At 47.4% G+C, this 70821-nt stretch overlaps 1 protein-coding gene across 1 annotated transcript; it reads right to left on the minus strand.

Moving 5' to 3' along the window:
- Window positions 1–17996: 17996 nt before the first annotated feature.
- LOC119440650 (arylsulfatase J) lies at window positions 17997–44325 on the minus strand. The gene is made up of 8 exons (XM_049662999.1): window positions 44171–44325; window positions 36500–36612; window positions 32804–32914; window positions 31945–32070; window positions 29937–30063; window positions 21600–21893; window positions 20002–20438; window positions 17997–18134 (listed from the first exon to the last, which is right to left on the minus strand). The coding sequence occupies exons 1-8, from the start codon at window positions 44196–44198 to the stop codon at window positions 17997–17999; spliced, it is 1374 nt and encodes a 457-aa protein (XP_049518956.1). The 5' UTR covers window positions 44199–44325.
- Between the last annotated feature and the right edge of the window lie 26496 nt (window positions 44326–70821).

Genomic DNA, 70821 nt, shown 5'->3' on the forward strand with positions numbered 1-70821 from the left:
TGTGGTACACGATCATATATATATATATATATATATATATATATATATATATATATATATATATATAGGGTGTTTCATCGAACACTTTCACAATTTATTTAAGGTTGCCTGTGGCAGATAGCCCAATTCTAGTTTTTGAGCTGGTCTACTCGAAGAGGCGGACATTACATGCACAAAAAATTGAAATGCATAATCGACTAATCAACAAAAATTCATTCATTAAGATTTTAACTAATTACCTGATGGCACATATTGCAATTTACAAATTGTAGCCGTGGAGTTCGCAAGGCGGATCCACTTGGAACGAATTCTCGGGATGACACCAGTTTCGAGATATTAATTCCCGACCTTTGCGGAGAAATTCATCGCCGTTCCAGTTAATTTTGTGCTTCAATGCCTAAATCGACGTTTCGTTAAGAAACTAACTGGAACGCCAATAGCATTTCTCCGCAAAGTTCCAGAATTAATATCTCGAAACTGGCGTCATCCCGACAATTCATTCTAAGTGAATCCGCCTTGCTAACTCCACGGCTACAATTTGTAAATTGCAATATGGGCCATCAGGTAATTAGTTAAAAACTTAAGTAGTGAATTTCTGTTAATTATTCGATTATGCGTTTCAATTTCTTGTGCTAGTAATGTCCGCCTCATCGAGTATACCAGCTCATGAACTAGAATTGTGCTATCTGCCACAGGCAACCTTTAAGAATGTTTGAAAGTGTTCGCTGAAACACCCTATGTATATATATATATATATATATATATATATATATATATATATATATATACATAGGGTGTTTCAGCGAACACTCAAAGATTATAAAGGTAATACGAGCTGGTAGAGACCAGTTACGCTAGCATCGGTGATATGTAAATGGCAGTGCAAGCTATAAAACTAAAACTTTGGAAGTGCGTAGAAAAAAATTTATTGGGTAAACTAAAAGATAGGTTCAGGCCAGGCAGACGTTCGGAGGGTAGTATGGTCGTACAAACTCAGTGCATAGATATTTAGGATTGCATTAGGTGCATAGACTTTCATGGATAGCATTTCTAGATATATTTGCAGCTTAGAACGTAAACAGCACGATCACGAGGCCATAGATGGCGATTTCGTGGACCTGCTGAGAGGTACATATAATTATATGCCTGAGAAGAATTGAAATGCGCAGAACTAGTGCAACTTCACCGAATACTGAAACAAGGATGCCCTCAGTCTCGATTTGTATTCACGCTTTATGTATGGAGCACAAAAACAGTCCTGGTAAACCATGAATTGGGCTCTCATCTATCTTACATCCGTAATGCAGTGAGCGTGCCGCAGAAGGTCCCTGGGCTCAGGAACGCGGATGACATAATGCTATTATAGCACGTCATGCCGGTGATTTAAAGGGACCCTCAACCACGTTTAATGAACTGGAGAAATGCATTTGAAGTTAAAATAGGCTATTACAGAAATAATTGCCGCAAAGAGTACTTCAATGCGTGCAGCAGAAGCGGAGTTATTGGCAATCAGACACAACCTTCGCGCTGCTTCCGCTCCTTCATCAATGATTCGCACTGCGAAGGCTACGGCGAAGCGGGGCATGCCCACAACTCTCCGCCTACTGAACGTCACCGTGGCGCGCAGTTCAAATTGGATTGTGGATGTTAACATAGACGCCACTACTTCCGATTTTCGCGCCTACGACACGCCAAACGTAAGCCAAACGCGATTGTCCTCAGCGAGTCGCAGCACGCTTAGCCAGTGGCCTCGTCGTGGCACCCCGGGGCGACCGCGGTATCTACGCTACGTAGCACACAACTGCAGTGCTACATGCAACTGTAGTGTGTATGCGCAGTGTTTGCTTTGGGCACGACAGGGCTTGAGTGCGTGTTCGCGCTGATATGCTGCACTCTGACCGTGTTGCGGACCGGCTTTGTCCTTCACCAGCTTGACCGACGGATAGTAGCTACATCCAACTTGTGCATTTTGAAGCGCTATCAATAAGCTTGCTACGTTCACACCAAAGGCGGCTCCGGCCAAGCGGTGAAGCGGATTTTCAAAGCGGCGAGGCGGCGAGCGCGCGTGACTGTTCAGACAGGCCGGGTTGTCTATCTGCCCGCGCCGCCGGGGAGGCGGAGCATCTCGCAATTTCACTTACGTGCCGCCACCTCGCACTTACCAGTCACACCCAAATCCTGCGCAGTCTTCGTCCATAGCTCGTTCTTATTGTCGAAAAAAGCCTTGGTTTACATTTGTCGTACAAGACAGGTTAATGCTTGATTGTGTCCAGCAGCAGTTACACAGAGAACGCAGCCGGTTCAGACATGGTGGATGTCACTTGCATTCTCTCGGCTGGATGTTTACATTCTTTCACCAGCACTTCCACCGTATGGGGTTCTGATTGGCTGCGGCCAAAGCGGCCAATTTTTCCGCGCGCAAAAATCGGTCCGGGCGCGATCCGGCTACTACCCACCTTCTCGCCTCGCAACGTTTTTATATAAATACGCATTTGGTGCCGCAGCTAAACATCGCCTCCCCTCCCTCCCTTCCGTCCCCCCACGGCGTTTCGCGCGGCGGAAAAGGTCGCGTTTGCTCTCTATATATGGTGGTCATAAAGGAGGAAAGAGATGCTTAATTCTGCAGCCCTTCAGGGAGCACAGCGCAGAACGCGCGTTTGCTCTTCGACGTGCGTTCGCTCCCCGTGAAAGCGCGCGTCCCTCGCGCCCTTTCACTCGCACATACAGCGTCCGGAGCACCGCGACGATTTCATCGCCGTTGACGTCATACAGAACCTCTCGGCGATGGCGACGACGACGCCGACGGTAGAAATCCGCTTTGGAGTGTCCATACAATTGCTATCGCAATAAAAAAAAACAGTAATGGTGCCAGCGCTAACATTCGCAAATAGAATTCTGTGTTTAAAATCAGACACTTTGTAGGGGTTTAAAATTAAGCAGAGCTTGGTGGGCCGATTAGCATTGGGGGCCCATGGCAATATCACAAATGAGGCAGTACATGGTGACATGGGTTGGGTCAGTATTAAAGTAAAAGAAGCGAAGAGCAGAATTAAATTTGAAGCTGACCTTTGGGCCTTGGTGAGTAGCTGTGAAGGCCTGGATTTGGGATCATCCACCTCGGAGGCCATAACTTCTACGTAGAATGTAACGAGCAAAATGATACGGTGTGATCTGCTAGATTTGCTCGCGTGCTCACTCCATAAACCATGGCACGTACCCACTACGGGGGATTGGCTAAGAAGCTGGCAGTTACACCGAAATATTTGTCTCTACATCTGCAGAGCATATATTTTGTATCAGCAGTCCGCTAAAAATCGTGCAACATTAAACGCATATTTAAAGGAAGTTTGTCGCATTGTTCTTCTGGCGTTGTCATTGGCAGCCACGCAATGAACGATGTAGTCATTGTTTTCAGCAAACCGTGTAATTACTGGCGCGTCCTTCATTCTGGATGTGTTAAAAAAAATTAAATTCTAGGGTTTTACGTTAGCCAAGTTTTGCACTCGTGCACGACGCGTGGAGCTCGCAAGCTGAGCGTGGACATGGATGGAATGGAGGCAGATGTCAAGGAAGTTGGCAACCTAGTACAGGGTAACTTAAAGTGCAAAAAGACAACCTGGAGTCATCAAAAACGAAAGTGAGAGAAACATTGATGGTAAATTGGATGCAGCTAGAGGATAAAAAATTGTCGCAGTTTCACCCGAAAGACGAAGCACCAATGGCGATAGCAAATTAGTAGAGTAGAGTAGAGTAGTAGAGTAGTACGGAGTAAGGATAGTAGTTTTATCAGCGGTATAAACTCGGACATGCAGCAGCACCAGCAACGCGCAGAACTGTTGTCGACGCCGTGGGCGTTTTGCCCGCGTTCGCACCGAACGCGCGCAGCGCTTTTATATCAATACGTATTTGGTGCCGCAGCTAAACGTCGCCTCCGCTCCCTCCCTCCGGTCCCCCCATAACCTTTCGCGCGACGGAAAAAGTTGCGTTTGCTCTCTATATATGGAAAGGAGGAAAGATACGCTTAATTCTGCAGCCCTTCATGCGTGCTTTCACGGGGAGCGAACGCACGTCGGAGAGCAAACGCGCGTTCTGCGCCGTGCTCCCTGCATGATGATGATGATAAGTGGTTCTTGAGGGAAAGGAAAAGGTTGGCAGAAGATAGCGCCAACCTTTCCCTTTCCCTCAAGAACCACTTATCATCATCATCATGCAGGGAGCACGGCGCAGAACGCGCGTTTGCTCTCCGACGTGCGTTCGCTCCCCGTGAAAGCGCGCGTCCCCTTTCACTCGCACATACCAAGTATCTATAAACGTTGGCACATTCAGCGTCCGGAGCGCGGCGACGATTTCATTGCCGTTGACGTCATACGGAACCTCACGGCGACGGCGACGACGACGGCAGAAATCTGCTTTGGAGTGTCCATATAATTGCTATCGCAATAAAAAGAAGCCTCCGTGGAAGGGCACCGCCTCTTATACCGGCGCTGCCCAGTACACTCTTTCGACCGAAAACAAAGAAAAACAAGTGTCGGTGGTGGTGGACGATCAGGGTGATATCGTATCCTCATGCACCGTCCAAACCGGTGCTACACTAACGGGGGAGACGGTGGCCATAGCACTCGCCATCAACCACATCGTCACTCACAGGAAAAGATCACTAAATCACGACCGCATCATAATAACAGACTCGCAAGATGCATGTCAAGCCTACCTCAGGAGTTATATACCTCAGGAAGCTAACCGCGCTCTCACCAGCATACGCAAACTCCCCGCAACTCCAGATCCTTCAATATCACGCATCAGATTGATTTGGACACCTGGTCACGCCTCACTGTCGGGCAATGACCGCGCTCATGCGGCTGCCCGAGAGCTAACCTGCCTGGCCCCTGGCAGTGAGGCGACCAACCCAGATCAAGCCTCCCACAATTTGCCCAACGCATACCGTGACACTCTAGACTATTACAGACTAGGGCGTTAGCGATATCATCCTCCACCCAAATCCTTCTCCGGGAATGAAGCCGTCTCCCTGAGGTGGCTTCAAACCGACTCGTATCCTAACCTCCTCCTTCTCAACAAGTTCTCCCCAACCTTATACCCCACCACCTGCCCAGGCTGCGGTGCACCACCGACGACTTTCCACGTCACCATGGAGTGCCCAAAACTACCAACTGATACCCCTATTCTAAAATCCCCCCAACCAACATATGTGCAGTGGGAGGCGGTCCTCCATCGCTCCGAGCCTCAGGTCTGGCTGGCCCTGATCCGACGAGCAAGAGCGGTGGCGGCAGCCATTGGGGCCCTGGACTAAGGACCCCAACCACATTCATCCTTTCACGTTATAATAAAGTTTATTTCTTCTTCTGTGCGGTAACACAGTGGCCCGAGCGGATTGCTGAGGACAAAAACATACCGCAGCAAATATTCTCAACAGGATGAGATATGCGCATGTTACAGGGAAATTCCAGAGGCAACGGAGCACATCATAATGAAGTACCAAGGTATTCACCCACAAAGAAACATATGTTCGAACTAAGCATGTGTTCTATAATATAAACGTTGCTGCTCTAACGCTTCTACGGTATAACGTTGCTGCTTTAACCTAGTCACACATATATAAAAAAAAAAGAAATCACACCAACGCATCCTGCAGATGAAGCAAACGTAGAAGCGGGGGCAAAATTCTTGCAGGATCTTCGAGCGCGAGCCACATTGTATTATATTGGGCCCTCTGCTGCAGCAAGCTACTGGTGTCGAGATAGAGCATTACACTTGCACGTCCGTTGATGCTGTTGTATTGGCCATACGCAATGCGATGTGCTTGCTTCGTTAGAGGCTGCAGCTTGGCACGCACTCGCAGATGCCACAAAAGTTTGTCCCCGCCTGCACTTATGACAAATCTCCGCCCAACAGTCACTATGGCCGTTAGTTGTTCGCTCTACATCGGTAAACAAAACATAAAATAAAACAGAGAACATAAAAAAATGTCACAGTTTCGCCCTAAGGGCGAAGCAATGAATGCGATAGCAACACAGCAATGTCATACGAAGTAAGGTGAGCGGCCTTGATAGCATTATGAATTGTAGTAAACATGAGCTGATTAAGTAAGCAGGTGTGCTGCGACGTAAGTAGACCGACATGAAGAGAGACTCGATGACCACGAGAAGGCGCGTGTGAAACGGTGGTGTTGATGAGAAGCGCTTACCGTGGGCAGCGCGTGCGAAGGGACACACCTGTAGTGCTGCACTGCCGATCTGGGCAGCATTGCATGTGTAGCGTGCGTTGGAAAATGTGGCCCGACTATTACTAACTGAATGAACAAGCGTGGTGTGAGCGCGCACAAACAAACATGAATAGATCACACTGAATGACTGCAGCCAACGACTGTCAAAACGCTGGCGGCGAGCGCAAGGTACGTGCGGTCTATCGCTTCAACGGAAAGTGAGCGGCGAATGCACGGCGCATAAAGGTCAGAGCCGTGTGGAGATAAGAGACGGTGCGGTCGAACGAACGACGAGCGCGGTTGTTGGCAGCGTAGAAGTGCGCCCCCCCCCCCCCCCCGCTCCCTCCGGCGCTGGCTTCCCGCTTCCTTGCTTGCGCGTGGGAGAGATAAGAGACTGTGCGGATGAGCGACGAGCGCGGTTGTTGGCAGAGAAGTGCCCCCCCCCCTGCTCCCTTCGGCGCTGGGTTTCCGCTTCCTTGCTTGCGCGTGGGAGATTGAGTGCGTTCGCTCTCCGTGATAGCGCGCGTCCCCGCACGCTTCCGCTGGGGCATACGGCGCGCGGCGAAGATTTTATCTATACGGAACCTCACGGCGACGGCGACGCCGACGGCAGAAATCCGGTTGAAGCGTCCATATAATTGCTATCGCAATAAAATTTACAACGAAGCTGTTATAGGCTACGTTCCAGGAGATCGAGTCCGGAAACGAAAGTAGATTGATAGACCGGTAGTAAATCAACAATTTCAGACACGTCGCGCCACCTTGTGGCATCGTATAAAAAAATCAGGATGGCGGTGTTTTAACAGCGGAGCTGTTTAAGCCGACCGTCAGTCCGTAACGCGTGTATAAAAAACCTCGCTGAACGATGACGTCACCGCGCGTTGCCTAGCAACCACCTGATAAGGTGATGATGATGATGATGATAAGTGGTTCTTGAGGGAAAGGGAAAGATTGGCGCTATCTTCTGCAGCCCTTGAGGGAGCACGGCTCAGCGCCAACGGGGAGGGGTAAGTGGGAGCGAAAGAAGGGATAGAGTGGAGTCGCCATGGCTGGGCGAAGCAAAACCGGCAGGCATAGGCGGCACGTATCAGGCCGAGATGGAAGGCCTTGGTGTGCTGCAGAGTCTGCAGGGGTGTTGTGCCAGGCCGGTCAGGCCCGGGGTGGGGTGGGAGGCCGTGAGGCCTTCCCGCTTGTAGAAATGTCCTTAGAGGCGTGCGGAGAGCCCTGACGAGTCAAGGAACTCCACGACGCCTCGAAGTGCAGAAAGGTGGTGTCGGCCGGGGAAGAGGAGATCTTCCTCCTTGCCAGAGGGGAGGCCCAGGCGGCGGAACTCCTGCAGGAGTGGGCCCCGCTGCTGGAGGTACGCCGGGCAGGCCAGCAGGAGATGTTCGATCGTCTCCGGCTCCCCGCGAGCTGCAGTAGCAACCACCTCGTGGAGTGGCGTATGCTTCGCCTCCTCTCCGTGTCGTGCACATGTTGCCTTGACATGCGACGTTAAAGAGAGGGAAGGAGAGCATGCTCGCGGCGCGCGCAATACTCGGGAGAGGGAAAGAGAAAATGAGAGTGAGATAGAGAAATAAATTGCAGCAGTACCAACAAGGCAACGCGCAGAGCTTCTGCCGACGTCGCCCGCCTTCCCCGTTTCCCGCGTTTGCGCCGGGGAAACGCGGGCGGCGTCGGCACCAGCTCAGCACGTTTTGACCAGCCACGCCCCGGCAAGTGTGGAGGCGTAGCTTGGCCGTGACGTCACCGTCGAGATAAAGCTTGGAGGCGTCACGACGGCGGCAGAACTCTCGTTGACTCTGTGGCGAGTACATCTATAGCCTTGACATGGACGACCAAAGAAGATCCAGACACTCAAAGAAGAAGCCGCTCATCTTGAAGTGCGTCGCGCGGCCAAGCGAAAATCTGCGCGTCGGCGGCGAGCCGATTCGGAATACCATGCCTAGCAGCACTTAGCATTTCCTAGCAAAACTTAGCCAAGCCTAGTAAAATATGGAAAAAGCTAGGTCGACCACCAGCTTTGCTGTTTACTCCAGCCTTGCACCACTAGTGGAAACGGCCCATGTTTTTCTTTTTCTTTTTTAACTTCGGGAGCGGAAAAAAATTCAGAGTTTTCAGACGCGTCGCGCCACCTTGTCGCGTCGTATGGAAACGTCGGGATGGCTGCGTTTTTAAATTTCGGGATCGTAAAATAACTTCAGACGTGTCTCACCACCTTGTGGCGTCGTATGAAACCATCACGAGGGCGGCGTTTTTTAACTTCGGTGTCGTAAAAACGTCTGCACCACACCGCGCAGGAACTTATGTTTGCTTCTTCGTTACGTGACGTAGCTCACCCTGGCGGCATCGTGAGCACGTCAGCGCTAGTACACGCGCTGCGCCTGGCGCGTACGTCTTTTAAAAAAAACGTCATAGTCTCTCCTATAACGTGTGCAGGTTTTTGTGCGTTAGCACACATCGCGGCGGCGGAAGGAGACCACCGACGGTGAGCGGGCCTCGGATGCCAAGAGTAAGCGTGCTGCCCGCCAGGAAAGCGAGGCGGAAAGAAATGCGAACCATCCATGTGGGCCCGATCCCGCAAACTTGGAACGTTTCGCCGGAGCAACGGTCAATCACCACATACACAGCTTCGCTCTTCACCCACCTTCACCGAGTGGAATGGCACTGGATTTTTATTCAAGAAGGAGGGTAATACTGACATCAATGCGAATCAAAAAATATACGCGTGGCTCTGCTACCGCGAACACCAGAGACCAGCGGAGCTGGGGATAGCCTACTAAAGCAGTGGCAAATCACGTCGTTGCATGTTGCGAAAGTTCCTGAATCTTCGAGTCTCCTCTGTTTCCTGGCGCTCAGTATTTCGTCGCGATGTTCTGCGTAGTGTCGCGATGAATTCAACCGGCCACGTTCACGAGACTCAGGATCTCCATTTCTTCGCCTACACGAACTCTCGGCTTCCCTAAATCTAAACTGTGGATGTTCTCTTCTGCGACGGTTGGTTTTAGCCTCCCTAGCTCTCGCTTTAGTCTTTCGGAAGTGACAAATGTCCAGTTATCTGGTTGAAACCTGCCGAGCCGCCACCAGAACTCTTCTAGTACACTGTAACCAGAGGCATCGGCTGCACCCACGGACACCAGGCGCGAACGCGGGGAAACACGGTCGGCGTTGGCAGCAGCTTTACGCGTCCCACTAGCACCGGCCTGACTCCTCCTCTCCACCTGGCATCCGCTAAGAGAGAGAGAGAGAGATTGTGGTTGTGAAGAGGAAGAGTGCGCGATGCTATTTTTATACTCTGCTTTCACTCTCTCTCAGCTCTCTCTCCTCCAGGACGACGGAATGATCATTATAGCGATAATCTAACAGCTCCGCTGTGAAATTCAGAGCTGGCTTCCATCTTCATAGAAGTGAAGATGGAAGCCAGCGAAGCTGTGACCACGGTGGTTCTGCTGTAGTGAATATTGCTGTGGTGAATTTATATATTATCATTATTGGTTATATTGAGCATCTTAGGCGTGTTCGTCAAAGAGCAAGGACACCGGCGTCTTGTTTTCCAAGTAGTGCCAAGTGCCCCTACTTGCCAAGTAGTGCGTTTGCTGCGCCAAATCCGCCCCATCATCATAGATTAGCGTATGAGCCACAGCGTTCATAGCCGCGGCACACTGCACGGCATCATCAGGATCTTGACGTCAGGATCCTGGAAGATGTGGTTAAACGAGCGTCCGACCCATAGCGAGTCCAAAGGGCAACCGCTGATAACCGCGCTAGCACGGTCTCTACGTCACGAGACAAAGGGGCACAATGAATGGTGGGACATGCCGCCGCCTAGCATCGCGACACTTGTAAAAGAGGCATCGGCGGTGGCGAGGGGTATAACAATGGACCATCCATTATCCGTTTTGACACCTGTGCTAAGGCACAACTGGCGGAAAACCGCCACGTACATGGAGCCAAGCCACCACACACATGGAGCCAAAGCTAACGCTAATGATGATAGCTTTTTCTACACGCGGGCACGATCCTGGGGAACCTAGCCATTAACAGCTTCGCTCTAAAATAGCCTGTTGAACGTGCAGAAAACTTGATCGCGATGACCTCATGCAGTTTACGTGTTGTTTTGTTTTCTGTTTCTATCTACCTGAGCTATGCAGTTTGCAGAGAGTCAGGCGCCCAGTTTTATCTAGGGCCTTGATCATGGCTTTCAGTCCCGCAAGACATTCTGTCTATTTATTTAACTATTTATCTATGTATTTATATATTTATATTCGTATGTGCGTACGTGTGTGTGTGTGTGTGTGTGTGTGTGTGTGTGTGTGTGTGTGTGTGTGTGTGTGCGTGCGTGCGTGCGTGCGTGCGTGCGTGCGTGCGTGCGTGCGTGCGTGCGTGCGTGCGTGCGTGCGTGCGTGCGTGCGTGCGTGTCACTCAGCGACTGGACTCGGCCACGTTAAAAACAAATAAGTGCTAAAGCGATTAAAAAAGTCGCAGTTTTGGCCCGAAAGGCGAAGCCTCAATTGCGATAGCAAATTAGTAGAGAGCTATACGGAGTAAGGATTGTAGTATTATCGGCTGCGTAAACTTGAACACATTCGCTTTCTAACTGAATTAACAAGCCTGGTGTAAGCGCGCACAAGCAAACATGAATAGATTACACTCGATGACCGTAGACAACCACTGTCAAAACGCTGGGGTGAGCAAGCGCGGTTGCAGCAGCGAGCGAATGTTTATGCGGTCTATCACTTCAACAGAAACTGAGCGGCGAAAGCACAGCCCATGCAAAAGTAAGAGCCATGTGGAGATCGCTTTCAAGTTACGGTGCGCGCGACCGCCCGGACCGCGCAAAGTACAAGTACGCAGTTGCTGGCAGAGTAGAAACCGCATCCCCTCCCTCCCTCGCTGACTTCCCGCTTTCCTCCTTTCGCGTAGGAGATTGAGTCGCCAGATCCCCTTGCGCCCGGTCGCAAGATACGCATTTGGTTCCGCAGCTAAACATCGCCTCCCCTCCCTCCCTCCCATCCCTCCACGGCCTTTCGCACGACGGAAGACGTCGCGTTTGCTCACCGCAGTGCGTTCGCTCTCCGTGAAAGCGCACGTCCCTCGCACGCTTTCACTCGCACATACAGCATACGGCGACGGCGGCGACGATGGCACAAATCCGCATGGAGTGTCCATATAATTGCTATCGCCACAAAATCTGGACAGCGCTTTAACGTCTAGTTGAAGGCGATGAAAATATCCGCTTCTATCCCACCATGCGAAAGTGGACGTACAGCGAAGAAGATGCCGACGCTAGACAAGTGCCACCACCGCAACTGACGTTAGACGACGTTCCGCAAGCACCACCACCCCAAGCGACGTACGTGAGGCGCGCACGCACGTGTGCGGAAGTGAAGAATACATCCCCATTCTATCTATGCCGTCCGCCAAGCGCAGTTGCCTTTTGAACTAAATAAATGTTCAATAGTAAATTGTGTCAGAAAATGTGTAAAGTGGGACCTACGCACAACCTACTGACATGATAGCATCGTATTGTAATTCAAAAATACGAGAAAACATTCTGTTATACGGTCTCTCAAACAAAAAAGTGTGGTAGTTTCACCCGAAAGGCGAGGCACCAATTGCGATAGCAAATTAGTAGAGAACTATACGGAGTAAGGATAGTAGTTTTCCAGCTGTATAAGCTTGGGCATGCAGCGCAGCATCGCGCAGCAACGCGCAGAACTGTTGTCGACCCCGTCGGCATTTGATCCGCGTTCGCACCGAACGCGCGTGGCGTTGGTGACTGTTGCCGGTGCCTCTGGGGGTGGCTCGGAGGTTTTCGACAAGATCAGAATGGCACACTCGTCGAGCAGCATCGGAAATCTTACGTACCTCCTCGCCTCGCAACGCGTTTATATATAAATACGCATTTGGTGCAGCAGCTAAACGTCACCTACCCTCATCCCGTCCCGCCACGGAATTTCGCGCCATGGAAGAAGTTGCATTTGCTTTCTGTATATATGGTGATTGTAACAGAGGAAAGAGACGCAGCCCTTCAGGGAGCACGGCGCAGAACGTGCGTTTGCTCTTCGACGTGCGTTCGCTCCCCGTGAAAGCGCACGTCCCTCGCGCCCTTTCACTCGCACATACAGCGTCCGGAGCGCGGCGATGATTTCATCGCCGTTGACGTCATACGGAAACTCACGGCGACGACGACGCCGACGGCAGAAATCCGCTTTGGAGTGTCCATATAATTGCTGTCGCAATAAAACCCCATTTGCAGCTTCCGGTTTTTGCGATGAGCACACCACGAAAATTCCCGACCAACTAGTGGCTAACAGCTTCGGTGTAAAACATGTCTTGCTCGGCGAGTTGGTGCTAAAAAACTGGTGTATGAACCGTAAAATTTATTGTGAACACCGTGCTGGAGCGACACCAACTGCAGATTGAATTACCTTCCAAATTTTTGTTGTCATAATCATCACGTATCCAGCGGCACGTAGCGAGTGGCCCCAGTGGCCCATACCCAGTGGCACATACTTAGTAACCCCGGCGACTCATACCCCGTCGCAGATACCCTGTAATGCCAAGGGTAGATACCCTGTGGCAAATACCGAGTGGCCCCAGTGCACTTGTATTTAGACTGCACTATCTCCGGAATTGGTCCACGAAAAAGACTAGAAACAGGTAGGAAACAGACATATCCCATACTGAGGAGTGGTGGTAGGTCGTTAAGGAAGACATTGCTTCAAGAATTGTAACAGCCTTCGACAATGCGAGGTAGGTGAGGCACACGTCGCAGCGGCACCTTACGGCACTCCATCCGAACAAGCAGGTCGCCTCTGATCAACCTCCCCCCCCACCCCACCCTCGTCTCCTTACTGATCGCTGTCACACAAGGCAGGAGCGGTATCTCCTGCTGCGCCTCCGGATAGGCTGTTGCTGGACGGAATCCCGGGGATACAGCAATGACCTGGCTTCATCCCCGGCCGGTACCCCTTGCTGCGCGGCAGAGACACTTGCGCACCTGCTCTGCTTCTGCCGCGTCTATTCCAAGAAGAGAGCTTCTCCATCCACATCGTTTCGACGTCTGGGCCTTCAAGCACCTGCTTAGATTGATTGAGGACAAGGGGTTGGTGTCTAAGCTGTAAATGCGCCGCCTGCCTGCCGCTCTGAGCTATATCACCTGCGACCACGGAGAAAAGTATTTGTTGTGACCGCGATGACCTTCCATCTCGAAAGGGCAAACAGCGCTAAAAAACACGACAAGCAAGACAAGAAGGGGGACACACACCAGCGCTGATTGACGACTGAATTCTTTATTCAGAAAGGAACACATATATACCATATATATATATATATATATATATATATATATATATATTCCCCAAGACGCTGAGACACGCTTCCTAAAGAGCTGCGAGGAAAAAATGCTGGCTCCTGCAATCGAGAGTCTAGATGTAAGGGAGAAATGACTACCGGCAAAGCAGATTGGTGCCGCGACGCAGATGTCAAAGCTTACTGAACCGAAATGAACCTGTCTTGAACTGAACCTCGTTCGAAGTCTCGTCTCGGTCAAACAACCACTCGCGCCGCGCCGCAAGCTGGCAGCCTGGTCAAGCAGCATGGCGCCATCTCTTGAACGAGGCGGCGCAAAACCCGCGCCGCGGATCTCACGGACTGACGCCTTTGAAAGAGCACAGTAAAGCCTGTTACAGCGCCAAAATATGAAAATGAAGTGTATAATGCACTGTATTTGTCTCTTCAACGCCACTTTTAGAAATGACAAATATAAGTTCAGCGTACAAGAAGTTACAGCTTCAATGATATTGTGAAGAAACATGAGAAATCGGAATCAACATTTTTTGTAACTTGTTTCAGCAGTAAGTAGCGTATTTAAGGCGGTCCTGTACAAGGAGTTGGGCACCAGAGACCGCATTTTCTTGACTTTTGACTGGTTGCCCGGATGACCTCGTTTTGTTCTCGCAACAATGTCCAGATGTCCTCGTTTGAGTGCCCGGATAACAGCTGTGGCTTTTGTCTCAAGATCACTTGAAGGTCGCTCACAACGGGAGCTAAAAGCGTTTCATGTTTAATAGCGCCTCTTCCTCTCTACAATCTTCCTCTCACTCTCGCCACAAGCCCGACCGGCAAAGTGCTCCGGTCATGCTCGCTGGTTGGGAACACGATAGTGTCAGTGGCACCACGTGCAAGAAATACTTTAATTTATATTCGCAAGTTCTTTCTGTCGCGGTTTTATGTGAAATGCTTTGCCATCATTCCAAAGCTGATTCGGTGCTCTGTAATCTAGCTACAACCTCTTTTACTTTAAAGCACATCTGCTGAAATCCTTTACAGGTCTGTTCTATTATACATCGGTTGCAATGGAGAGATCGAGATATCGAGTGCCTCGCTTACTCCATTTCTACATGTCTACATGTTACACAGCCATAAAATGAAATAATAAATAATAAATTATTGAAAATTTACAATAATACTAATAAAGATAACGATGCCGTACCAGAGATTACTTGATGTCTGACAATGCTGCTATACACACTTTCAAGCCCTCTTTCATTGGGGAGTTTTCCACGTAATAAATGGAGGGCAGGTCTGAACACGCACCTGAGTTAAGGCTCCTTCTAGAGTACAGAAATAAGTGCGGCACTTCAAACATAACTGTACAGGCCTAGAGTACTTAGCACAAACGCTTATCTCCGTATCCAGCAGAATTCTTAAATATATGTTCCCCCTTCTGCTGTATATTACTCACTGACCACGGTCCAAGCAATCTTTTGCTTTATGAAGGGGTGTCCAATATCTCTACTGGTTAAAGTGATAGCTTTCTTTGGCTGTTCCCCCCACATTGCGACTTGTATGTATGTTTCCGTCTGGCAGTTTGTGTCGATGAGGTCAACTCCTTGACACGCGCATTTATATAGATATATATAAGTTATATCTTGGCTAATTATATAGCCAAATCCTGACTGGGGAGCTTACCACTGTCGTTGCAAAGAAAAGTGTATAATCATTGCGTTATACCGGTGTTAACATATGGGGCGGAATTTTGGAGGTTAACAAAGACGCTCTAGAACAAGTTAAAGACCGCACAAAGAGCGATGGAACGAAAAATCTTAGGCCTCATGTTAAGAGGCAGGAAGAGAGCAGTGTGGATCAGAGAGCAAACAGGGATGCCCGATATCCTAATTGACATTAGGAGAAAAAATGGAGCTGGACAGGCCATGTAATGCAAAGGATTGATAACCGGCGGACCATTAGAACTACAGAATGGATACCAAGAGAAGGGAAGCGCAGTCGAGGACGGTAGAAAACTAAGTGGGGTGATGAAGTTGGGAAATTTGCAGTCACAAGCTGGAATCACCTAGGGCATGACAGGGGAAATTGAGATAACAGGGAGAGGCTTTCGTCCTGCAGTGGGCATAAATATAGGCTGACGATGACGATATAAATTACATCTTAGATGGTTGGTTTCCGAACCCGGTAAACACAGCACAGAATCCCGATGCTCTAACCATTAGGCCACGAATTCCTTTCAAAGAAGGCGGACTAAAAAACCTTTATGAAGTTCCCTCGTGCAAGTCGTTGCTTTGAGACGCTTAGGCATTATGACACGTCACAGAGCAACAATATACTTACAGAGTGCGCGTCTCTTTTAACTGACGATGAAGATAGAAGCTACTGGACGTGTTCGTCGCTGAAATTCGCTGCTTGTCTCTCATCGTATTGGGGCGCCGTGGTGCAGTTTCTACATAAGGTCCGTACGTATCTGGGGACATTATTTCGACAAGGTCAAGCACGTCGTGTGTTGAAATTCAACAAGCTTTAATGCTGAATAAGCATTCCGCTTTCTCATCAAGGTCCACCATGGTAGCTGAAAGATGCATTTTTCACCGAAATCTGCAGCGGGCTTCCTGCTGTAATGCGCCGTTTTGTCTTGCTTGCTCATGAAAGCTTCGGGTACACAGATTCGCACAGCGCGGGGGATCTGGGTTCTATTATGACGTTACTTACGTTTATGACGTATTTTGGGCACTCACGAAAAAAGTCACAAGACTGCGTGGTGCACACAGTACAGTCACAGCGTAAGCTGGTGGAGTGGCTCAAGAGTAGCTCCAATTTGGTCACCACGCACAACAGGGTTCTCGCGGCAGTCTGTTCGCCTCGTTTTGACGAGAACGATCTGAACTGTCTGCCCGGCGTCGACGGCGAGCAGCGGCTTGTAATGCTCTCTGCACAGCAGTCTGCTGAGCCCGATTAAGCCTTACAACTGCAACTTACACGTCGGGCATGCTGCGTTTGCAGGCACCTTAACTAGATGGCGCCACCATACTGGTGGTGGCTCGGCAGTTCGGGCAGCTCGGGATCGCGTTGATTGCGCGCTTCGTCTGAATCACATTTCGTTGGCTGCGCCTGCGCACGCTGCCGTTTGCACGCGCCTTACCTAGATGGCACCACCATACTGGCGGAGGGTTGGGTCCTCTGCCCCCTGCGCGCTTGCCTTATAGGATATTTTCCCGCTGCCGGACAGCAAGCACTAGCGTGGCTCAGTGGTAGAGTTTCTGGTTGCCACGCAGCGGGCGTGGGTTCGATCCCGGTGGGAATCGGGTACTTTTTTTCGCATTTTCGGCGATAGCGGTTACGGTGGCATACACCGTCGGCGGCGGCATCATCGTGAACCGGAACGGCTATTGGAATGAGCCCACAACAGCTTACCCTGTAAAACATGGTAGACGTTCGCAATGCATGGCCATAACACCACTAGTGAAAGTTCATAGCTTCTACTCTCACAGCTTTCTTATCATTTCTTTCCAACTTTCTGGTCACACGTTTCTTAACCCCTCAAGGTATTATCATTTCTTCCCTCATTAACAAAACACTCGCACTCACCCCGGAAAATCTTAGACGCCTACTCTAGTATTTTAGGCTGAAAAAGTTCGGCGCAACCACCCAGGACGAACCACAAAGAGACAAGAGAAGCAATGGTGCTGATCAGCGTCAGTGCTTGTCTCGTGTCTTCTTTGTGGTTTGTCCTGGGTGTTCGCGCTGAACTTTTTCAGCTTAAAATACTAGAGCACCAACCAGACCCAACCGAAGTTTTATTGAAGTTCCCTGCTCTAGATCTAGTGGTAAATGCTTCCACGATCAGGCCGGCCATTGTTGGTGCGATATATAGGCGATGCGCCGACAGCCAGAGACAAAAAAATGCGGAAAAGATCTTCATAAAATAAAATTTATTCTTTTTCTACAGTTCGTCATAGTTTTGAAATAAATATGTTTTCTTTGGTGTCAATGTAGCAGCTTTATCTCTTCACTGATTCTAATATGTTTCTCTTAAAGAAACAGTGATTATTCCCACCAAAGAATCAGCTCAAACTAGAAGACTGTTGATGCGATTTGAAATGACCTGTCTTATTTGCGACTGCCATTGCTTCGATCTTAGCATAAATGTCTGGCACGTACCGACGCACACACATCCTAAAAACCTATAAATAGTATCGCTTTAAAACAATCATGTCTACGGGATGCCTACCGCTGTCCAAAATGCAAGCTAAAAAGAATCGTCAAAAGGGGCTTGATGCCAGCCTTTCATCGACGACTGCGAATAATCGCCTATTACATTAATTAATAGCGAAATCCTACGTCACTGAACAAGCGCCGTCACGGGCCATTTTTCTCGAGGTGTTGCGTGTCATTCGTATTCTCAGGAAATGCCCGTCCACCACCACGGGAAAACTGGCCAGGCACGTGGTCCTACGTTGCATTCGAATAAAAATTAATATCAGCACGTCATCCCTGCCCACGGTGCCCAAGTTCCATTGTGGTTCCCAGGAAAGCCTGCGGGATCCTTCTCTTCGAATTGCACTGGCAACGCCGTAGCCTGGTAGGCGTCGATGCGCTTCTTCATGATTGCCACGATCTGTAGGAATGATAGGCATAAATCAACGTGCGCACCTTTTCCATCAGCCCAATCTAGCGATGGCTGAAGAAACGCTAGCACTTGGATGGGCTATAACCTGCTAAGTCCGCTGTGCAGCAAGCACAAAACACCCCTCAATGCGGACAAAGAGAAATTGGAGGACGCTCAAGCTTCGGCTTTAAGAGTGGAACGCGATAGCGTTATGGGGCCCGTTCGCATCACATTTTTCGTTCTGAGTAGACTTCACTGCAACCCACAACGTGGGAAAGGTAGCTTACAAAAATCAAGCTTACACCGATTCCCTTATAGTCGGCTTCACTTTGAAGCACAAATGCATTGCTGGGAAGACATTTTACACCGGCATTATAAGCCGTCTCATATCAAAACGTGAAGGCCCTACGACCTTTTTTTTATTATTTTATTTATTGTTTGCTGTTGCCCCGAGGCGCGCACGTATCCAAAATTTGGAGGCGGCTTTAGCCTTCAAAGATCCCTGAATGTTTGTCAGGCTTCCCTGCAGCTGGAGCTTTTTTTTTTTTTTTTTTCACTTTCGCCTCTGCGCGCCGCTACCGTTTTAGGCAGCTGTGGAGGCAAGCGCCATCTGGATGGGTCTTACGCAAGTAACCTACCCGAGCCACGGCCGGGCTCAACTGGCGCGCCTGAGCGCGCCGCTGTTAATATCGTAGAAATGCTGCAAAAGGGGTTTCAGTCTCCCGTAACAGAATTATGTTTTCTCGTACATTCAAATTACAGTCCGACGCTATCATGTCTGTAGGTTGTAGTTAAGTCGTACTTTACGATTTTTCTGACGAATTTTACTTTGAGAAATTCAATTTTTGTTCACTAACACCCTGTATGGTCGGTGTGATTTGGGGCGAATTTCTCCGCCACGGACGCCGATGCCTACGCCAACGCCAGATTTTCTGCGACACTGGGCCCTTAACGCTGTCGCGTTAAAACTGCACCCGTGTACAATTTGGATACATACATTGGTACAAGGGGATACAGCAAGGACAGCGGGCATGCACATGAATCTCCAGTACAGAGTGCAACTAGTAAGTCTTTTTAATCATTTCCCGTCCTGTATTTTGATTATTTCTTCCTCTCTTCGGATGTTTCCTGTGCTGAAATCTCCTAAACTATCATAAGAATTGCAACGAATGAGATATTAATCTGAAATCAGTTACTCCATCAATTGGCATGAAAAAAGGTGTTACCACTAGGGAACAATGCATGCTGCTTTTGTTTGTTTCTTGCTTGAAAACTGAAATCCTATGTAGTAAAACTTAAGGCGGATCACTTGAATAATATTTCAGCACGTAAGAGACAAGTGCAGCTGGAGAAGAATAGGTTAGGGCAGTGTGAATCACTTGTCCAGTGCGGCCCATTCGGTCGCCATCGCTCGAGAAGTGCAGGCCGACACCACAATAAGTCCACGCGCGATCATGCCGCATGCGCGGTTCGTAACCAATAGATCTTGAACCCAACAGCTACCGAAAGGCGACACTGACGCAATCCTTAGGCAGCAGCTCGATCATTCTAGACAAGTTGGATTCACACTGTACTTTCTAATGAAGGATAATTAATATAATACCGCACAAAGCATGAACGTAGCAGGCTTCGCTCGGAGACATTTGCGTGTAAAAACTTTCGCACTCACAAGTAGGGGACACCCTCTACTCTAGTACTGGCTGGCAGTGCTGCTGACCTCCGAAAATTTACGCAACAAGCTCACGCGTTTGAAGGACTTTCTCGCTATGGTAATAAGCTCATAAGGTCCATTGCTCTCTGATGAAACATCAAGCTTGGCCTCATTCGCCTCTTTTTTTAAGTGAGTTAAGTGAACGCAGTATTAATATATACTGACCTCGGGGTATGAGCTGGCCACATTGTTGAGCTCGCACGGATCTGTGACAATATCGAATAGGTGAACGGAGTCCTCGGGGTGAAAGTGACCCCACGTCGGCACGCCACACTTCAACGTTGCTCTTTCCCGCCAGCGCTTAGGAAAGTTCAGCCGGTATGTTTTGTAAAAGCCACGCAGGACTTTGGCTGCCGTCGACTGGTAGAGCAGTTTGTCGAGGTCGCGGCTAGGGCGACTTCCACCAGGTCTCCGGTACCGCTCGCTCATGAACCCTGTGCCGTCCAGTACCAACTTGTAGCGCCACAGTCGCAAAGCCGCGTTGTGCAAGAACTTGTAGTCGATGTTGTAAAGCATCTCTACTCGAGGCGAGCCAAGTCCGTAGCACAGGTGCTGCCACATATCGTATCCGTCGAGCTTGCCAAGCGTCTCTACGTCACCTCCTGAAAGCGCATTCCGCAATGCAAGAAAGGCGTCAGCAGGAGCGTTCCATGGTGAGTCCACAACTTAATTTAGCAATCTTGTTACGCTAGGTGAGCGGTCGTTAGTACGAGCATATTGTGCCTGAAGCATTCGGCCTTGAGCTTGCCAACTCTTTCACCACTACTGAGGAAGAGATGCGTTAAGCAAAAAAAATTCTAATTTTCACCCGATAGGTGAAACATCGATTGCGATAGCAAAGTATGAGACAGCTATACGAGGTAAGGATAATAGTCTTATCGGCCATGTAAACTTGTAAATATACGCAAACAAATTAAATTAACAAGCATGATGTTACGTACGCACAAGCAAACATGAACACACCTCGCTCGATGACCGCGAGCAAATTTACCTTCGTGCCGCCTCTCGCATCAACGCGAAGCCGCGCAAACACAGCGCAACGCGGACTCTGTCCCCGTCGCAGATGGCGTTCAAGATAGAGCGGCCCGGACGGGCGCGCGACCGCGCCTTACGCAGCAGCCGCCGGAGTAGAACGCCCCCTCCCCCTCCCCCCCCGTTTCCAGGCGCGCGACGGAAGACGCCGCGCTTCCCACCCGCTTTCTTCCCTTGCGTACGCGAGATTGAGCGTCCATCGCCGGCTCACCCTCGCACGCTTTCACTCGCACATACAGCATACAGCGCGCGGCGACAATGTTATCGCCCTTGGACTTCATACGGGGCCTCATTGCGATAGCAAAAATGCGACTGGAGGACCTATATAATTGCTATCGCAATAAAAGTGCTATTTTGGGGTTTCCGGGGACCCCGGAAAAAAATCCGGAGTCCCCCACTACGGCGTGCCTCATAATCAAATCGTGGTTTTGACACGTAAAACGCCAGAATTCATTCCTCTTGTTGGAGCAGTCAAGTGTTCCATAGTTGAAAGAGGACAGGGAGCACAAGCTTGCCTCAGGCATGCTGTATATTCAGCTGCAGCTTTCTTGCTTGGTGAACCTATCAAGAACGCGAAAATAATATCCCTGCGCAGATAAAACCATTTTAACTTCTACTGTCCAGGCTTCAATGGCCATTGGCATCTTTGACAACGTGAAATATCCAATGAGCCCATTATTTCCCTTTGATCTTCTAAGCGATATGCAATATAACAAGTATAATGGACCCACCGCCGATTGAATATAACGTAGGTAGCCAGTCCGTGATGTGCATAAGCTGATGGGACACCCTTCGAGAGCGCACCAAGAGAGGACTCCAGACAAAAGCGGGCACCCTGGTGCCTCCTTCCCAGACCGTTCCCTTGGCTCCGCGTAGTGGCCAGTTGATGCTGCGGGTTGAGTGGAAGCCCCAGGGTGTACCACCGTTATCGCTGCAGAAGATGATGATGGTGTTTTGCAACATGCGAGCGTCGCTCAGCGCCTTGACCACTTCGCCGACAGACTGGTCCAATGCATCCACCATGCCTGTAAACGGAAGCGTAGTTACTTCGCAGCTACATTATACATCTCGATGTGTTCAGTCATGTTACACGTGTCGTATACGTATACAACTGCAGCAGGAGTGTCAAACAAGCAGCTCACAAGCACTGGTTCTCGCAGATCATTAGCCCCCCATAAAGTCATGGCGTTCAACGACGTGCCGGCTGAGAACATGAAATGAATGTAGCGAAATCATGACGCCCTTGAAATGACGGCAATCTATTACAATACCTGCATGATTAAATGACAAGATTGAAGCTTCAGGAGCTCCAGTTTGCGTCGAAGTTGAACCAGGTGATTTGTGGCAGATGATGATCTCTCATCATCTGTATTGGTTGAAGAGGCAGGCATTACTACCATGACAAATAGAAATAAGCTTAGATCATTAATAATGTTTCACTAACTATTTTTGTAATTATTAACCTCGGGGCTCACGGCGCAGTAGTAAAATTGAAGCCGAGCAGTAATGAAGCACTATCAGGTTAGCAAACTTGTGCTTTGCAGCAGTTTCGAGAAATGTACACCAATTCTGTGACAGAATTCGTTGATGCTCTATTTCACACTGTGTAAACATCAAGCATAAATAAAATAGTTCTTCACATGGCTTTCAAGACTGCGGTGGGAAGCTACCCATGACTTTCCAATGTCGCCAGCTAACGTCAGAGCACAATATAGCACCATTCTCGCGATGCCATGAAAGAAATGCTCCTTTACAGTTGAATGTGTTGGCTGCGATGGATCACTATATTGTTAATTGCTGCCCATGCGACAGAAGCACACACGTCGCCCCCGTAACATGTGCTCTCACTTGTGGCCTTCACCAGAGCTCATGGCTGACATGGCAGACGTCAGCTTCTTCGCCTTCTTCTGGCGATTCATCTCTTGTCGCGGATCGCATCCCGTCCCGTGTCCGTTCGGACAACGTCTCCTCCTTACAACAGCGCACCAGATAGCATAGAAACTCTCCACATTTCAGCTGGGCAGACTTCTGTAGTGAACGCCACATTGGCTGAAAGTTTAGACCATTACTGAATGCAGTCATCGAATCTAAATCTGCTGACCAACTTGTCCATCACAAACACTTGCAACATTTTTCGGCTAACCTGAACTGAAAACAATCAACATTGTTCTAACCGGAGAGGAGCCCTCGGTACCCAAGCTAGGCTGCTCATCCACACATGCCCGCAAGAGCCTTCAGATTATGGCAGCCTCAAAAAGAAAAAAAATAGGAAACTAGAGATGTGAGAATCATGGAAATTACGAAAACGAATTAAATGTAGTTTGCTAACAATTTGAATTCAGTTCGAGAATTGACCATTGGAAACCCTTGAATATGCATCATTTGTAGAATTGAACGCACTATATATTGCCGGATGTTTCTACCATATCAATGCAGTAAGCCTTTATACATCAATGATCTATTCACCAGTTTATGTAGGTGAGTGAATGCCAGATTACGATTATTGTCAAGTAGCGCTCTGTCCTTTCCACGGCAACACATCGTTGAGCCTGTCATTGAACACGTCAATCGTTCCTTTGAAGCGTACAGGAGACTCGTGTGCAGAACACTTGGAAGAATCCGAGTTGTTCATTGCTTTGCTTCGCCACAAGGATGGCACAACCTCCGATGCTACTTGATTCAGTTAATGTTTGCACCTGCAACGTTAGTGTTGCAGTCAAAAAATGTTAGAGTTTCGTTTTTTTTTTTCGGCTATATGACACACAATCCGATATATTCCCCCTTTGCTATAGAACTTCCTGGACAATGTAGCCCATCAGCGTTGAGGCGTGACGATGACTGTACGACGCCTACGCAGTGACAATGAAATAACAAAGGAATGGTATTGGACGAACGACACAGGCGTATAAGTATGACGGCTAGACGATAATGAGATGTAGATTGCACATTTATAGCGATAACGACGACTCCATGATGACGGTGTGGTGACGGCGTTATAACGATTACCGAATGAAGAAGCGGGAATGACGACGATTTCACGACCAAGAAGGCATGGCGACGATGGTCGAAAAATGACAATGACTCAGTAAAAATGACAATGACTCGGATAAAAAAATATTAGCACTCAAAAATCACTAAAATGAATTCTGACGGGGGGTACTAAGTGAAGGAAAAGGCTAAAGATTGATGGTCGACGTTATGTCTAAGGCTTTCGCCTTAAGATCTCTTAGGCGGGACTAAAGGGACTCCTGGGGACTCATGACATGAATGTCATGAAATGCGCGTCATATAGGTCATAGAACAGCCGCCTACGTCTTGGTGCTCTCATGGTCGTTTCGTTAACTTGGTAAGCTCCCCGCGCACTGCTTCGCCCGACATCGATTCCCACAGGGAGTGGGGGATCTGCCGGTTTTTTTCTTGTTTCGTTTTACTGGGTAATATTCTTGTTTAGTTTAATGCCATCTTTACTGTTTGTTATCATTAATGTTTCTCAGCGTTACATTTTAACGCTTGTGTAATGTTTCGACTTTTCTTCCCGAATGTTTAATTGCTTTTTCATTTGTAACGCCATTCTCCTCTATAAAGCTTCGGCGAATGAGGGTATTTATAATAAATAAATTAAATAATCAATGACGAACTAGCAATGACGTCGATAGGTCGAACAATGTTGTGTGACCACGATGGCATGGCGACATAGGGATGGAGACGACGGCATGACGAGAAACGGATGTCGAAGTTGCAACGATTACGACGCAATATGTCGGCACCCTCAGGACGGTATGACAGTAAATTCATGAAGACGATGGCTTGACAACGCCATGAGGAGAATAGCATGACGAAGACTGTATAAGCACAACGCCGTGACGATGGCTATATAACAAAACCTGTATGACGACTATCGCGTGACGGATGACGAAGCTGGAGTAACTACGATGACACGACTAAGACGACATGACGATGACGATACGGCAAAATATGCAATGGTATTCTCTATGTGACGACGACGTAATAACGATGATGACATGACAACGGCGGCATTATCACGATTGAATGATAGCACAATTAAGATAAAATTACGAACAAAAAAGTCGCTGTTGTTCCCGGAAGGCAAAGCATCAATTGCGATAGCAAACTAGTGGGCAGCTATACAAAGCAAGGATAGTAGTGTTATCGGCCGTATAAACTTGTAAACATTGGCACACTAACTAAATTAACAAGCATGGTGTTACGCGCACACAAGCAAACATGAACGCATCCCACTCGATTACCGCGGAAACTCGCTGTCAAAATGCTGGAGTGAGTAAGTGCGGCCGCAGCAGCGAGCGAACTGAGCTTCCTGCCGGCACTCGCACCAACGTTACCTTTCACCACTGTCACACGAGCACCCCAAAACTCTTTTGCGTAAGCGGTCTTTTACCAAGATTAATGACTTTTTACTTAAGAGGTGTTGCGCAGCAGACACACGGCACCAAGGATCTCTTTTTAGCGTTTCCTTCTGGACACGCTACCAAAAGCGTGGCGCTAGCGTTCGAAACAAAGTCGGTCAAAATAAACTGGTGTATCTCGAAATATTAAGTGAAAACTTATTGTAGTACACGTTTTTCAAATAAATTGGATGCTCACAACGCCGCGCGCGCAGTTTTCCTCGTCCGGGCGCGCGTCTGTAAGAATCATCACGTGACATCCCCGACCCATGCGACTTACGAGAATAGACAAGAAAATGAACGTTAGTGGGTTTACAACACCTTCTGCGAGACTTCAGATTATTTTTATGATGAGCCTAGGCCACAGAAAAATACGCATTTGCTTATTTTCTTTAATATATGATAATTGCTGGCGCCCACTCGTTTCAAGGCTACTCCTTTTTGGCCGTAAAGGAGATCGACGAACGCCGCTTCCAGAAAAGACCGCTTCTGAAAAAGAGATCGCTCCCTGTCGTGTGTCTGCGAGCGAAACTCTTTTTCGGGAGAAGACCTTTTGCTCAAAAGACGAAAGTCTTTTGAGCAAGAAGTGCCCCTGTGACAGGGGTATTTGCCGCGAAACACAGGGTGGGCGAACTGTGCCCCCGCCGCAAATGGCTTGTGCGAAGAGACAGCCGCATGAGCGACTGCCCATGCGGCTGTCTCTTCGCACAAAGTCTTTTCGCCTTGTTTTGATGTGAACTGTCCGCCTAGCGTCGACGGCGGGCTGCGGCTTGTAATGCTCTCTGCACAGCAGTCTGCTGAGCCCGATGATGCCTGGTTGTAGCCGCGCACGTAGATCTACGATTCGCTTCTTCAGCAGCGGTTCGTACCTTGCGAGGAGACGCTTTACCGTGCACCGAAGAGGTATCCAGAATACGTGGCGAACATCTCACATAGGAATCGTGTCGATTGCGCGCCTCGCCTGAATCGCGTCTCGTCGTCTGCGCCTACGCACGATGCGTTTGCAGGCACCTTAACTGGATGGCGCCACTACACTGGCGGAGGCTGAGGATCGCGTTTTTTTTTTTCTTTTTTTTTTTTTTTTGCAGCGAAGCTATTAAAGCCAGGCGTAATTTTGGTGCGTAGCAAGAAACTACCAAGAAAGAAAAGATGAACTTTCCTTGCGAGGCGGGATTCGAGCCCACGTGCCCCCGGTCCCAAAGCGAGTGTCGTAACCACTAGACTATACAGCCACGCCTGCAGAGCATGCATTCATGCGAACTATATGATTGCGTTCGAGCGTCGTCGTCTTCGTCCACAGCTGGCGCGTTCGTACGCTCGTGCTCAGCGAGGTGAAGAGGTTTTACGCGCTATGAGAGCAGAGAGAGACGCATTCACGGAGCGGGTCTCCTGGAACGTGGTGTCGGCATTGGAACGCGGTGTAGGTGTTGCAAGCTGCGCTATGCAACGCGCAGTGACTACTAAGTGGTTAGTTTTGAGATAGGAAAGGTTGGCGCTATCTTCTGCACTCCTTGAGCAAGCACGGCTCAGCGCCAATTGGGGAGGGGACTGTGGGAGAAAAAGGAGATAGGAGAGGAAAGGTGTAAATGTCGCCATGGCAGGAGCCAAGCAAATCGGCAGGCAGGAACGCGGTCACGCCATTCGGGGGTAGGAGCCATGTCAGCGGGTGTCAGGCCTGGTGCGGTCAGCCAGTCAAAGGCCGGGTGGTGGGCGGCGGTAAGTCCGAGACGCGCGAAAAGAAATTATAATGACCATGAGTAATAACATGAAAAGTTCGCGTGCACTTCCGGAAAATGCTGGGCTACGATCGCCCAGCTTCGCGTTTCAAGCGTTGCGCGACCGAGTGCAAGGTTAACAAGCTTAAGCCTTTTTCTTTTTTTTTTTTATTGGGCGCCTCGTCTGAATGGTATCTCGTGGTCTGCGCCTGCTGACGCTGCATTTGCAGGTGCCTTAACTATATGGCGCCGCATACTGGCAGAGGCTCGGATCGTCTCCGCCTGCGTTTATAGGGCATTTTTCCGGTGCCCGATAGCAAGCGCTTGCGTGGCTCAGAGGTAGAGAACCCGTTCCCACGCAGCGGGCGCGGGTTCGATCCCGGCGGGAACCGGGTACTTCTTCGCATTTCCAGTAATAACAGTTACGGCCAGTGGACGCCGTCGGCGGCAGCAGCGGCAGACACCATCGCGAAACGAAACGGCTACTGGAATGAGCCCATAACAGCTTACGCTGTAATAATAGAGAACATGTTCGACACTTTTATCGCTGCCACAACTGTCACAGGCAGCACTGTCAGCCATTCTGATGCGCCAAGCAAGTGCCTTCGTAAAATATACTCCAAGCCCCAGTCCGCAGGGGGCATGGGCCATGGAGCGGACGTGTTTACCTCGGCTCCGTGTTTTCTCTGTGCTCCGCTGGCCAATTTTCTGATTACAATAGAAAGCAGTACAGCATCGGATCCTCGAAGTCACCGCGAACCGCCTGATACCAAGATTCGAGGTGGGAGTTGCATTTCCGCAAATTACGGGACTTTTTCTGAAGGGCCCGTTGGGACTGGTAGGCCTACCTGCCCCGCGAGCATGGCAGATATACGCATGGGAGACGAATATTTTGCTGGATCCAAAGGCAATGATGGTATTTAGGCTGGAAAGTTGTAACTAGCCGAAGATGCCGTACCACCAAGGAAGTCGTTGACGAGAAAAGTGCAGTGCCACGTAGTCAGCAAGAGCATGGCGGCGCCGCCGACGGGGGCAGAGAATCCGTCATCGGAGCGATCAAGAATCGGATTGTCAAGGTCTCAAGAATACCCAAGCTGCCCGAGGAGCACAGCGAAATCTTCATACAGCGACGAAGAGGACTTAACTTCAACAAGGTGAGCACCACAGCCATTGGTGCTGCAGTTATTGAGGCGTCAGGTCTAACGGTGGAGCAAGCCCGTGAAGACGTTGTTTGCCCTAACTTCACCCAGAATATCGTAGTAGTCATCAAAGGGGTAAATCAAGGTAAGGGTGCAAACTGGTAAATCAAGTTGCACACACGCACGCACGCACACGGGCGCACACGCACACACACACATACCCGCACACGCACACACACACATACCCGCACACGCACGCACGCGCGCCCGCACACTTCGGACAGTCTAGACGAAATGCGGAGTCGGAGGGATAAGTTCAGGCGGTTCAAACGAGTACGCCGCAAACCTAGCATGTTCGTGTACATCATGTACGAGCATGAGAAGCTTTGTTGCTGTATCTCCTCTTGATAGCGGGATGGGTTCCTTCACATCATCTTCGCGAGACTTAGCAGCTGCATAGGCATGTTCTCTGACCATGATGCTGCAGTGGCCTGGAAGCCACTGAAAAGTTACGTCATGTCCTTTCTCTACTATTTGGTCATATTGCCGCAAGTCTGCTCCTAAACATGTGTTCTACGACGGTAGCCAGCGAGCCACTGTGTCAAAAGAGCGTCTGCTACCTCTCGCGCGCCTGCTTGGTTTCGTGGGGTGGCGCAATGTGTGCCGCTCGTGCACGCGCACGAGACAGGGGCGCGGACCATCACTGGAAGAGAAAGAAGTGCGTTCGGCGCAGAGACGCTCGTGTGGAACGTTCTTGAAAACTCTTCGTGTACATAGTTAGTTGCACGGCACAGGTTCGCCCTTAATAAACCAGTTTTTGTATTTTACTCCTCGAAATACCGTTACAATATAACCGTCTTATTTCCAGCACTAGTTGGTCTTGTGGTCCACGACGTAGAGCGGGTAACAGACATTGCAAGGCTGTCTTCGAACCGGTCAACATATGCTCCATCTTGGTATAGTGCTTCATGAAGCATACAAAGCACGCTGCGAAGTGCCGCAAGCTCCGCCGCAGGAGACGTACTCTGGTGAGAGGTTTTAAACCTGATCGTAACTGTTTTAGATGCGAAGCAGCTTATGGTCGGGGCTATCCTCCCTCCATCTATCCATCCACACCCGCACTGCGCATGCGCATCCTCCTCCCCCTCCTCTCCTTGTCTCATCTCTCCTCTCGGCATTCGTCCTCTCCCCTTGACGCTCCTCTCCTGTCCGGATTGCGCAACGAATGACAACACCTGCGGCTCCGCGCGCGATAATGCGAAGCAGCTTAGGTTAGAGCCGCGACGGCAGGCGCCCCAGAGGCACCGGCAACAGTCACCAACGCCGCGCGTGTTCGGTGCGAACGCGGGCAAAACGCCGACGGCGTCGACAACAGTTCTGCGCGTTGCTGGTGCTGCTGCATGTCCAAGTTTATACAGCTGATAAAACTACCTTGAGTCGACCCCATGGCTGCTTCGCATATTACTCAGGGTTTCCCTACGGGAAGATGGTGTAATTTTTTGCAGATGATTTTGTTAGGTCAACAATATTGTTGAGCTGCCAGTTAAAGGATTAAATAGAAATGTTCGGCACTTGATTCGATATTCAAAGGTCATTTTTCTCAAATGTTATTTGATTTGGCTCAAAGTTGCCTTTTCCAACACTTCTAAAAAGAAAAATTCATTTTGCGTCTTTAACACTAAGCCTAGAAGGGACCAGTGCATTCTGCTGACCACGGAGACTGCTCTGTGCACATCTCAACTCAAGGCGATGCCGCGCTGATTGTCTCATCGCGAAATTCGATCTCTTACCTGCGTATATTGTTCTGTTCCTTTCTCCTATGTAAGGGAACTTGTCGACGTTTTCTTGCGGTGCCTGAAATGGCTCAGGGTCTCCGGCTCCATGCGGAGACTGATGACTCAGCAGCAGAAAAAGCGGCTGTGAAAGGGAGAGCAGAAACGGAACACAATGTGCGAGCGTGCACCGCGTGCACAATGGCTGGAAATGGTAGCCCGCCTTATACATTCATATATAATTAGACAGTTCTTAGCTGATTGTGAGATAAATGAGGAATTACATGCTCCAAGTAATCTACACAAAGCAGAAGTTCATCGGTAGATGGAGGCCTTCATTTCTTCAGTTGCTGCCTTGACGAAGGCAGTGAATAAGGCGACCTTCCGGTTGAGCCACTCTTCATTTCCATCCAAAAACATTTACACGTGTGCAACTTTTATGCATGATTTGCGATTCGTGTTCAATTAGCAAGCAAACGTGAGTACGAAAAAAAAACGGACAAGTTTGCACTCCGTTGTGCAAAGCTTAGGCAGAGCTACAGCGTCAATCCTCAAGTCTTAATGGCTGCTCCTGCTAGGTATTAACTTTGTTGCTGCTAGGTCTTAACTTGGTTTAACTTAACTACGCATGTAGAAAAGGTATTCTCGAGCGATGATTTTTCGAGGTACCTTCCCTTTCGCGAGACTAGCGCTCGACGCGTCGGCGCCTACGAGCGACAGCGTTCCTGGCATGCCAGAAACGCAGGCAGGCAGACAGGAGCAGTGTCTGTGTTGGGCGAAGCGAGCGCGAACCAGCGCCGGCGGTTACTAGGCAACGCGAGGTGACGTCATCGCTACTGCTTCGGCGCATGCGCGGCTAGGCAACACGGACTGCGTCGGCAGCAGCTCTGCGAGTAGCCTCGTTGATGCTGCTACCATTTGTTTCTATATCTCGCTCCCATTTTCTCTTTCCCTCTCCCGAGCATTGCGCGCACCACGCGCATGCTCTCCTTCCCTCTCCTTAACGTCCCATGTCAAGGCAATATGCGCTTGTGCGCACGGCACGGAGATGAGGCGAGGCACACGCCGCGTGGTTGCTAGGCAACGCCGTGACGCCATGGCCCGGCGAGGTTTTGCGACAGCAGGCGCCAGTTTTTATGGTTAGCTAGAACGGCTTCGCTGTTAAAAAGCAAAGCAGAAGAGCCTTAACATAAAAAGGCACTATTGTTCACTTATGCTGCTTTATTAATACACAGCTTATAAAATATAGCCACACGAGAACCCATCTAACACCTACAGACAAAATTCGTATACGCGTCAGACGTGCCTACCCATGTCACGGCGTAGAAAAAGTTCAAGCAAAAATAATTTGCCTTGCTAGTTTTCTTGTGATTGGAATAACAAACGGAAATCTATCTGTCACGCAGACTGATGTTTCGTTTAAGGGTTTGCTGGGCCCATGCAATTGAATGTCCCGATGGTACTGTCTGTGTCCTCAGATTCGTTTCCGTCTCATGACCCTTACGGCGTCTGCAAAGTTTATTGCTTCTTCATTACAGTTATATACAATTGTCATTCCTTGGCATGAGAAGTATTACTCACTCTGCATGCTAGAGCAAGTGCTACCATGCAGCGCACGACTGACATGCATTTGTAACATGGTAACGGGAATGTTTTTTCCCAAAGGCTGGTTCTTTCACCGTTAGCCTTTCAACATTTTATGGGAATGCCCGATATATATTTTATATGGTTTGGCAATAAACCGGAGGTTGCTAAATTACTTTTTCTTGCATTTAATTTGGTGTATTATGAATGCCACCAGACTACATACATTGTTTTTTAAAGCCCGTTGCGTAAGTATGACCCATTACATTCTCTATGACTTCGTTCATTTCTTCCCTTGGCCATCAGCATTTTTCCAAGTAATAGTTATCACCCATTGAGCAGTAGCCTGACATATCAGTGAAATACAGTAACTGGAAGCAAGTGTTTTCAACCACTCCATCTGGTCGCCCAGCTGAATGTAACCTATTCTACGTTTGCTTACCTTTGACTTATTCCGGTTACGGATGAGATGCTGGGCTCTTTGCGTATACAATGTCGTAGAATAGGAGCCGTTTGCAGACCACAATGGATCCATGTTGAGCCAGAAATCCTGACCAGTGTGGTTTTCCTGGAAGACATGCAGATTGCGGTACAATATCCGCACCGTTTACTGAGCACTCACGTGCGGCTTCTATTCGAATTGGAAAGAATTATGCAGATCTAACCCATCTGTTGGAATCTTAGAAGCGAAGCTTTCGCGAGGTAGTTGTTTCATGCAACTGATTATTTTATGCACAGCGTTCTGCAGCACAGTGATTACCTGCCTGCCAGTGAAGTCGGCAAGGCGCTCAGATCCCCACCATGTGACCCACGTGACTGTGCACTACACTGTCTCCGGCATTGCATGGCCCCCTTTGTTGTGACACTGTATGGGCACTGATCCTGGAGATATGCAACAGTAAACTGCACTTTACTAAGCGAAATACCGGGCAATCAGATGCGCCAAATCCCAAGCCCTAGCCTTGCTTGCATGCTTGCTTTATTAAAGTAATTGTGCTTTTGATGACGCGTATTTGTTGCAGTGAGGTTATTTAGGCATCATTTGTTTCATCACTGCGTAATTCTGCAGAAAACAAGACAAACAACCAGGGCACCTGTACGGGTAGTAAAACTGGTAGTGATGTCCTGCTTATGAGCGAATAGGCAAGACCGCAGCACCTAGCCATGGTCAGGAAAGTCCGGGATAGGGAGCCTACAAAACAGCGCTTGCATGTAGGCTCCCTAGTCAGGGAATGTTCGCAAACAAGCTTCGCTTTTATGTACCCGGCTTGGCAATGTGTAACACTCAGGAGCATACGTACGAGTGTTACGCTGTGGGTGTAGTAGTTCTGTTCTCCGCTGTAATAGCCATAAAAGCTGTCAAAGCCCCGGCAAGTCGGAGTTAGGCTCGTCTTGTAGTAGCCAAGAGCCCACTGCGCACAAGAAATGAACAACCTTAACGTCACCGTGCAGTAAAGCTGGTACTCAAAAAAAGAATGAAGTGTGTGAAAAACATCGCACCAGACTTTGCTGCTGCGTTTCATAAACGTTGAGATAACCTTTGCAAGACAATTGCACAGGGTATTGCAGCAATAAGCTAGGTTTTGCTTATTAAGTCGTTAAACCATATAGATGTTCGAAAACCGTATTCTGACCGTAGGTAGGTAAAGAGAAATGTACATTTTAGACGATAGTACATTATTCTGAATGCTTGCGAGGCGACTGTATATAAACTCATAAGGCGTCATAAATAGTGAACGACCCTTTTTCTTTTTTTTTCCACGACACCTGCGCCCCAGAGGCCAGATGAAGGCGCGGCGTGGTATAATGATATTGCAAGCCTTAAGTATACGGAGACGTATCATGGGCACACCTGCGCTGTGTACAGACTAAGTAGCGGTCTAGCTGAATGAAAGTGTGAGCCGGTGTGCCTAGGCATCAGTTAATGAGGGAGTTGCACAAACAGGAACTGAAAACGTGGATACCTTGAAGCCCAATGGCGCAAGAATAATTCCAAAAATGACCTAGAGCATTCGTGAATGCTGTCTGAACACATGCCCGAAGCGGTAAATGCCGAGAATATTTGTGAAAATACGCAAACATATGTTAAGTCTGCGCCTGGGTCCCACGAGAAGCGTTTTACGTGTGAACACTTGTGGATGAATTCTCACTAATGCTATACAGTCGCACAATTGTGTTGCATTGTGTCTTTCATATACCTAATGCGCCTGTTTGTTTCGTCGTGGTATGAAGTGATGGTCTTTTAACGTAAGTCAATTTAATACCGTTCCAATCCTATATATTATGTACACACCATGACATGGCAAATCAGTTTGGAGGAATTTCGCAAGGTGGAGGAATTTTCATGAAAGGAAACATTTATCATCCACCCAAATGTAGCACGAAGATACAACGGAAACCCATAATACGGGTTTTACAGAAAAAATGCTTCGCACATGAGGAAAAATTAGTCCTGGTCCGGTCAGAATACTACAAAAATTGGAGGACGCTTAAGCTTCTCCTTTAAGAGTAGAACGCGATAGCGTTATCGGGACCCGTTCGCACCGCATCGTTCGCACCCAGCAAGCAGGCTTCATTCACTGCAGCACAGAACGTGGAAAAGCCAGCCTACAAAGACGAAGCTTGTGCGAATCCCCTTAAAGACGGCTTCACTTTTAAACAGAAATACATTGCTGGGAAGACGCTTCTCCAGGGGCAATATATGTCGTCTTATATTAAAATGTGAAGGCCCTAGGATCATTTTTCATTATTTTATTCATTGTTTGGTATTGCCCCGACACACACGCGTGTCCAATACGCATTTTTGACCTGCCGAGAATGCCAGCGCTACCTGGATAAGATGTTCGCAAGTAGGCTACCCGAGTAAGCCGGTGTTTTTGGTAGAAATGCTGGCAAAAGAGGCTTGAGCTTCCTCGTAACAGAATTATGTTTTCACGTACATTCGAATAACACTTCGACGCCACCATGTCTAAGTTGTGCTTAAGTTGTACTTTACCATTTTATTGCGATAGCAATTATATGGACACTTCAACCGGATTTCTGCCGTCGGCGTCGCCGTCGCCGTCGCCGTGAGGTTCCGTATAGATAAAATCTTCGCCGCGCGCCGTATGCCCCAGCGGAAGCGTGCGGGGACGCGCGCTATCACGGAGAGCGAACGCACTCAATCTCCCACGCGCAAGCAAGGAAGCGGAAAGCCAGCGCCGGAGGGAGCAGGGGGGGGCACTTCTCTGCCAACAACCGCGATCGTCGCTCGCTCGCACCGTCTCTTATCTCCACACGGCTCTGACCTTTATGCGCTCAGTTTCCGTTGAAGCGATAGACCGCACGTACGTTCGCCGCTGCGGCGTATGCGCTTGCTGCCAGCGTTTTGACAGTCGTTGTCTGCAGTCATTCAGTGTGAGCTATTCATGTTTGTTTGTGCGCGCTCACACCACGCTTGTTCATTCAGTTAGTAATAGTCGGGCCACATTTTCCAACGCACGCTACACATGCAATGCTGCCCGGATCGGCAGTGCAGCGCTACAGCTGTGTCCCTTCGCACGCGCTGCCCACGGGAAGCGCTTCTCATCAACACCACCGTTTCACACGCGCCTTCTCGAGGTCATCGAGTCTCTCTTCATGTCGGTCTACTTACGCCGCAGCACACCTGCTTACTTAATCAGCTCATGTTTACTACAATTCATATTGCTACCAAAGCCGCTCACCTTACTTCGTATGACATTGCTGTGTTGCTATCGCATTCATTGCTTCGCCCTTAGGGCGAAACTGACATTTTTTTTCTTCTGGTGGATTTCAGTGTGAGAAATTCAATTTTTGTTCAATATATATATATATATATATATATATATATATACATGTACATGTACATATATATAGACACACATTATATGGGTGACAGGCACTCGAATTTTGTGATTTTTCTTTCAAAATTATGAACGTGCAAAAGAAAACTCTTCGCAGAAATCCTGCACAGTCGCCAAGTCATCATGCCCAAAGTTTCAGATGTGCCGCACGCGTTCATGGAAACGGAAAATACACCAATTCCTTTTTTCCTTCGAACACGTTTGAACCCATACAAACCGGCTCAGAAAGCCCCGCACGTTTCAAATCAGTTTACTTTTTGCTGCGAAGCTGACGCAGAATCAAACCGAAAAGCTTGAACCTCATTAACCAGAACTGAGCCCCCCCCCCCCCCCCCCCCCCTGGAGTTATATATAATGTGCATGCATGCATGCATGTATGTATACACACACGGGCACGTCACAATGTGTGCACTAAGGCAGCGTCACGTCACGCTGTGCGGCTATCCATGACAAGTGTCTGCAGCGCGATTATACCGTACAGCACACGTGTGCCGTCATACCTCTCTAATCGGACTGAAAACGCTATGTTCAAAAACTACGCGCATGTCAAACTTAGTCAGGCCAACACAAATGAAACGAAGGTGCGCTAAGGCGTTTGGCAATGAAGCAAACCGAGACCGCCACTTGAGCTGGTGGATCGGCATTCATTTCGAAAGCGAGTACACCGGTCTTGACCTAAATTGAATTTCCAAGTGTTAGTGTTTTAAAATGCCTAATTTTCACTCAGTACCTGCGAAGGTGCCTACTGCCACGGGAACCACGGGGCAAAGCAAGTGCAGTGACAGAGTAACGCTGATTAACAAATGAAAGATCGTATATTTAGATTACATAAGAGGACGAAGAATCTCGTAGAATTTATCCCGCTGGTTGCATCTTAGCCGCTTTGAAGTTATGGCAGCTGCACGCGTATGCGGGACGTGTACGGAATGAACCACACAACTGCGATTCAGCGCTTGCGTATGGCACATTGTTTCCCCACATACGCTTGCGCCACCTCTTTCCAAGCTGGGTTTCTGTTATGAACGGATGCAGCTGCGATAACAGCTGTGCACGGGCGACGATCTCCGAGTGCTAGCGTTCACTGCCGGAAATTCGAAAAAGACTGTCGGCGGCGCAGTTATAAGGAAGCCGTACCTTTCCGACGAGATGAGTGTCGTATCCGAGGTCCTTGAGGTATTGAGGCAGTATCCGTACGTCCGACGGCAACCCCCATGGATCGGCTACGTCAAGCGCGAGCCCCTGCATTCCTGGATGATAGGTGCAAGAAGCCGGGCAAGCGATTCAGCCGTTAGGTTTCAAAAGTAAGATAATGTATATCTGCGGCCACAGAGCTTTTAAAGTGAACCGGATGGAGATATTGGCGGCTTGGCGTGCTCTTGCACCTGCTACTCAGACGCAGGAGACAGAGAGACAGAGACTTTTACTGGTGCCTGCAATCACGAGGGCGGACGCAGCATCCCTCCGCCTAGCAGACGGCCGAGAACCCCTGGGCCTCAGCGGCTGCCTCGGCTAGCTGGACGGCTCAGACCTGGTCTTGCTGGTCTGAGCTGAGCAGCAGGGTCTCCCGCTGCTGCCGGTTTTGAATTTTGCGGCCCTCGAAAGGAGCCGCCTTCGAGCATGCCCATAGATTATGTGGCAAATCCGCCCTACCTTTACATAATTTGTATTGATCGTTGTATTGCCCTGGATAGAATCTGCTGCCTGCCACCGGGTTTGCATACATGTTTGTTTGCAGGAGGCGCCAGGCCACCACCAGTTTCCTGGTTAGCGCGGGATGAGCTGGTGGGTATCGGGTCCTTCCCAGCCGATAGTAATCGGTTATTTCTTTGTTGCTGACTATGCGGTCTCCTCTCGTTCCCGGCTGGGCCGGCTCACTTGCTCGGCGAGTAAGTTCTCGACCTACGTTGTGAGCCACCTCGTTGCCAGATCGAGAGGAGTGCGCGGACGCCCTAATAATTTGGATCGTCCCGCGATGACGGTCACTGGTATTGTTTAGAATTTTGAGCACCTCTGGCGAGATGAGCTCGTTCGCGTAATTATGAACTGTAATTTTTGATTCGCTTAGGATAATTCTCGCTTTCGTGGAGGCCACCGCTAATGCTATGGCGGCTTCCTCTGTAACTTCGGCGTTGTCCGTTCTCACGGTGCCGCTCGCGAAGGAAAAATAAACGTATATGCAAGAGTTAAAGAGTGCACACATATGTACTTCGAATCATACTGAGGGTGCAGGCACACAGCGTCAATGCCGTTTAACAAATTTACCGGCGGTGGCATGAACTTAAGAAGTGTTTTCAAGACACATGGAGTTCGCAAAATGAATCGTCGTAAGCACACGAACACCGAGACACAGAGCCCGCGACCAGTAATTAAATAACAAGTGAAGATCGGCCCTACAGGTGACGTCGCCGTAACAGTTTGAAGATCGTTTTTACGATGTTACGAATCATGTGACGGTATGACTATGAGAAAAGCCAGAACGGATTCTTGCAGTGTGCGGAGGAATACATAGAAAAAGAAGTTAATCGTAGAACTTTCATGAGATGCAATTAATGGGATCTGTTTCATCTGGCAGATGGAAACATAAATAAATGGCGTTGCAACGGTGACGTATAGGAGTTAAAAAAGAAACTACAGTCATGTTGCAAACTGCACATAAAGAACAAGGAATGCTGTCGTGAATAACCGATGCCAGAACTGCATCACCAACGAAAAAACCTAAAAATAATCGTATACTAAGAACCGCCGCAATAAGAATACAACTTGAAGAGAGCAATGGAAAAGCTTTTGCGGTGACATACTTGAGCACCACATCTCACAATATCTGGATAATAAAGAAATCAATTGCGCTCCAAAATCAGTGGGATTGTCAATTGCAACTAGTCAGGTCACAAGATTTAACTCGACATTTTACCGCAACCATTTCGCAAATTTGACGATGTTGCTATGCCTTACAACTGAGTTAAACAATCCTTTTCAACACTTTCCTGCGACTTACGCGCTAAAGAAAATTGCAACCTTAAGGGTGTTTTATCGTGTTGATAACTCCCTCTCTAACGGTCATAGAAAAGGGTCTTTGGGTTATTAAGTACATCCATTCGACAATGCGATTTATGGAAATTGCAGCCTTTCTCCCAGTGTGTGTCTTGCTGAAATGGACACTAAGTTTTATTTTTTCAGCAATATTGTTATTTCCTCAATACTTTATACTTAAGGTCCGTCACTTACCGGTAAAGCACGATAATGACCAATTTTAGCACAACGAACAAGGTTGAAGGAAATAGGGTTAAATCAGATTTCTCCCCGAAGTTTGCCCTTTGATACAGGATAATAATAAAAGCATTGGAAAACTGCAAAATGCCCACCTTTGCGAGCAAGTGGCAGAGGTGTAATAATATAATATTATTGATATGTCAATATTGCCACGTAGAGTGATGATGAAAAAACTGTCGCAAAACGGTGAATGACGAAACGGACTTTATCGGGCGAACCTGTGCCCACAAAAGTGGCACTCAAAGCACAACGATAACGGCGAACGCAGTCGGCCATTGTCCAAATCTGATCAGGGGCGAAACGCGTCGGCTTTTATACATGAGTCATCGAAGGTTCCAGAGTAATCCCTGGTGCCCGCGTGTCTTCCAGAAAGTACTAGACAATTCTTGTCGCTCATACAATCAGATTACATAAGCGTCGGTGACAACAGACAATGGATAGAAACATCGATAACGTTCAAGAAACTCAGATAGATGCAGGCGCGTCCTGCGCCGAGCGATAATGTTTAACATTTAACATTTGTTAGCCCGTGAAAAGCGGTCACCGGTGAAAGATAATCAAATACAAGGCACAAAACATATATACAAGTGTACTTGCTTAACACACAAGCGAGAACAGTCCTATATAAAATATATGTTCAGTGCCTGCCGGCTTTGAGTGAACGAAAGCTTGTTGCTTTATTTAGTAGCCACGTATACATGAATAAGACACCGATGCATTGCCTCGCATTTCCTGCACGTCGCATACATGTAAACAACGGTAATGCATATGGAAGCGAATTAACGCACCGCTGACGTTGCTCTGCATGGTAGCTGTGACGTCGAAAAGATTTTAGCCAACTACGTCACGTTTGAAGAAGGATGGCTCATTTGCATAGTTGGTGTTTCATTAATTTTGTTGCAAAAACGCATATGGGTAGCTAATAAAACAGGACGCCAACAGAAAGAGACTACAGCCCCGCCTGTCATTCAAGACCGAGTGTCACGCTACACTGAGAAACACGAACTCCTCCCACACAACATGGTAGGGTTTCGACCCAACCTATCCACCCCATGATGTCATGTTAGTCCTAAAGAAACAGATCTTCGACGTTGAAACAAGAGACGTTCGAGGCATCCTCGCCCTCAATCTCACGAAAGCATTCGGCACCGTCTCGCACCGCTTCGTACTAGAGTCTGTGGCAGGCCTCGGTCAGAGATTTCAGGAGTACGTACGCTCCTTCCTAAAAGAGAGAAGCCCAACTGCGAGTCTCACAACTTAAGTCGGACCCCTACACGCTGGGCTCCGTCGGAACCCCGCAAGGCTCAGTCATCTATCCATTACTATTTAACATAGTGATGAAGGGACTCGCAGACAAACTACGAGACATCCGAACGTAAACTGCGCTTTATACGCCGATGACATCACCATCTGGAGCCCTGGAGGCTCCCTGGCAGACATGGAGCAGACATTACAGTCTGCCCTAGATGTCACGAAAGAGTACCTACTAGACACAGGAATGAAACTATCCTCCAAGAAATCGGAACTCTTACTATTTCGCAAGTCTTGTCAAGGGGTCCGCTACCTAACTCCTCTAGACGAACTTCCGATCGCGCTGCACACAAGAGATGGACAACAGATTCTGCGAGTCAACCTACATACGCATTCTTGGGCTCCCAATCGAAGCCACCGGATGCCACGGACTCATGATCAAATATTTAACCGCCAAAACCGAAAACATGATCAAACTCGTCCGCGGTGTCTCTGGGAGCAGGAAGGGTCTCTGCGAAGAGACCACATTAATTACGTCGCTTCTGCCCACAACTGGGCGAAAATAGAAAATAAAAATAAACACACTCATGCGCAAGAGCCGCAAACAGGTCTTGGGCATTCCATAAAGAGCAAGTACAGCAAAGGTTGATAGCTAGGCATGCACAACAACATCGACGAAGCGATCGAGGCTCAGACTATAGCGCAAATTTACTCCGCTTATCCTCGTCCAAAGCCGGTATACTAATCCTAAACGAAGCTAATGTCTCCCCCTCTCCCTATCTCGAGCACGTGGTTACCCTACCGAGCGAAATTAGAGACAGCTACAAAGTCTCACCGTTTCCCAGAAACGTCCACCCACAACACAGTGTGGGTAAGCGCCGAGCCCGCGCCCGCGTGATTCTTGACCGCACCGATGCGGATCGTGAGGCCACCGCATTTGTGGACGCGGCCCAGTGCGGCAACACATCGACTTACGCGATAGCAGTCGTGGACGGCAGCGGAACGTTGCGATCATCGGCATCGGTTAAAACGACCACCAGCGCTAACGCAGAACAGATAGCCGTAGCCATCGCCGATTGCGCTATGGAATAACATTATATGGCACATGCTCAGAACACAAAAGGCAAACTATTAATAAGCTTATTAAACCAATAGTAAATAGTTTATCTTATGGAACAGTCTTACACACGGCTTCTGCAAAAGAAAAATACTCTAAACTAGGTATACTCAAGGTAAGGGAAATGTTTCGGTTTTCAGTGGTTCTGCGACACTATTTTGCAAGTGATTTCAGAGTAGCTGTCCACAAAGAAGTGACACTAAGGAAAACAGAGAGATACGTTAAGCCAAGAGTTTTTACAAGCTATGGTAAAAAAACGAGGAAGTATTATGTCCCAGCTGTATTTAACGATCTCAGTGACGATTTATGCAATATCGTAAAAAGAAGAACACTGGTGAAACAGATAAGAAAGTGGTGCTTAGAAACAATGCTAGAATGACAATTCTGTGTGGCTTTAGGGTCATGATCTGTTCCATGTTTACTCTTACATCATGTATCTAGTCTACCTGTCACAGCTTGTCATTTTATACTTGCTTTTCCATTTTTTTATTCCTTTCTTTATTTTTTTTTATTTTTATGTCGCGCAGGACGGGATCCTGCTAGCCGGTTTTTTGTGTATCGTTGAGCCTTGTAACCGCTGATGTATCCACCAGCTGCCAGCTCAGCCGACAAGCGCTAGGTGCTTAGGCTGACCAGCAGATTCACGTGTATGAAAAAAAAAACGGGCGAATAAAACTATATATCCCACATTTACCCATGTCCTCAAGGGCTCGCGTGCCGCAATTCGGGCCTACGAAAGCGGCAACGTATCTAAAGAAGTAGCGCGTATACTACTAGCGAGCTCAAAAGAGAGCAAACTATGCCTCTCCTGGTTCTCCGCTCACATGGGGAAAGACATTCACCCACAGAAACCTAACCTCGATGAAACGGCCCACGACCGTGCGTGAGAACTTGCCCGCCGCGACGGTCCCACGGGTTTCGAGGGGCTGGACCGTTCAGTTTAATGACCCGCTACTCACTTACCACGAAATTACCTCACACTATCGAAACGGCGGAATCAAATACCCGCTCCCGCACACCCAACTCGAACGTGCGCAGGCAGCCGCCTTTCAAATGCTACAAACAGACTCGTATACGTCACGACGCCTACTAAGTCACTACAACTCAGACATCTCGGGAAATTGCCCAGACTGCCCAGAACTTTATTGCTCACTCTCGCATTGCTATGGCAATGTACCGCCTTGCCAAAGGGCCCTCTCTCCAGTGAGCCCGAATAGGAAGCCCTCAAATATCCAAACCTCAAACTCAAGGCCGTCCAGAGGGCCCAAGAAATATATATATATAGCGGAGCGTCCCCACGTTCCCGTCCCGACTTCGGCGTCGCCTAGAGGAGCTCCCCGCGTGGAATCTCCAACGGCTTAAAACCCCTCAGGACCTGAATAAAGTTCTTGACTGACTGCTTCAATTCGAACTGCGTAGCCATAGATTGCCAGTCAGGTGTGTTACCTCTCGATCACTTTGCCGATCTTTATCTCATGGAAATAAGACCTAGAGGTCTGCAAAGCGCTATGCTAGCCGGCACTCAGTATTCAGGGAAACATCCACATGCATCTAATAAAACATCCACATTGGAGGCTGCTCTTGCACCACATGCACGACGCAGTTTCACAGAAAAATGACCTTGTATACCTACGAGTTTCAGTGTGCCTTTCATATATCTGACTTGGCTAAAGACTGTTGGGACTACATACTCCCGACCGCAGCATTCGCACAACCACCGGGAATAATAGAGCATCTTAAGAGTGCAGCAGCGCCACAAGCTGCTCTGGTAGGCTGACGCAGAGGGCAAAGTATGCTCGTTATAACACCTTACGACGGGGATGCGCTACTTCCACAATAAACGACGTGTTCTTACCGGTGGAAAATTCATCCGCATGTACTATCAGCGTCAAATCGAATCTGTACAGTGAAGCACTGCGTTATGCGCTCCGCTGTTCGCGTTTCATTTGTCGCCGATAGTACCTGCGTATGTTTAGTCCCACCGATACTGCATGAAAAAGTACAAGACTTACTGTGCCTAATATTGCGCCAGTCCCGATGCTACACCAGAAAAAAAAACATAGGCCTTAAGAACAGCATGCGCCCTATTGGCTGACGCGCTATGATTCAGTGATGATTGGCAGCTGATCTATAAAACAAGACCGACCTGAAACAACTTGAGCGAAGGCAGTGGTAAAAAACGAAAAGCATTGTACGTAGCAAAGAAAAGAAAACTTTTTTTTTTTTTGTCAGTACACCACCGGCGACGCCTTATACCTTAAGCAGCAAGTTGACATACATAGCCTACTGTGACCATATGATGTGGTCGAACAATGACTTGGCGCAAACCATTGGGAAATAGACACTATTGCCATTTGACTTGCTTGAAATGTGGAAGTGCCCGAGCACCCTTAAATACTGCAAGGTGTATGTTTCGTAGAAAACACCCTTTTATCACCCGAAATTATCACCTGTTATCACCCGAAATCGTTATAACGATGGCAACCATTTTCGAAATTTTCAGGGAAAGTCAGGGTTCAAAAGGGCACTTAGACACCCAATCCACCCTCGAGGACGTAGCTTTCCCGAGAGTGTACCGTGCTTGAAACATCTTCAATCAAGAGCAGCAATTAGCTCAAGCAGTTGTAGTCCTCAAATCCCGCCCTCCGCAGAGGTTATTTGTATTACCACAGTCACCGCAGTCCTTTTCTTTTGTGTGTATGTGTGCGTGTGCGTGCGCGCAGACATAGACAAGGGGGAGAAAGAAAGCGAAGGAGCAGTATGGCAACTGCAAGTGTAAGGGCCCAACGCCTGGCTACTCATTATGAAAGAGTGAATGGAAGCGTAGAAACAGAAGAAATGAACAACGAGCCACGAAGAATAAATAAGAATATTACCGATAATACAGCAATGAAGTGGAAACAAAAGAAAAAGAAAATCGCCTACTTGTAGCACTAAAGACATGAGGTGATGCAGTAGCGAAGACATTTAGCACGGCGGAATGAAAACAATACGACATGATTCCAGCACAACGTCAGGTGAAATTCAGTCCAATGTAAAGGGACGCACACAATGCACTGAAGTGTGGAAACACATTAGACTATCCCATCCATGGAGGGTGTCGCCTGTGTACAGTACATGTGTGACGATTGGTGGGGAAAAGTTAAACTGGTGTTACAAATCCCCACCTGTGCGTATCGGATACAGTCCGGTCATGAGTGCTGCCCTTGAAGGAGTGCAGGCTGGCTGTGCGTAGAAGTTATTTAGTATTACGCCGTCTGCTGCAAGGGCGTCCAAGTTTGGCGTGGGTATCTGAGGGGAGCCGTGAAAGCTGACGTCGTCCCATCCCTGTAACGTACACATATGAGTTAGCTCGTGAGCATACCCGTGTTTCGAAAAATAGTGACGCTCAAATTCATAAGTTGCGAGAAGACTATAATAACCCTTGCCCCCTTGTGGTCCTAAAAGAACAAAAACGTTCAAATTTCGGCCGAGCTTATCTGCTCTCCTGAAGTGGGAAAATTGCGAGCATTATTGGGGTGCCTCGTCTTTTTGTTTCAGCTTGCCTCTTGACTCTTTTTGGTTCTTCTATAGTAGGCGAGTGTGATTGGCAGCACCTTCCACCCAGATATGATCATGTTTCACCAGTTCTTACGGATTAAAATTAAGGGGGAAGTGCGATCACTTTGCACTAAATTTAACATGGAGCAATCTCTATAATTGACTCATTGCAAGTATGCAAACCCGAGTGGTACAACGGTTGCTTTGGCCGTACTGTGACGATGCGTCACGAGCGCATAACTATTAAAAGACCGATGTATAAAGCCACAAGAAACAACTTAGAAAATACTACCCGGTCCCGTGGTAGAGAGGGGATCGAGAGCTTAGAGAATTTCTCCCCCTCTGATTGCACTTCCCTCCTCAATGTGGCAGGACGTGTACCGAGTGAGCTTCTGCACAACACTTCGCATTGTGAGGCAATGCTGTTTAAGTTATGAATCCGGGACCTTAAAGATGTGTGAGTAAATTATAACGCATTTATCTCGGATTTACCGCTGAATCGGCACCGATTTCTTTCCTAAGCTTGTGTGTTCTGTGAATGGTATCCTCTTATGCACGTACCCCACCACTGGAAGCTAGATCATGTTCCTGTGATTGTGTTCTGTCTCAACTTACATCAAACACTTTCTGCTGTTACATTAATTTTCACGTGCCGTTTTTCTAGTGCGAGATCCTGCAAAAAGTGAGAGTACCTATATGTTATCAAGTGGTGCTTCTCAGGACACATGCTAAATAGAATGTTTAGTGAAGGGAAAAAAAATAGGCTTGGGTAATATCAACACACTATTGTACCGCACTTTTCATCATGGAAGACACTTAAACTCTAGAGAAAAAATACAGTTGCGGCGTTTTTTGTTTTGTTTTGCTTTGAAGAATACGGACTGAATTTTTAATTACAGTGAAATAAATATTTAACGTAAGGCCTTTCATTTCGTTTAGCAGACGCCATTCTGTTACATTTCCGCACCACTGGGTCCGGTATTAGTTAACAATGCCAACACAGAAGCACTTCCTCTTTCTTATTCGAAATACACGCGCATAGCACCCATACATTGTTCGAACTTCTGGAATGAGAGGCGTTTAATCTCCGTAAACATGCACCAGCCAGCACGAAATAAAGTAGAGTGAGTACAATAGACCACCATAACGTGTACACCAAGATCGAACTTACCATATCGTCGGCAAGAATAAAGACGATGTGAGGCTGCCTCGTGAAACATTGCGCTGCCGGCATAAGTGAGAGCAACAGGCACAAGCAAGACGCTATAGCTGTCATTGTGCTGAAAAAGAAAGAAAAAGAGTTCTCTGAGCAAGCCTTTCGCAGTATCACAGTCAAATTGGAGGTGGAGGATCCCGTTTTTTTTTTTTTTTTTTTTTTTTTTATCTCGATGCATTCAGCACTCGGACTGAATGTTAGGTCATTTTAAGTGCTGCCTCACGAACAACTCACCGAACCTCCGAGCAACGCCCAGTCGCCACACAGCCTGTTTCTAGGGTCTGCCGTTTTGAACTCGCAAGCTCATTTCCGGGTTAAAACGAGCAGCGACATGGGAAGCTAATAACCGTTGAACACAGTCGTTATTTCCACATTCGTCGTCGCTGTTGTTCCCTGTAAGGCCATGTACCCTGAAAGCACCGTAACTATGCTCAAGAGCTTTGTTCTCGCTATCCCTCCCTCCCTCCCTCTTCTTATTTAATACGAGATTTTATTCGCTATATAAATAGCTGTTCACAGTCTGCGAACGCTACGGAAGAGCGACGAGTGAATATTTATGTATACGATATACAGACATTGCGTGAGGTTTCACGCATCGCGATCAACGCGCTTTACACGTACCTGCTTTGAACGCCATGCGTGCGAGTCAAGCGTTCTCGCTATACAAGTGTTATGTTTATATCTCCAACAGCGGCTTCACAATAACCGACTGCGTAGCCCACATCTGGCTAGCTACAGCCGTGTGCTATCCGCATATGCTGGCATATGCTTCGCGCCACCAGCTGCGCTTCACGAATTAAGCACCGTTCTAAAAGGGGCAACACGCTCAACAGTGTTGACAAAGCTGGCTTTGCTGCGGGTGAACAGTGGTGTTTCGTTTGTTGAAAGGATTTGGGACCAGTAGAAGAAAGTTGTTAGCTGCAGGCTGACCGAGCATGCAAAGGTATGCCGGCCACTGATCTCTCCCATCGGAGCCTTTTGAGGTTTTGGCGAATAAAGAGTTTTCAAAGCTCATTGTGAAATATTTTGTTTAATTTCAGCGGTGTGTCTGGGCTACAATCTTCCAATAGTAGGGGCGTAGCCAGAAGGGGGGGGGGGGGGGGGGGGGGGGCTTCAGCCCCCCCCTCCCCTCGAAATTTTTTGTGCCGGCATGCACCGCCGACCAAAACTACCACCGACGCCAGGAATCATTCTGGATTCTGTCTACAATGACTTTTTCACGCTCGAAAAGACATTTCGGCCCGAACATTCCGAACTCGGGCTGGATTTCGTGGCAACGCCCTTGCACCTGGAAAGCACAAACTTTCAACGGCTTTTTGATAGCGAGCGGGCGCGTTGCGGCATCTCGCAGCGGAATCTACGGAGCGCATAGAATTTTATTACGAAACTTTATGGGTATAAAGTTCTCATGAACTTCTGATGCGAACGGTTCACTGACATTTCCAAAGGCGTGCTTTAAAAAATTTTCGATTCTGGAACTTTATGGGGTTGGTGCACTTATACACTTGGGCCAACATGCGTGCACTGGAGCCCTCGTGACCAAGCCGTTCCAGAAATGAAAGCACGCGCTCGCAATCTTCCACACACGAAAATACTAAATATCACCGTGACTGAGCTAGCAGCTGATAATTTTCTCCAAACATTTTCAGGAAGCGTGCCCAATGTGATCGATCAGCAGGACCAGGGCAGGCAAAGTAAAATATGAGAAAACAGAAGAAAATAAGGCTATTCTTTTTGCGGGCGACAAGGTCTGGCTCTCCGTGGCTACAGGGACAGTGGCCATATGAATTTAAGCATAGCCCCCGCTGAAAATACAGGTATTTTCAGAGCGCTTCTTCGCATGCGAGCTGATTGTGGAGATACATATCTGAGGAACCATTTGGAAAGCTGCCCCAGTAATACCTCGTATTTAAGCCCAGACGCACAAAATGAAATTATAGAAATTTGTGGTGAAATTATCAAAGAAAGTCTAGTTGCAAAAGCAGGCTGCTTCTCCATACTTCCTGACGAAACGACGGACATCGCTGGAATCGAACAGCCCACTGTTTGTGCAAGGTACCTAAGCAAGGATGTCAACGACTTCGAGGGAGTGTTTTAGGTTTTAGCACCGGAATAGATGCCCTCTCTCATTGCGACTGCAGGTTCTATGTAAATGTGTACAAGCGGCTGCAGATTCTAGTCACCCTTCCAGTGACCACTGCCAGCGCAGAGAGAATATTTTTTAACAAGAGTTTACTAAACAATTACTTGCGCTCTACAATGTCTGTGGAACGCATGATTAGGCTGGCGCTTCTATACACCCACAGAGACGTCGGCATCAACGTGTCCGAAGTCATTGACCGCTTCGCTCAACTTCCCCGCCGAGAGAAGTTTGCCCTTTAGATAGCGAAGCAGCTGAAATCAATGCAGGTAAAAAGCTCTGTTCCTTCAGGTCCATAAGCTCGTAATTATGAAAACGTATGACTGTTCGTTAGCTTTTAAAACCGCAGAAATTTTAGCTGTTTATTCTAGCAGTCAGCATCATGATCAAAATTATCATGCGAATACGAAAATTACGAGGACATCAATTACCAATTTTGACCGACCTTGCTCATTGAAAGCCCGGCCCACGCGGCGTTTGCCAAAAACAATCTCGGATATTGGGTACTTCAACTTGCCGCAACATCCGTGGCTTTCGTTTGTCCGTTTCTTTCCTTTTTTTAGCTACCTGATTTTATTTCTTTTTATTGCGATAGCAATTATATGGACACTTCAACCGGATTTCTGCGTCGCTGTCGTCGTCGCCGTCGCCGTGAGGTTCCGTATAGATAAAATCTTCGCCGCGCGCCGTATGCCCCAGCGGAAGCGTGCGGGGACGCGCGCTATCACGGAGAGCGAACGCACTCAATCTACCACGCGCAAGCAAGGAAGCGGAAAGCCAGCGCCGGAGGGAGCAGGGGGGGGGGGGGGGGGGGCACTTTGCCAACAACCGCGCTCGTCGCTCGTCCGCACAGTCTCTTATCTCTCCCACGCGCAAGCAAGGAAGCGGGAAGCCAGCGCCGGAGGGAGCGGGGGGGGGGGGGGGGGGGGGGGCACTTCTACGCTGCCAACAACCGCGCTCGTTGTTCGTTCTACCGCACCGTCTCTTATCTCCACACGGCTCTGACCTTTATGCTCCCTGCATTCGCCGCTCAGTTTCCGTTGAAGCGATAGACCGCACGTACATACGCTCGCTGCCAGCGTTTTGACAGTCGTTGACTGCAGTCATTCAGTGTGATCTATTCATGTTTGTTTGTGCGCGCTCACACCACGCTTGTTCATTCAGTTAGTAATAGTCGGGCCACATTTTCCAACGCACGCTACACATGCAATGCTGCCCAGATCGGCAGTGCAGCACTACAGGTGTGTCCCTTCGCACGCGCTGCCCACGGTAAGCGCTTCTCATCAACACCACCGTTTCACACGCGCCTTCTCGTGGTCATCGAGTCTCTCTTCATGTCGGTCTACTTACGCCGCAGCAAACCTGCTTACTTAATCAGCTCATGTTTACTACAATTCATATTGCTACCAAGGCCGCTCACCTTACTTCGTATGACATTGCTGTGTTGCTATCGCATTCATTGCTTTGCCCTTAGGGCGAAACTGTGACATTTTTTTTTTTTCGAAACGAAGCAATACCCTTCTTTAATTTTGGGTGCAGAATAATTGTTGCCGCTGTGCAGGCAGTTAAATTACACATTTTCGTACTGATTTCTGCATTATTTCTCTATTATTCTACCCATATGGCGCTGTCGCGACAGCCGCATGGCCCGAGTACATATCACGATTTCTTTGATCATAGTTTTGTTCCTGCCTAGATCATCTGTCTTTCTGTGCGCAAAGTTTACTATCTTTGACTGCGCAAATGTTTATTTGTCTTGTTTGACGCATTATATACAGTGACGTTTGCTTAAATACGTAGATTTGTTGGAGATTTAGACGTATATTTAAATATCTTGTTGCGAGGTTTTGTGTATACAAGCAGTGAACTTTGTTTCCAGCGACTCTTTTTGCCCTTTATCAAGTTGTATCTTCGCATTTGTATATTCCACTCTGTCTTCGCATTTCTAATGTATATTTTGCAGAACACCTACTTTTTATTTGTACTCACTGTTGCGAGTATAATCTCGGTGTAATTACAATACACGACCTGTAACAGCTGCTCCTGCGCAATCTATTGCAACGAGGGACAGCGTCATTGCGGTTTTTTCCTGGCCGTTGCATATGTACAAAAGTGTAAACAAGGTTCTTCAATGACAAGGATTCATCAAAATATTTGTCCTCAACATATTCATTTCATAGCCTTTACGTTTTTCATATCAGCTGCATGCACTGCTTTGCTGGTTTCGAAGTGATATAGTTCTAAAGTTCGTGTGATAGTTTCTTTACTTATTAAATAGAGAAAAAAAAGCGCGGCAGCATTTTTATCGGTTATTTCTGCCACAATTTTTGGGACATACGAATATATTCTTGTATGAAAAAATACATATTTTACTTGACAGTGCGTAGCCTTCAATAATTTGTGTGCAACATCTAATATACAATGGCATTGGCAAAGCAGTTATTATTCATGTATTTGATCCCTCGACAAATGCAACAAGGACGAGGCCGCGCTGGAACCTGAGCCCCCACCCCCACCCCACCCCCGAACAAAATGTCTGGCTACGCCACTGTCCAAAAGCGTACTCTTCAGAAGCCAAGCTTTACACTTTGTACCGATAAGTGATGGAAAACAACAAGTTGATTGCATCTGCATCAACACTGCAGATGGGAATTAGTGAGCAAGCGGAAGAGGGGAATAAAGGTAGAGGCAGGAAGGTTGTCATCGAAATTCCTATATATGGTTTGCTACCCTGAGCTGGGGGAGTGAAAAGGAAGGTAGCTGACAAACTAGTTGAGATGAAAAGTTTTCACGTTGTAAGGACGGTGAAGAACCACACAGTACCAAAACTTTCAATCGTGCATGTAATTGAGCGAGCGTTGTGCCCAGAAAAGACAAGTGACCTGCCTACGGCGTGCCTCACAATCAGATCGTACTTTTGGCATGTAAAACCCCATAATTTATTTGAACAGTTGTCGGTCGCCGAAATTTCATCTGCGGGACGGGTGCATCGGCTGTATACCGGGTGCTGCATAGAAGACTGAAAAATTTTTAAAGACTGCCTGTGGGCAGATAGCACAATTCTAGTTCATGAGCTTCTCTACTCAAAGAGACGGATATTACTTGCACAAGAAATTGAAATGCATAATCGACTAATAAACAAAAATTCACAAATTAAATTTTAACTGATTACCTTATGGCCCATATTGCAATTTACAAATTCTAACCGTGGACCTCGCAAGGCAGGTCCATTTGGAACCAATTCTCAGGATGACACCATGTAGTTTCGAGATATTAATTTCCGAACTTCAAGAAGAAATTTATTGGCTATTGACTTTTGCGCTTCAATGCATAAAATGACGCTTTTGTTAACAAAGTAACTGGAACGGCAATGCATTTCTCCGCAAAGTTATCATCGCACATTGCAGCATAATTGCTGTTGCTAGATCAGGTGTGTTCCAGATTGTACACCGCTATTGACGTTGCGCGCGCGATCTGATTAAACAAGACACTTTCGCTAGAGAATCGGCGACAACGTTTCAGGAATTTTCGATGCATGAAGGCGCGTCTTGCGCGTCACGAGAACTGTAACGGTTGTGAGCCCGTGAAAAATAGTCGGTGAAAAATTGTCGCTGAAAAAAAGATAAACAATGTATGCATGTCAAGAGGAGCAAGTGAAATTGAATAGCGTCGAGGAACGCGCAGAGCAACTAAGCAGTGGTCCAGTAGGCCAGCAATAATGGTGACAAAGGAAACGATGCACTGTCAAGGCTGGCAAATGACCGAATGTCGTGATGAGGCCGCGAGAGAGAGAGAGAAGAAACGGGAAAGGCAGGGAGGTTAACCAGAGGGGAATGTCCGGTTTGCTACCCTACGCTGAGGAGAGAGGGGAGGTAAAGATATGGGCAAGTAAAAATAGAGAAAGAAAGGGAGGCTGGGAAGTTCTGCAGGGACAGTGCAGAGAAACCGTGAACCAGTTTTGGCTGACACTAAACGCTTTGAAAACTCAATTTTACTTAATTTCGTACTCATAGGTGGATCATTACATAAAGTAATGCTGCTCGAAGTCTCATTTCATGAATTTCGCTCCAGAACAATAGGGTAGGTATACGTCAGTGTTAGGTCGGAAATTTCCAAGATCAATCGATCAATTGATTAATCAATCGATTTAGGTCATTGTGGCTATGTAGAGGTTCTTGAAACTTTGCAAGTTCTGGCAATAGCTTTTTTTAGACAATGTTGTCCATCTTTACCGATCAAACATTAAGGCCCGAGCATGCAGACGCCTTCAAAATATAATGACGTCACGGTGAGCTTGCGCAGGAACCTGAAGGGGCCGTCAACGCCAGACTGCTTCTTGTGCCATTTTTTCTGGCTTCCCAGTAACTATAACGCTCTACGAGCTATGGCGTTTCGCTGGCAAGCATGAGGTCGTGAGCTTGATTTCGTGCCGAGGCCGCCATTCACCGGCGACCGGGCGCTTATTTTTCAGCGCAGCTGAAAGCGCCCAGGTAGTTACGCGACACCGTAAGCGTGTCGCTCTCTCGTGTCCCTGTCTTTCTTAAACTTTGTTTTAAATGCGAAGCATTTCTTTCTTGGCAAACATTTGCTACTTTGACAGTATCTATCTATCGATCTATCTATCTATCAGTCTAGCCGCTTACGTCTTTGTGCTTTCATGGTCGTCTCGTTAACTTGGTATGTACCAAAACTGGCATACTATGACTAGAGTATATGACGAACATAAATGATATATCATGACATTAATGTCATGACATGCGTGTCATGTAGGTCGATCATGAAACAGCCGCCAACGTCTTGGTGCTCTAATGGTCGTTTCGTTAACTTGGTAGGCTCCTCGCACACTGCTTCGCATAACATCGATTCCCACAGGGCATGGGATCTGGTGGGTTTTTTTTTTTCAATGAATCACCAACACGCAAAAGCTTCCATGTTAAGCCATGTACAGTACTCACGGATTGAAATAGGACACACGGAGCGCGTGGCCGCTGGTACATGCAACGTCGCCCGTGGGTGCTCATGGAACCAAGGTGTTGCATTGGGGTATAGACGGTTTCAGTGTTTACAAACAAACCTCGCTTGCCACTGATTGTTTGCCCCATCGGAACTTCCGGCAGGAGAGCTAGAAGCACTTCCGGCTATGTTGTTTGAAGGCATGCGCGACGTGAGGCCGGCGTGTCGATGTTTGCACTGCTTGGTGGAATCTGTGATGAGCTGATTCTACATCGTGAATATTGTCGAGATGACGAGCGAGTACTTTAAGGCGCTTAGCACCGAAGCAAAAGATCGGTATCGCCAAAAGCTGATGTTTAGAGGCAGAGAGCTGCCCGATCCGCTGGACGATGATGTGAGATTTTCGTTTTCGCCTGGCTCCGAACACCTTCCCTCAGTTACAACCCCGGAGCAACAAGCGGAGCATCTTAGTGAGGACATGCAATGAACGCGGACTGTTGTCTTCAAGGCAGGTAATCGGACTGCCGAAAACTAGAAAAACTTTAATTACCCTTTTTTCTTCTTTCTGGGGTTTTACGTGCCAAAACCAGTTCTGATTATGAGGCTCGCCGTAGTGGAGGGTTCCGGATTAATTTTGACCACCTGGGGTTCTTTAACGTGCCCTACAGCACAAGCACACGGGCGTTTTTGCATTTCGCAACGGCACTTTCATTGCTGCAAGATGGAGGATGAAGTGCTAAGCTGTGCATGTGTACATGCACATGTTTCCTGCGTCATATGCCTTGTTTCTGCTTTTCAATATGCATTCACAAATAACTGTACATTCTCAAAAGTCCTTTAGTGCAAGAAGCCTATGTCGACTGAAATGGGACTAACCTAAATGCTCACGAATTTCCCACACTTCTAACAAAATGAAACCTGTAGTAATGGGCACGAGATTACAATCCATAATTGGCCTCCGTTCATTCGTAAATGCTTTTAGAATGTGGCCGAAACTTCCGACATGCATGCACGGAAGCGATCGTTCATTCAACCTCTGCCATCGATGACACTGAGCTTTGCATTACCGGGGCGTTTCCTTCGCTTTCTCAGCCAAACACACTCGTCGTCTCTGAAGGACCCGCGCTCTAACCCTCCGCGCGGGAGCCGAGTATGTACTGTCGAGAGGGAAAGCACGATAACGGCGGCATCTCGATATCGCAGTAGAATGGCCGCACGTGCCAGGTCCCTGAGCGATTTGGTGAAACGAATGCCTGCGTGCAATGCCTTTTACGTGTTTTCAAGGCGTTAAGCAGTTCAGTTCCTATGTGCTTCGTCGCTCCGCGCACCGTGAAGCACTTGACGCTTTAGTGTGCGTGCAATGGCCGGGCTGCTTAGAACCAGTGCAACAGCCTAAGCAAAGCTGCAGCCATATCGACCGGCGAAGAGAGCACTGAAACACTAGAGGCACGAGATGTGCACCGGATGCACCACAGAACTTTAGACTGTCACTATAGTGCACGGATTGTTAATGCTTAGAATTGCAACTGTTATTGTATGCTACAGCTGCAACTGCCACCCACCATTCAATGGCATTGAACAATTGTTAGAGGGCGATTGGCAACTGGCAACGCCCAAGAAATTTATTTGGAATCGTTTTGAAGATGACCGGAGCCCTCCTGCAATCTCGAGAGTCTTAAAGGTGCATAGCTGTGCAACTTTCTGAGGAAATAAGGAAGAACGATTTTGCTGTCGAACCCTTTCAAGCAAAAATACACAGAATTATTCGTAGAAGGGGGGGGGGGGGGGAGAGAGAGAGAGATTTGCAAACACCATATTTCACCTCGTGGATCCAAAGAAGACTAAACAAAAAGAAACTGACGCTTCTACCCTGGCTGGTTCCCTGAAAGCAGCTTCCAACCGGGTATTTCGGGGACACTCAATTCTTGTTTGGAAGCTTGCACTTACCGAAAGCACACCAGGATCCAGCAAGGCTCGTAAACGTCGTTTCACGCTCCAGACGTACGTTCTGGTTGTGATGCAGCGTCACATATAGCACCGAGGTGACTACGAAGCGCAGCAACGCGGCGATTCAGGGAAAGCACTGTTGTGTTAGGTGGGCACGCAAATGCCCTCTTATAACAGAGGTTCGTTAGTTATTTGATCTGTAAGCACATCGCAGGATGAAAAAAAAAGGTACCACTAAGTGGCTCCCAGATCGCGCTAAAAGTTAGCCAAAAGAAATAAAAGCGCCATCATTCACAGCCGTCGGCAGCCACTCTTAAGCACACGTGCTCGATCAAAGGTCCACGTGGGATGTGCACGCAATGCGCTGCCAGACGAGCTTATTATCGAGCCTTCTTGCTGCTCAGTATATGGGCGAGTGCCGTGGTTCCGGACTATTGCAAAGGGGCGGCACATCACCGGTTGCACCTCATCAAGGTTTTTATTTACGCTGCCTAACGCAAGGTACGTTACTTGCATGCTCTTTTGTAGGTCAGGGTGTCATGCAAGTGCCAAAAATAACTGGCGGCAGCTTTACATATACCAAAGCTGCGCGTTATCTACGAGGGATCCTGAATTAATCTTGAATATGCGGCCATGGCGGCCGCATACCAATGGCGGTGAAATGCAAAAATGCTCGTATACTTCGATTAAACTGCACGTTAAGAAATCCCAGGTGGTCAAAAATTAATCCGGTGTTCCCACTATGGCGTGCCTCATAATCTAACTGCGGCTTTTGCACTGAAAGCCCCATGGATGGATGGTAATAACTTTATTGAGTTGTCCTGCAGTTTTTACGACCCGGGCTCAGGTCTCCCACCTTAGAATTTCTTTTTTATTGCACGAAAATCTCACAATTTCGTTATAAGGGCGAAGCAATGAATGCGATAGCAACACGTTAGAATATTACTCGAAGTGCAAGACACGTAGTTCTAGTGGCAGTATCAGCTGAAGTAAACGTAAGCTGACTAAATAAAAACGAGCTGCTGTGCCCCGAGGTCTTCTGTTCGTATCCTTCCATCGGACAATTTCATTATGTTTATTAATTAAAGCCAACGTCGTTCTTAGTGACTTTACCGCCACATTTACCGACACTTTTGCCGACACTTTTTCCGCCATGATCCCGAAGGTCGCGCACAGCGGCGCCAATAAAATTACAACATTTCCTGGTTTGAGCTCTGTTATCGTTTCACACGTTTAATATTTAAATCTGAAAACGTTTAACCCATTATTGGTGAGTGTTGCTTACACGCAACATACCAAAAACAAATTTTGTTTTCTTGTCGAGTTTCAGTATTGAGTACGAAGCTTCCGGCTAATTGTCTTCTGCTAACACTGATTGACAGGCAGCAAGCGTCATTTGTTGGTTTATAGCAGGAACACGGACGAGGAAGAAGTTTGGCACGCGACTCACAGTCTTCTGAAAGCAAGGTCACAGACGACAGGACGATGCAAGATATCCAACTGCGGTGGGGCCACACCTGTGACGTAAAGCCAATGAAATGCATACCTACGGTACACATATCATAAGAGCTGTCTATACAAATTAAAAACGAAGCATTAGGTGGCATGGGGTGAAGCCCACTTCCAGTTTCCTGTCCGGAGTTTTCCCCCTATTACTGAAAAAAAATTACGCAAAATATTTGTTTTTGAGTTTGTTGATTATACTTTGTCTTGATCTGTTTTGCAGATTTAGATAGAAAATAATTTTTTTCTGGGTTCGATATGTCTCGTCATTAAAAGGTATTAAGATAAACGGCATGAGCTGTCGCGGTTTTGTTTCATGCAATTTGTTTGTGCACTGCCATATAGCCCGCCTATACCGCAAGTCATGGCATGGCATACGCCACTCGACGCCATGCTGCAGCACCTACCAACGAAGACAACCCAGACACTCGCGACGTCGCCGTCCATCTCTAGCGTACCGAAGAAGCTAGGCGGTTCGCCCGCCAGCGCCTCAAGATTCGGCAAAGGACTGGCAGCCGACACTACAACATTCAAAGACGCTATGTGAAATATCAGCCCGGAGACCACGTTTGGGTTTGGGCCACGATACGCCGACGTGTACTGAGTGAAAAGCTACTTCGACGTTATTTCGGATCATACAAGATCCTCGGACGTATTGATGCACTGGAGTAGGAAGTCGTGTCGGATGGCATTACGCAATCACAGCGGCGCCGCGCACGACCTGCCATCGTCCACGTGGTGCGTCTTAAGCCATTTTACCGACGCTGACGAACATTGGGACTTCGTTCGTCTGTTGCTTTGTTATAATGCGGAAGCATTATATGTCCCATGAGGTAGAAAGCCAGCGTTGTCCGCCACGAGTCGTACCAGAAATCAGTGTGACGTCATCAGCTTATTGTAAGACGTCATTAGTGATAGAGAAGATAGTAAACGGTGTAATAACGTTTTAAACGGTGTAAGAACAGCAATTATGCGCAGATATAGTGAATTATATTTGAATTAAGGTGAATCAGAGAAGTAAAGCGAATTCAACTTAGAACAAGTTAGAGTAAGGGGAGTTAAGGTGGAATAAAGTGAATTAAGGTAAACAACAGTAAACGAAGATGAATTAAAGTGGATTACGGTGGATTAAAGTGGATTAAGGTGGATAAAGGTTGGTACAAATTATAGCCAGGTGGATTCCAGTGTAATAAAGTGGATTAGGGTGGACTAAGGCAGAGTTGTGAAGGGCACGGAACAATGTATGACGTCACGTATCATGGGCGTAACCAATCCGAGAAGTCATACAGCTTTCGCTTTCGAATCACGTAAAGATACTTGAGTGACTGCCGAATTTATTTATTGATAGGCTAGGCTTCCCATCTTGTCATCAGCTAAGGACGTTTCGATGCCGATGTAATTACCTAAATGTTATCACTGCCGTTAGCTGCACCATAACAGCTCTTCGCTGTGACGCGTATCGCTGAAACACAGCGCTGTAGCACGCCACCTTCTCCGATTTTTTAAATTTTTTCTGTATAAATTTGATAGTTAACACCCATGAGGTCATGGTGACGTTTCATTTTTCTTTTTCTCTTTTTTTTACCACAGTTCCACCGACTCACCCAGGTACAATATCATGCAGCTTGCGACGTAGCGAATTTACTTGTACGTGGCGCACAAGGCATATCATGTAGTCGGGTACATAGTTTCAGTTTCGCTAAAATTAGCAGGGTGAACATGGTAGACTTCAAGCTCGAGTTACTTCTGCAGGCACATTCTTCCACCTACAATAGCTGCCAATTGCGATTACATTCTTTTCACAGCTGCGTGCACATAAAAAAAATCAGGCAAGTTTGCACTCGGTCGCGCAAAACTTAGGCACAGCGAAGCTTACTGGCTGCTGCTGCTAGGTATGAACTTCACTGCTGCTAGGTCTTAACTTGCTTTAACTTAACTGCGCGTGTAGGGAAGGTATTCTCTAGCAATCATTTTCAGAGGTACCTTCCCTTTCGCGACATTTCGCGTGACTAGCGCTGGACGCGTCGACGCCTACGAGCGACAGTGTGTCTGGCATGCCACAAACGCAGGCAGGCTAAACAAGGTTCCCACAGTGCCAAGAATGCTGTTGCTTGGCGACGCCGAACGCGCTGGAGGCTAGCCGCTCGTTATCTAGCGAAAGTTGAAACGACTAGGTGCAGCCTCTTTTATGGCAAACTCCGAAGCCAAGCGTGTGCACAGTGTACGGGCGGCGCGCAGCAGACGATACGCTGGGATGGCGTCATGGCTCATGCGCAGTAGCGCGCAGCTGGCGGGTGCTTGGCGGAGCCGTGTCTGTGCCGGGCGAAGCGAGCCCGCTCCTGCGCCGGCGGTTACAAGGCAACGCGAGGTGACGTCATCGCTACTGCTTCGGCGCATGCGCGGCCAGGCAAGGTGGGCGGCGTTGGCAGCAGCTCTGCGCGTTGTCTCGTTGGTGCTGCTACAATTTCTTTCTGTCTCCATCTCGCTCTCATTTTCTCTTTCCCTCTCCCGAGCATTGCGCGCACCGCGCGCATGATCTCCTTCCCTCTCCTTAACGTCCCATGCAAGGCAACATGTGCACGGTATGGAGAGTAGGCGAGGCACACGCCGCTCCGCGAAGTGATTGCAAGCCAACGCAGTGACGTCATAGCTCGGCGAGGTTTTGCGGCAGCAGGCGGCACTGTTTACGGTTAGCTAGAACAGCTTTGCCGGTAAAAAAAAAAGAGAAATGGTTGTGTGCGAAAGTAGCCAACTGCAAGGAATGTGAGCGTGCCTGATTTTTTGTCTCATATACATAACTCTCTGGCAAAAGGTCTGGTTAAAACGCTTGAACAGATTTTCTTTTTTTCTGTGCTGTTCCACCATATTCCGTTTGCTCTAGGTGTATTATTCTGTACCCGCTATAAACGCCATTTGTCTATAGTTGTGAGATTGGCTCCCACCAGCGCTCGCGGTCTAGCAGCGGGCGGGGAACATTGCTTTTCCCCTTTTATTTCACTTCACATTTCAACAGACGCTATAAACGGTACTTTATCATTACTCTAATATAGATTTACAGTTAAATAAAAACATTATGAAGAGACCACCGACGATGATTGTAAACGTAATCGAATAGCACGAACAAACCAACGAACGATCAAACGAAGGAATGATTTTCATGGCGAGTCTGATCATCGACCAACCACGAAAGCGGCTGAAACAGCCATAAAAAGCTATCCCCTTTAAAACATTGCTCATTCCGCTACATTTTCTTTGGCCATGGCATCTGTTACCTTCGTATGCAAGTAACATGGCTAAAGTCAAGCCCCTCGGCTGACATGATTCTCATGCTGAAGTATGAAATTGTATCCGTGGCCATAGAAGGTTCTCTGGCGTTGTAAGTGGCAGAAACAGCACGCTTTCCAACACGATGCGCTGAAATCCTGCGGCCGAAATTACAAAGCTTTTCTTTTGTACAGGCTATATAGGAAATTTCTCCCTTAAGTGCTTGGACGACGTACTAATTCTCCACTGACGAAGTGTAGACGGAAGGTGGTATAAGCAATTACAAGCGGCTGGGTTCACCACCCTTCTCCAATCTCCTCCTTTTTGACGCACTACCTTCAAGAAAGCACATACTGCCCATAGAAAACCTCAGATGGGCGAGACTGAAAACAAGTTTTATGCGTGTGGGATATATTGTCGGATAAGAGATCAGGACCCGTATTCACAAAAAGGTTTATACGCCAGAACTGTTCGGCATAACAGGAGCATTTTATACGTTATGTTGGACATGTAATTAGCAGAGATTACCAGTTAGTCTCACAAGCAGAAAAAGAAGACAACGTTAAGGTTTTGAGATTTCACTCGGTATTGCCGACATATTTCATATAATACTTCGTTGGCCGCAAAGAAATAGCAAGAGTGATGTCTAGGTTCTAGCCAATGTCTAATGCCGCTATTCTATGCCGCTATTCTATTTCTTTCGCCGCTTTAGCAGTACTCTTTATCGCTTTTGCGGCAGCGTATGTACCGCGCTCAAGATACCCGCCATTCGTACTTTAGCTGAAAAGTGGAATACTACAGAATGTCTCAGTGCTATTATTTTCAACAAATCATTACACGTTTCTTTTATTTCGACTTATACCCAGCAAGAAATCGTTCCCCGCCATCGTTTGAACACTGCGACAATATCGTTGCAAATTAGGAGTCCGTCAGCAAAGAGGTATAGTTTTCTGGCCCGTCTATGCCAATACATGGAGACACCCCTGAAAAAGTGTGGGGTACCCGCCGTGGTTGCTCAGTGGCTATGGTGTTCGGCTGCTGAGCACGAGGTCGCGGGATCGAATCCCGGCCACGGCGGCCGCATTTCGATGGGGGCGAAATGCGAAAACACCCGTGTACTTAGATTTAGGTGCACGTTAAAGAACCCCAGGTGGTCAAAATTTCCGGAGTCCCCCACTACGGCGTGCCTCATAATCAAATCGTGGTTTTGGCACGTAAAACCCCATAATTTAATTTAATTTTAGAAAGTGTGGGGTGTCTGATGTCCGCTATTTCCCGCAGCCCCTTTTAACGAGCCCATCCACCATGCCGATTTGCGCGACTCAGTTTATGGAACTTGTTAGGATCACCCGAATCCAAAGCCAGGGCGGTCTTTTTCACGGGAGTGCATGGTTACGGGGAAGAGATCTTGCGCAAAAGGGCATTATATTGATGTATCCCGTCAGTAGAGACGGGGCTTTAAGCTTGGCCGAGAACACTGGCGTTTACAATACGAAGAACCACAGCTAGGGTACTTCTGACTCAGGAAGACAGTGTAGATGAGAAATTCCAGCACGCTGCGCCGAGTGCGACGGGCTAAAAGTCGCCGTCCGCGCCTTTTACTTCACGTTGCCGGTGTTCAGGCGCAATCGTAGCTCGAATCACGGTTAACTTGGGTATCACCACGGCAGCTCGTCCGTGCAAACATGGGTGCCACGAAATTGGCACGGTTGCAGCAACTGCACCTACAGCGAACCGCTGAAGCATAATGGAGCTCCCTAGCCAAATCCGGTGTACAGTTGACAAACTGATCCCAGTGTGCTCAAGCCTGTATCCTGTACACAGTGGAAAATTTTGCGTAAGGCACTGTCACCACCTGCGCATGTATACCCGTGCACTCAATTCATTTCTGCATTTCGTACACTATAAATCCAAGAAGCAAGAACAAAAAGCTTGTCCGCCACCAGATTAACGGGGTCCCCGTACTATACTGCAGACAGTCATTCGTTGCGTGACATGTGTGTCTATTAGTAGTTAAACATTTCGCAGAGCATGAAAACGTCGATTATAACAAAAAGGCAAGGAAATATCACTTACAGTATACGAAAAGTGTGCACTCGCAACAAAGGTACGTATTGAAATACGCATAAAATATTTTGAATTCTCACAAATCTTATACAAATTAGCCAAAGTACATGATAGCGTAAAATCAAGTACAAAAGTTCTTTTAAGTATATACTTTGTGACCAGTTGACCTCGTGTCGAGAGTATATATATCGGAAGAAATTATTTCATTCAAAAGTCTACATAACTCATGTTCTATGCTGTTATAGCCATAATTTGTTTTACAGAAACATACCAGCCAAGTCGTCTTCCGGAAATGGACACTTTTTCTGGAGCACTGTTTATGATGCACAGACAAAAATGATATGTTATTCTTGTTTGAAGTCAATTTATAGCGGAATAATAGTCTGTGCTTAGTTATTCGAAGGTATAATATATTCCGTACGTAACGAATGATGCGATGATGCATACCAGGAAAAGTGTGCACTTTGGTTACGAGATTTATTTTGTAGTTTGTGAGTCCTGTTTGCATTTATGCGTGATATAATACACCAGACTAGCGAGCAGTAGTTTTCTTGGGCGGAAGAAAGTGACCTCAGCAACAAAAACTTCAGCCTTTCAAGTAATACTTCTCAGAAGTCATACCACACCCCAAACTTTTCAGACAGATTTAGATGAATGATTTTGACTTGAGTCGTTCAGAGCAAGGGTTTCTTAAATAATACCAAGAACTTCAACCTGTAAGATTGATTCAATATTCGTTTGACCAATTTTAATATTGAAATATAGTATATGTGCTGACTAATTTCTCGAGAGTAATGTTTGCGCGAAAATATTTTATTAGTGCTATCGGACATTAAAAATATTTGGTATCATCTGCATAAATTATGAATGAAGCCTGATCTGTTATATTTACAATATCATTAATATACAAATTAAATAATGAGGGTTCTAACACACTGTCATGGGCCACACTCATTTTTCAGTTATTGTCACGGAAAATTCATCATTTACTGCGACTGTCTGCTTTCGGTTGGTTACGTATGACGTCAGAAAATTAAGCCTGGGTCATATAAATATGTAAAGCTCTAATTTCGTTAATAATGTTTGGTGATTTAATGCATCGAAGGTACTTCAAAAGTCAACAAAATTCCTACAATTAATTTCCGGTATTCCAAATATGTAATGAGCTTTCCTTCTTGCTTTCAGAGTTCATAGGCATTCTCTTCGTGAGACCATATTGAAAAGGCGATATCAAGAACTGTTTATCACATCAAGAATTTGTACGCGTAAACTTTTTTTGGACTCTTTTGAAAATATAGATAACACTGAAATTGGTCGGTATTGTACAAGTAGTTTTATCGCCAGATTTGTACAGAAACTACCACTTTTGCGTGCTCCATACCCTTCGTAAATGTTCCAGAGGCCAATACGTCAAAAGTGTCCTTGAGGACAGATATAACAGTTTCTAAGGCAAACTTAGAGGAATTTCAAATCCATCACTGTCTCTACCTTTACTAATCACTATAAACGCCGAACGAACCTTACAATCCCTCAAATATAAATTTTGGGGTTTCACGTGCCAAAAACCACGATCTGATTATGGGACACGCCGTAGTGGGGGACTCCGAAATTGTTAGTGACACCTGGGGCTCTTTAACATGCACCTAAATCTGAGTACACGGGTTTTTTCGCATTTCGCCCCCATCGAAATGCCGCCCTCGTGGCCGGGATTCCATCCCGCGACCTCATGCTTGCTACCCAACACCATAGACACTAAGCAACCACCGCGGGCAAAAAAAAAATAATAATTACAATCCCTCGAAGGAAAACAGGAACAGTGGGGCCAGATTTTTTCCCCAAAAGATAATGAAGCCAGGCTTCTTAGATTAAAACAGCATTGTCCGTTTTGATGCTGGTAAGTACGGTAAGTGCGCATGCTTGTGACGAAATTTACGAAAGGCGAGTTAGAAGCGTCTGCTAAAGGTTGGCCTGCAATAACTATGTCACCCGGCAAAATTTCTCAACATGAATTACACAATTTATTCCTCCACCACTTTCAAAGACGGACGACGACCAGGACAGGCAGCACTGGCAGACCCGTTTATTCCGCAGGCACGGCCCAGGCTCGAACACGAAGAAGACAAACAGGGATGATGATGGCTATGTACAAGTGAGAACGATGAAGTACGTTAAATGTGCTTACAATATGTTTATCGTACGCCATATTTTAACGGCGTCTCATATGTAGCTACCAGCAACAATATATTATCAGAACGTACGCGCTCCGCATTGCAGGGAAAACCTGTAATGACGTTGCTAAGGTCTTCAAGTTCAGTGAGCGCCTCGGCGTTTCAACTGCGCTACGGTTGCACCAAAGTGAGCTTATTCTTTGACAACAATGAGTGCTTTCCTCGTCAAAACATTAATGTTGTTGTTGTTGTTGTTGTTGTTGTTGTTGTTGTTGTTGTTGTTGTTGTTGTTGTTGTTGTTGTTGTTGTTGTTGTTGTTGTTGTTGTTGTTGTTGTTGTTGTTGTTGTTGTTGTTGTTGTTGTTGTTGTTGTTGTTGTTGTTGTTGTTGTTGTTGTTGTTGTTGTTGTTGTTGTTGTTGTTGTTGTTGTTGTTGTTGTTGTTGTTGTTGTTGTTGTTGTTGTTTCAATGGTTCTGCATTCAAATATGCAATCTGTTCCGAATTTTCTTTTTTTTTTCTTTTTAGCTTGAACAGATCCTTTCAAAATATCCTGTGAGACATAGCGCTTTCTCGCTTTTGCGGTCAATGTGTTGAAGAATCAGAAATGACCAGCATGAGAAATCGGAGTTTTCAGGTAGATAATTTTGCTTATTCACTAAGTAACCTTTAATTATTCTCTATAAAGCGCACGTTTCTGGGGCGAAATTGGACCCGAGAGTCATGTCTGCTTAACAGCAATCCTAAAACTATCACCATTTTGGTACCTCATATCACCCCAAGCTCAAGGAATAGCGAATTGAGGAAACTGTTAACTGGAACGCCCATGTATCGTAGCACATTTGAGGGACATCACGAACGTGGTGCTTGTCTTATATAGTATTTCTCGTAAGCATACGTGACTTCACTATTTCTCAGGGTCTATTTCTGCAATTTAAACACTGCCCCAGAGTTGAATGGTTAAAGAACTGAGCGAGTGTTTATTTTGATAAAATAACTGTACATTACAATGCGTGGTGCAAATATTGTCTGCTTCTTCAGGTGGTGCGCCTGAACAGGCCGAATTCTGCTACGGTATATCCTCGATACAATCACATTAAAATGTGTTCGACGCGAAACACGCGGTCTACACCTGAAAATGTTATACTTTCCTTCCCTTCGTTCGGCCAAGCGCTTCGGGAAATAAGCCAAACCACAATGCTACACATGTGCTGTCTCCTAGAGCCCAGCTGCACGACACCAATCTGCGATAATGTTAGACGAACACAAATGCATGCCACTCTTTTCAGGTTTGAAGTTATGTGGGCTTTCTACCGAAACAAATTAGAGTAGCAGTTGACTATCGTACACTGTGCTTCTTTTTTCGTTTTTCTTTCGTTTTTTTTTATGTGAATGGAGTCCTGAATATCGGGCATACGCTGTGTGCCGTGTACACGGCCAACTTGCAGGAAGCTTGCAGTACTCGGGCACAAATGCAGCCTTACGTCAACAGAGCGTGGCCCCGACATCGAAAGGCCTTGGCGAGCGACCTTCCGGCATTGGGAGCAACGCTGTGCAATATATTTAACGTGTCAGCGTGTACCAGAAATGGGAGCATCCGATATCTAGTTCCCGTTTAGTCATGTGCGTGGTCAGTGTGTCAGCAGTAACCGTTACTTACAACACTGCTCTTTTACTTCTGCTCGCTCCGCCGCGACGCTACATCGTTCAACTATTGAGTGTTATTTTGCGTTCCCTTTTCCTTGGCACAATGAACACGAACAATGACCACGAAACAGTAAGCCTGTCACGCTGGTCATTCCATTGTCCAATCAAATGAAAGGAACACAAGAATTTCCGCAGTTTAAATTAATTAAATTCTGGCGTCTTGCGGGCCCTAACCACGATATGATTATGCGGCATGCTGTAGTGGGGGAACCCGCGATAATTTTGACCACCTGGGGTTCTCTAACCTGCACCCAATGCACAGCACACCAGCGTTTTTACATTTCGCGCCCGCCGAAATGCGGCCGCCGCAGCCGGGATTCGAGCCCGCGCCTTTGGGCTTAGCAGCGCTACGTCGAAGCCACTACGCCACCACGGCTGGTTCTTCGGCAGTTCTATGGAAACGCATTTCATTGCCGTACTCAAAAGCGAAAAAAAAATGAAAGATGAACTAACAAAGTGAGAAGGCCGAAATATTTAGCAGTTAGAGAATGGTGGTCTCTAATGTACAGCAATAGCTTATCGAAAAGATATCGAACACAACTTGTGTACTGCGCACAAAAAAAAATTGTTCTCGCAGCTTAACTGCCCCACGCGAAACGTTCCTTTCAGAGACACACACCTGGGGATTCTTTGGGAAGCTCTGTGAATGCAAACATGGTCCAGGATCCAGTCAACGCTGCTTGATGTCCTTCCGCTGGAACAGGTCTAGATGTTGAAGGTTCTATCCACAGCGATCGATGTTGAGGCCTGGGCGAGCCGGGTCCTCAGGCGGGACGACTTTTGAAGTGCTGTCATGGCTGGGGCGGGACCCAGGCCTCCACCCTGTGGCCTCCGTCGATGCCGGCAAACGAGTGCTGCCGCTCCTTCCGTCCTACCTTGCTCTTCTCCGAAGGAAGCCCGTGTGCTTCCTTTGCTCCTGGGGTCACGTCTCTTTCCTGTACGCGCATTGCCACCACGTTGTAGTAGTAGTAGTAGTTCCTTGTGTCAATGGGACTTACCCGCTCTGCTGGATTGGCCAAAAATTGGGTAAGACAAATCTAAAAAAAATTGAGAGGGTTTTTAAATGTAAAAGAATTCAAACATATGAGTATAGAACCGTTAGAATTAGAACAGAAAAAAATTCCAAGTATAGATTAAAGCACAAATTGAAGAATTGAATTACAGCATACCCCATTCAAACGGTGCGAACATACTTTCTCGACAATTATATACGTTATGAGTAAAGCAATTAGCATTAACCTCTTTTTTGACAATTTTCCAAATACAATTTATGGTTCACATTCCAAAACGTCTAATTATTGCATTTTTATTTTAAATGCTGTTACGCTGGTGATGTTTCTTTTATTATTCCTTATTGGTGCTTAGATTGTTTGCCGTGTAATGATGATTTGTATTACTTGGATTCTTACGTTACATTTCGTACATGCCGTATGTTGTATTCCTACGCTAAATTCATATGCTCTATGGTTTGTGATAGTTATTTCTGTTGCCTACGGTCTATGTTCATTTATGCTCTTTACTTTTGGCGTACATGCAATTTCGATTCGCTACCCGTTCTTTATTAATACTTGCATCCTGAAATAGGTGCCTGTATTCTCTCTTTTGTTTTCGCTACTCCTGTTGCCCGTTAAAGGAGCCTGATGCAGGAGCCCCCCCCGCCCCTGCATAATGTACTTGATGAAACTGTGTTACTTGATGAAAGAAAAGTTGTAAAGCCTGTAAAGACCAAATACAGTTCCACATAAACAAAGGTGAGAACAACTTTCTCACCTTTTTTTTTTTTTTTTTTTGTCGCCAGTACAGTACAATCGTACAAAAAAAAATGAAATGTCATATAAGTAAGAACTGAAGTACTAAAGTAATGAATTATTTTGTAATTGGTTTCCTGAACTATCCAGAAACGAAAATTCGCTCTAATGTATCCTCTGGGGTTTCCTTTGCTTAAACCAGGGTTTCGGCGTATCAAAATAATGCCTTCTTCACTTCAGGGGTCTAGATAGATCGAACTTAATATAGTAAAAAAGAAAGAAAAGGCATTGTGGTCTGAATTTAGCTAGGAAACCACAAAAGATCTGAAAGAAGGTGCTGAATGACGGAGCAAACCTTGCCGTCAGTGTGCCCAAGGGACGAGACACCCATGAGTAGCGAAATAAGAACGGTTGAATAGAGCCCAAGAGGGCGAAGCTATTTTGCGAGAGTTCTTTTTGGTACACTATACAATCGTGAAAAAAGAATAAGAAATTAAGGGTCCGTGGTTTCATCTTCGTTGCAAAAAAAAAAAATAACATAGCAATGATGGTGTCAAGCGTGCCATGTGTAAGTAAAAATTTAGCGCACCTGTGTGAACGCGTAGGCTAGTGATGGCTCCTTCAAGTTTTCGTGTAAGGCAGAGTATGCCTTTAATGCGAACCAGTCTTGGCGAGTTCAACCCAGTTTTCTGTAACTACTGTGTGGGCAGTTCCCGCGGGCCTTTGCCACTGGGTAATTGCCCCCATGGGTCCCTGTGTATGTGACCCTGCTGGCCAGCACAAATATTGCACGCGACGCCCATCGCGACGTGTCATTTTCCCACAGTTCATCACAGCTTGACTTTTCACGCCAGGGTCACCCTCCTATCTATGCCTAAATCTGAAATGGCAGGGTAAAATTTTGAACACAGTTTAATTAGTTCATTAGTTCAGTCTAATGTTCTTATGTGCATGCGTCGGGGGAAGGTAAGTTGGCTGAGGCGTGCACAAATGAACTATCGCTTCGTCATTATGACCCAACAGACTTCACTGTTTCAGTTCCTCCAAAACTTGAGATAGTAAAAAAACGCACTCCGAAATACAAAGCATCATGAAGTGTTACAGCCAGATATATGTGCTTTATGATGATTCGGGTCAAAATCTCATGACAGCTCCTTGAAGGACATCGACGAATATAATGGCGGCTATGTTGCTGATTACAGAAAATGACCATATTATTTTAGTTGAATGTGGCAGTATAGCAACAATCGAACTTAAGGCGTGGCAAAATAATTAGCGAATCCCACGCATATGTGAGACTCGGTGGTAAGCGAGAGTCGTATTTTTTTAATGTTAACTGAAATGTCCCCACTTTGGTTTTTCCTCTTCCCTTCTTTTTAGCGGTAGGTTCCTCGCTCAACATTCGGCTGCTTTTGCTGCTGATTTCTTTTTATTGTGATAGAAATTATAGGGACACTCCAAGCTGATTTCTGCCATCGTCGTCGTAGTCATCGCCGCCGTCACCGTGAGGTTCCGTATAGAGTCAAAGGGCGATAAAATCGTCGCTGCACGCCGTATGCTGTATATGCGAGTGAAAGCGCGCAAGGGACGCGCGCTTTCACGGAGAGTGAAGGCATGGCGGAGAGCAAACGCGACGTATTCCGTCGTGCGAAAGACCGTGGGGGGATGGGAGGGAGGTAGGGAGGGAGGGAGGGAGGGGAGGCGACATTTAGCTGCGGCACTAAATGCGTAGCTTGCGACCGGGCGCAAATGGAACTCGCGACTCAGTCTCCCACGCGAAAGGAGAAAAGCGCGAAGGCGGCGTGGAAAGGAGGGTGTGCGGCTTCTACTCTGCCAGCAACTGCCTACTTGTACTTTGCGCGGCTGCGGGCTGTCACGCGCACCGTATCTTGAAAGCGATCTCCACATGACTCTTACCTTTGTATGCACTGTGCTTTCGCCGCTGAGTTTCTGTTGAAGCGATAGACCGCACGAACCTTCGCTCGCTGCTGCAACTGCGCTTGCTCACCCCAGCGTTTTGACAGTGGTTTTCTGCGGTCATCGAGTGTGATCTATTCATGTTTGCTTGTGCGCGCTGACACCATGCTTGTTAATTCAGATAGTAAGCGAATGTGTCCAAGTTTATGCAGCTGATAAAACTACTATCCCTACTCTGTACAGTTCTCCAATAATTGCTTCGCCTTTCCGGCGAAACTGCAGCTTTTTTCATTCCCTTGTAGCCGACTTCTTGAATTTCATGCCGCCGAATTCTTCACTTCTGTGTAGCTCAATGCTCTTCGTTTAATGCACGCTCTGGTCCCAGTATTTCCCTTCGCTTCCATCACCACCTTCTGTTGCTTCTGTTGCCGACCTCTTCAATTCTTTGCAGCTGACTTGTTCAGTCTAGTGTCGCCTACTTGCTGTTGTTGTAGCCTCGAAACATGACTCGTACTCACGAGGGGGATTGGCCGCATTGGGTGGATTGAAACGCACGCCCAACAACGTACAAAAGGTGTCAGTTTATTTATTTTATTTATTTATTTATTTTTATTTATTTATTTTCCAATAATGTTAGCCCTTCCGGGCTGTTACAGGGTGGGAAGGGTACATTCAATCAATACAGCACAGTTCCAGCTCTTCTTCAAAAGTTTCCATTGAACAAGTATTGTCAAATACTCATCGGTCAAGGTTATTCCATTCTATAATTGTTTTAGGCAGAAACGAATATTTATAGACGTCAACTCTTGGCACGTAGGGCATAACTGCAAATGGATGGTTAGTACGGGATGACCGTCTACCGGGCGGCCGCAATGCATGCATTGTGATAGAGCTTTGCATGCTGTGATACATGCATTGTGATGCGAATGCATTGTGATAGAGCTGGTAAAGATACTTAAGCCTAGCAATTTTTCTGCGAACAGCCTAAGTTGGCAGCTCTGCACGTGCAAGAAGTTCTGTTACGGACTGCGTTCTTCGATAACAGGAAAATACAAACCTCACTGCCATTCTTTGAACACGCTCAAGCTTGTCTATGGATGGATGGATGGGTGTACAACTTTAATGAACGTCCTGAGGTACCCGACTCAGCGCGCAGCGGGCCGCTCTCACGTTGGGACAGTCAGGCCATGCCCGACCGCCGCATCGTGGGCCCTCTGGACAGCCCATAGTTGCGCCCCGGCATCGGGGCTCTTGATAGCGGAGAGCCACTTGTCCTCGTTTATTTGTTCCGTGCCTCGTAACGAGGGGCAACGCCAGAGCATATGGTCTAAGCTATCGAAGTCATTGCAGTGCCTGCCAGAACTACTGGCATAAGTGTCGCGATAAAGCTTGTGTAATAAAGCCGGGCTGGGATACGAGCCTGTTTGCAATAATATGAGGGTCAATGCCTGCGCTCTATTTAACTTCTTGTGAGGAAGAGGGAAGTCTCTCCTGCCGAGATAAAAGTGCTGCGTAATTTCATTGTATGTTGTCGGTTGATCTCTGTTCTCCACCACTCCTGGCCGGCCGGGGAGTTCTCCATGGTCGCGGAAAGCGAGACCTCGCGCCTTGGAGTGGGCCAGCTCGTTGAGGTTTGTGGGGCCTCCCATGAT

This window comes from Dermacentor silvarum, chromosome 2 (genome assembly GCF_013339745.2).
Source record: "Dermacentor silvarum isolate Dsil-2018 chromosome 2, BIME_Dsil_1.4, whole genome shotgun sequence".
In the NCBI taxonomy this organism is placed as follows: Eukaryota; Metazoa; Arthropoda; class Arachnida; order Ixodida; family Ixodidae; genus Dermacentor; species Dermacentor silvarum.

Excerpts from the sequence above, each read along its gene's own strand:
- LOC119440650 (XM_049662999.1), bottom strand. The coding sequence starts at position 44,198 with ATGACCGGACTGTATCCGATACGCACAG. Across the intron at positions 32,915-36,499 it reads ACACTCATCTCGTCGGAAAG|TGGGCTCTTGGCTACTACAA; the intron begins GTACGGCTTCCT and ends TCTTGTGCGCAG. Across the intron at positions 18,135-20,001 it reads TGGCCAGCTCATACCCCGAG|ATCGTGGCAATCATGAAGAA; the intron begins GTCAGTATATAT and ends TCATTCCTACAG.